General features: G+C 42.2%; 3 protein-coding genes and 1 long non-coding RNA gene across 6 annotated transcripts in view; all 4 read left to right on the top strand.

Moving 5' to 3' along the window:
* inppl1b (inositol polyphosphate phosphatase-like 1b) overlaps nt 1–4,844 on the top strand; it is a 29,054-nt gene extending 24,210 nt beyond the window's left edge. The window contains exons 28-29 of one of the 2 annotated variants that reach the window (XR_008603756.1): nt 74–111; nt 4,706–4,793. The gene's annotated coding sequence lies outside the window, so the exon portion shown is untranslated. Of the gene's footprint in view, nt 1–73; nt 112–4,705 lie in introns of both variants that reach the window. The other variant, XM_035955730.2, reaches the window with a different exon arrangement.
* Nucleotides 4,746–6,771, top strand: p2ry4 (pyrimidinergic receptor P2Y4). Its single transcript, XM_055016760.1, has one exon. It carries the CDS (start codon nt 4,746–4,748, stop codon nt 5,832–5,834), a length of 1,089 nt encoding a protein of 362 aa, XP_054872735.1. The 3' UTR covers nt 5,835–6,771.
* A 12,069-nt stretch (nt 6,772–18,840) lies between these two features.
* On the top strand, nt 18,841–61,215 carry LOC118471403 (uncharacterized). 2 transcript variants are annotated; one of them, XR_004848702.2, is made up of 5 exons: nt 18,841–19,150; nt 22,691–22,772; nt 35,880–35,970; nt 50,065–50,185; nt 60,701–61,215. It is a non-coding gene; the product is annotated as an uncharacterized LOC118471403 (long non-coding RNA). The 2 variants fall into 2 exon arrangements; XR_004848701.2 differs by lacking the exon at nt 60,701–61,215 and having other exon boundaries at nt 18,842–19,150; nt 50,065–51,189.
* On the top strand, nt 26,954–28,818 carry sox3 (SRY-box transcription factor 3). Its single transcript, XM_023286990.3, has one exon. It carries the CDS (start codon nt 27,167–27,169, stop codon nt 28,067–28,069), a length of 903 nt encoding a protein of 300 aa, XP_023142758.1. The 5' UTR covers nt 26,954–27,166; the 3' UTR covers nt 28,070–28,818.
* Nucleotides 61,216–72,089: the final 10,874 nt, after the last annotated feature.

Here is a 72,089-nt window from a genome sequence, read left to right as displayed (position 1 = left end):
TACCGAAGGTGGAATTTTATTATTTTTTTTTTTTTACCTCTTTAACGTCCACATTGTGTTTTGTATATACTAGAAGACGCATCAAGAGTGGAAAAACAGCCAATAGCATGGGTGAGTATCTCAACCTTTTAAGCTGATTCAGACTTCTGGGGTTTCAAACCTAAGGGGGGAAAAAAAGGTCAACTTCTGGCATTGGACTTCCTGTATCATTGTTCTTCAGAATCTGTTTCTGGCTTAAATGTATATGGCTGAATTACCCCGATATCATAGCTTGCCATTGAGTAGCAGAGACCAGGGCAGAGTCGTAAGGTGAGCTGGTGTGCTGAAGCTGCAGAGAGTGATGGAGGTGTAGGAGGAGAGAGACTTCATAGATCTGCACATTTTAGAGAAAGTGAAAGTATAGAGTTACATCTAAACCTGAAGAAATTGTCTCAATGCAAGACAAAAGTGGAAAAAAATGTAAAACTTTCAAATAGGTCACTTTGATAGAAGTGAGTTTTTAAAGGTTTAAACAATCATTGAGGGAAAGATTTAAAAACAAAACAAAAAAAATTGCAGGAATGCTCCATTAAAGGCCTGCAAGATTCAGTCTTCAAAATCAGCAACAAAAAAAAAAGCTCTGAAACATCAAGTTTAAAATTACTCCTAATACGAGTGCAGTTGCAGGTTCAGTGTGTGTGAAGCAGGATGTTGTTGCTCCACGCAGTGCTGAGTACTTTAGATATAGTGTTGTGGGTTATGTACGTGCTATAATTAATGGAATGAACTCACCAGTTATGAAACTCAAGACTCACTGCAGTTCAGTTTTTATTTAGCGCCACCAAATCCTCCTTGTAAGTCATGTGGAAGCACTTCACATAGTGCGTTGAAGACCTCGAACAATTATGTTATAGAGAAAATCCCGACAAATTGAAAGATTCCCTTTGAGCAGCTCTTTGGAGACCGTGGGAGGACAAAAACCTTCCCTTAACCCTTTAATGCTCAACATGGGTCAAAAGTGACCCAAATCCAATGGAAAATGGGTATCTCCTGACTCACACTGTGCATCAAAGGCTTAAACAAGAAGAAATCTCCAGCAGAACCAGGTTCAGGGAGAGCTGACATTTGCCTCGACCAGTCAGGGCGAGGCTAAAGCATGGAATAATCTGACTACTGATGTATATGAGAACAATAGAACAAAGAAATAACAGTAATAGGAATAACATTTGCCACTCAAATGTTCTGAAAATACTAAGTCATGTACCCTGAGTTTGACTATATTTAATTTTCACCACTGTAACTATACATGTAGGGACATTTTTTTTTCTGTATTCAGTCCATAAAGTCCAACAATAATATTTTAGTGAATGGAGCAGTAATCGATTTGGATCCAGGACAGTGACATTTACAAAGACGATATGCACAACGCCTTACCCACACTTTAAAAAACACAGTTTTTATTTATTTTTTTTAATGTAATTGTTTTTACCAAGTAGTAAAATCTCATAACAACACAGGAAAAAGTATTCATTTACATGTTAACCCACTGTACATAATATTTTTACAAAAAAATAGAGAATTAACTGTATTACCATTAAATTACACTGTTTTGCTGTATTTTCAACAGTTATAAGCATAATTTTACTTATCTTTGCTCTTATTTTCACAGCTTTTGCAGTTTTTGAATGTTAACAGCATTCCTTTTTTTTTTTTTTTTTACTTTAGCTGTCACATTTTTTGATGGACACTTTTTGTTTTTGTTTTTATTTTCCTGGTGCATAATTGTGAAAGTGCTGCCGTAAAGACAAATTTATTCAAAGGAAAAGCTGCTGTTTCTGCGTAAATGAGCCCTGGTCGTAGTTTCACGTGGTTCATTGAACTGAAAGCGCCGCAGACTTCTTTTTTTGTGGGCGTTAGTTTCTGTCCACTCGGCGTTACTTCTCCATTTAACATCTGAGCCTTGAAGCGCAAAACTCCTCATGAGTCCTGCTGAGCGGCGACCGAGTCCGCGGCGCTGCCATGGACTCCTGCGGGACTTTTGGCGACACTTCAGTTAAAAGTGCGGCTCTAAACCTCGAACCACGCGAGCATAAACTTGATGTAAAGTGAAACTGGCGAGAATAGACTTCCTCTGTGGCACCGAGATCAGGACTCTCAGCAACTCTCAGGATCCTGGTGGGGTGAGTAGCTGCACTGCTGCCATAACTTTCCTCTTGAAGCAGATGTGTGGCAGATACCTTGTTGAGAACTTTGGAAGCTGAAAATACATCAAGAATTGGATATTTCTCATTAAAAACATTAAGATTTTTATCCAACAGTGCTTAAAAATAACAAAGTTCTTTAGTGAAGTACAGTTTTTGATGCAGATTATGCTACTTTATACTTATTTACCATTACATTTCATATTAAAACATGTTTTTTTCTACTCCAATCCATCTATTAGATAGCTAGTTAGTGTATTACTAACATTGTTATTAATTACTAGCAGGTAAAGCAGTTAAACCCCTTTGCTTATACACATCTATAATAGTAATATTCCAGTAGTAGAATATACAGACTATGTAGTATCAATATGACATATTGGAAGAGGCTCTTCTGCATTTGAAGTATATTTACTTTCTGTACTTCAAGTGATAATACTGTGCTTAAGCAAAAATGTAAATAACTTCATGGTAGGGCTGGAACAATTGATTGATTATTTGTCAACGATATAAATATAGTTTGAGTATTTTTTTATTTTAGAAAAAAATCTCTAATTTCAGTTTCCTAAATGTGAATATTTTCTAGTTTCTTTACCTCTCTGTGACAGTAAGCTGACTATCTTTGAGTTGTTGACAAAACAATGCATTTGAGTACATCATCTTAGGCTTTAGGAAACGCCGATCGACATTTTTCGCAATTTTCTGATGTTTTACTAGCCAACAACTAACTGATTAAGTAAGGAGAAAACCAACAGATTGCTTGGAAATAATCATTAGTTGCAGTCCTATTATGGAAGCAGTGCAACATTACAGCTGTTTGAATCTTAATACCTCTACCATCACTCTATCAGCAGCGATTTACTCTCAAGGCACAACATTTTGATTATCTACACATTATTTTCTTGGACAATCATTTGTTCTTTCAACAACAAATCTTTCTCATTGACTAAAACCCTAAAACACATCTCCTTGTATCAAAATTACACATCTAGTCCCCCCTCTTCCCCCATGCTTGAATATAACTCTACACTGTTGCTTCCTGCAGCATATGCACATCTGTGAAGTCTTCTCTCTTCACCCACCCACCTGCTGCTCGCTGCAGCTCAAGCACACCAGCTCACCCACAGGCCCTTGCAGACATTCACTCCTTTCTGTTAGTCTGACCACAACTGAACGTGCCGACTGCATGTCTGAATGAAAAGTAGCAACTTTTCTGTAAAATTTCACATTTAACATGGCTGAATTCCATGTCGTCATATTAATGAACAAGCTACAACACACCTTTCTCATTTACTTCACTCTGCCATTTCACATTTATTACAAACTAAAATGACAACAAAAATAAAACTTTACTGCAATGAGGACAGATCAGATTAATTTGACTCGCAATCATAAATTTGATCTTGGTTTTGACAAAAACACTTCTAACAGGAGCAGAAGTTTAGCTTGTTGCTTCCAGCTGTTTGTAAAAGTCTTTCCTCTGAGTTTATTAAATACCTTTAGAATCAGACAACAGCAACTTTTGTTCACTGGTGCATTATTACGTGGTGGATGTCCAATCTGTGATTCTCTTAGACACTATGGCGTGTTTGGATGAAGCTGTGTCCATCTGAAAGTGACCAGTGTCTGAAAGATAAAATGCTGTCATTTTAACAGAAAGATGAAGCAGCGATATTACATATCCCATGTCTGAAACGTTTTTATGACTCTGCTCAAACACTGTAAAGCTACCCTTTGCTACACAATGACAAGTTGTAATATTGGAATAATTCAGCTATATGTGTTTGAGCCAGAAACTCATTCTAAAGAAAAATAACGATGCAAAAAGTCTCACAGGACCGGACAGGACTGGTTCACATTTAGGTTTGTTATGTTTGAAACCCCTTAAGTCTAAATCTGTGGTTTGAAGAGGGTTATCAGTGCACTGCAGCTTCAAGGTGGAAGTGCTTCACGTGATGATATGGAATTTGCATGTCATTTTATGCTCTTAAAATATCACAAAGGATGGTTAAACTTAGGATGAGAGGCAGAGGGTTGGAGTCATTTGTTGTAACTACACAGTCTGCAGTGAAACACCAATTGCAAAAAATGTGTTCTGATAGAAGCAGGTCTTTTAATGACACCAGCAAGAAATGTTAAGTAATCGTACTGTCTGCTTATTTTGCTCTTGCAAAGTACATAAGACCATGTGGACATGTTATCAAAAAACAAAACAAAACAAACAATAACATGATTTATGTTGGAAGCCGTCTTTAAATACCTGAGCCAAGAACTGGAAGAAAGATTGAGTTTATATTTTTAAGACTGAGATATGCAGCAAATCTTCACAACTGAGATTGGTTGTTGTTGCTCGCAAGACTTAGCCATTTATTATTTTGCCAACTAATCAATCAGTCAGTCAATCAATCAATTAACTCAAAAGGTTGTCATTAACTCAGAATCTTTATATTTGTCTAGATATGTATTTTCCTGATAAATAATATAAAAATCCACTGATTATAGTGTCTCTTTTGTTTTTTTTGCAGGTTTTCTGGCTTTAAAACTTCTCTCAGAAGTCACGTCATTATGGAAACGGTCATCAGCCACACAGACGCACTCAACCATTCTGCAGTCTTCACCCCGATCTTCAACTACAGCTGTCGCTTCGATGAGGAGTTCAAATACATCCTGCTGCCTGTGTCCTACAGTCTGGTGTTTGTGGTCGGCTTCGTGCTCAACGCTGCAGCGTTATGGATGTTCCTCAAGATGCGTCCGTGGAACCCCAGCACGGTCTTCATGTTCCACCTCGCCCTGTCCGACTTCCTGTACGTCGTCTCGCTGCCCACCCTCATCTACTACTATGCCAACCGCAGCCACTGGCCCTTCGGTGTGGCTGCCTGCAAAATCGTGCGCTTTCTCTTCTACGCCAACCTCTACTGTAGCATCCTCTTCCTCACCTGCATCAGCGTGCATCGGTACCTCGGCATCTGCCATCCCATCAAGGCGCTGACCCTGGTGAAGTCCCGTCACGCCCACACGGTGTGCGGCATGGTGTGGGTTGTAGTGACTGTGTGCCTGGTGCCCAACCTCATCTTCGTCACCACCTCCAGGAGGGACAACGACACCTTGTGCCACGATACAACCAGCCAGGAGGCCTTCGAGGACTATGTGAACTACAGCTCCGTCGTCATGGTGCTGCTGTTTGGCATCCCGTTCATGGTGATTATGGTGTGTTACTGCCTGATGGCGCAGACTCTCTGTCGGCCCAGACAGGGATTATCTGCCCGCCAGCAGGGCGCCGCTTCACGTCAGAAGTCCATCAAACTCATCATTATAGTGCTGGTGGTGTTTGCGGTTAGCTTTGTCCCGTTTCACATCACTCGTACTCTCTACTACACCTCCCGAGTGCTGAATCTTCACTGTGACTTCCTCAACATTGTAAACTTTACCTACAAGATCACCCGGCCGCTGGCGAGCGTCAACAGCTGCATTGATCCCATTCTGTATTTCCTGGCTGGGGATCACTATCGCTCCAAACTGATGTCGGTTCTGACAGGAAAGAGACGGACAACGAACAGCCAAACACCTGAACAGGCACAACCAAACAGTAACTGCATTATCGGTTTGGCTTATAAGAACTCAGCCCTAAAAGTTAATGAAGAGGCTCAGGGATAGTTGGAAATGTTAAGTGATAAACTTGTATGAAATACTTCTAGCTAAACTAACATTTCAAATGAGAGGTTTGCTGTAACATTCATTAACAATTTATGCTTTCAGTCCATCCATAGTTACCGTGTTTTGACTGCCACAAAATCAGTACATAAAACTCTACATGTAAATATGCAGTATTTACACTGAGAAAATGGTGCCTCTGCAGAAGACAGTAAGAAATTTGAGTAAAAGCCTTCGACACAGAGGATTTGAAGTGAGTGACAGTGAATTGTCACATATAGAAAGTTTGATCGACCATCCACTGTTCATATCTGACAGAAAGTCTGACTGCGGTCTCAATAATAGGACACTTGTGAGGCGGTCCTTCCTGTTTTGTCAGCAGTGTTTGTGTGTTACACAGAAACTGCAGCTCCACATCCCAGCTGTTTTTGTCCTTCAGCTTCCACAGCTGTCTTTTGCTCCGCTGTGGAGAAATACAATGAGATGGCTCCGGTCAGTCTCCCTCGTTTCTGAAACCACCCACTCCTCAGCAGAGGGAGAAGGGATTTTCCTTTTTTCCCCTCTTACCTTTGGGACTGATACATGGAAATGTAAAGGTCTTTTTCTATCAGTGATCCAGCCTGAACTTCACAGGAAGATTGCAGGAGCTTAAGTCATTTCTGGGAAGTTTGAGCCGTCCGCCCTTGTTTGCAACGTTGATGTATGCATCTACGCTGGAGCAGATGTTTCCATACAGCACTGTGCCGTAGAGTGTTCTGGTGATGCGAAGCACTATTTTCAAAGTTGTTTTTGTAATTACAGTTTTATGTGTGCCGTAAAGTGTTACTGTGTGAGTTACAGTGGTCATAAACTGTGCTTCTTGACCTGATTATGCAGGGCATCTTTTCTGTTGGTTCGGTGTCAAATGTAATGTTCTGATTAAAAGAGTAACGTAAAGTGATCTATGAAAATAGGAGGTGCACAAAAATTATTTATTTCTTTAAACCCTACAAGTGAAATCAGTGCCTCAAACAAACAAAAAAATTCTTCATTTGAAATCTACCATCAACTACCTGGAGAGATTTGAAAGATAAACATAAATGGTGGTGAGAAAGCAGTTTGGATCTTTCACATTATCAGCTCTACATACCATTCCACTCGAAAGGATGGTTTCTGGATAAATGTTGACGCCGTTTGATGAGAAGATTAAAAGCACTGCTAATCTTAAGATCGCCCTTCCTTGAATCTTGATGATCCTCGTGTAGCAACATTCACTTTAAAATGAAAGAATTCCACATTATTTTCACACTGTGTAGCCCTTTTTAGATCCCAAATTTCATATTTCTAGGATGGATTGTTACATCTGAAGACACTTTTTGCATCATTTTATGTATTTGTTATCTTTTAAAGGTTTGAAAGTTTAACTTTTACCCACATCAGATGAGTTACGACCACACACAAGCAGTCTGTAGTCATAAATTTCACTTCAAATTGCACCAGCACGTAAAACAAATAAAAGCCACTCTTGCAATGATCTGCTAATAACCATTAACCTAATGAATGTTTCACACTGTACGGATCATGAAGACGTATCAGCTTTGTGCAGATTTCGACAGTTTCCCTTGCAGTGAATGGTCCTGTATTGATCCTGTATTGCCAGCTTACTAGCGCCTCCCTGTGGTGTGACTGTGTCAAGAAGCTGTTGTCAGGAGCAGGTCAGGAAAGCTGAACTACACTGTTTTGTGTTTCAGGTAACAAATTCTGCATGAAAACTGCAGAACTTTTTTTTCCTTTTTTTAAAATAAATGACACTTTTATGTTTTGAAATTGTGTCGTTGCAGCATGTTTTTGGTGGAATTTGACCCTCTGCGCTGTCTTAAAGACAAAGAATGGAAGGAGAAGAAGGCAGTCTGTGCGCAGCAGAGAAATAAGGTGAGACAGTCAAGATATTTAAAATGTATGAAGAAAAATAACTGAGTTTCTCTGTGACTGTAAAATATTTCAGGCATAAAATGAAAACCTTAACTTGAGAGGCAGTGTAAGAGCTCAGGACCTTGATGGGCTGTGACCCTTCCACTGCCAGCAAACATTCTTATTAAAGGCATTTACTTCACCCCAGTGTTGTACAGGAGAAATGTTTTAGTGAAGTCAAGTGAGTCTTGATCATATTTCAAGCAGGGTCTGTCTTCTTTTTATTCCAAGAGGGCTATGTCTCTACAAGTTGCCACTTGTAGAGCAGACTAGAGTTTAATGGAAGGCAAACACAACAAAGACAAGGAAAGTAGATGTTTTTTTAACATTACAAAGGACATGCAAGTTTTAAATTGTTTAATGACAGAACTGATTGTGATATGCTTAGGGCCTCCTGCACAGCAAATGATAAAATAGTTATTCAGGGTCAAATGCACCCTCATTGTTGACTTCTCACTTGATTTTCTGAACTTGTGATATTTATTGCCTCCCTGAGTTTCCTTATTTGCAAAGATTTGGATTAAACATATAAAGAAGAGAGTTAATTAGTGATTTTGTGTCACACCGAATAATGATCCACATGCTGCTCTCCAAGCAAAATCAAGGCAGATATTCATCTAAATGACTTAAATTCTGCAGTCATACTGTCAGGCTGATGAGATGAGGCTTGAGGAGATATTATTTTATAAATCTGGGGAACTAAGTGCTCATTTTGTAGCTAAATAATTCCTTTAAAACAATCTGGGAGACGTTTCAAATATTACCAATGCAGCTCACAGCAGATATATTAGACCATGTGCTTTTGCTTTGTCCATCTAAAATTTAAAGATAACTAATGTCAATTACCTGTTGAGGACGTTTCTTGTTTTGTAGGTTTGATATTTTGCTGCAGAGGTCAGCTGGTATAAATAACCTGACGCCTGAAAGGCAGAACTGCGTGTTTGAGCCCATTTTGAAACGATTTTGTTGTAGATTATTGGGGGGGAAAACGCACGAGAAGCAACAAATAAACGACTTAACTGAGTGAGCCTGAAAGTAAACAGAAGAGAATGGAGCTACTTTTATTTTTAATTATAAGATGGTCACATTTGGGCAATATCTAACTTTAAATTTGGAGAATGGGGCAAAGCATTGTCAGATAATTGACAATTAAGGGCCCAGCCAATCGAAAACGACCTTTAAAAATAAACAAATAAGGTATTTAACAGGCTTGCGTTGTTGAAAAATGCTGAATTACCGCGACAGTGTCATGCTCATATTACAAATATAGAAGAAAAGCAATGTGGTGCCATGTGGTATATTAGATTTACTCATTTCTAATAGATTCCGCCGTTTCCATAAGTGGAAAAAGCATGACTTTACAGACATCATTCTTTGTAAATCGAACTCAAATTGGGCTAAATTTGGCAAATATGCGCTCCTCTGCTGTTTAACTGCCCTCTGGGTTTATTTGGATCCGTTCTCCAAGTCTACCTGAATTACTTGGAGGCTCCTGCAGCAGACAGCAGCTGTGAATAAAGCACTTGATGTCCTCGGCCACTGAGCGTGTCTGCGCTCAAGGACGCAGTGGATGGAGAGCACAATCAACGATCGGATTCAACGCGTTTAGAGGAGAGAAACGCAATGGTTTTGTTATTATTCTTATAGAAATATAGAAAAGTAACTTGACAGTCGAACACCCTGAAGACTACTTTGAGAAATCCATTCAGCTGAGTGCCTCCATTATCATGAAGTTTGTCCTCAAGCAGAGACTTTAAAATACTTTTGACGAGCTTTTATTTAGTTCGGTCACAGCAGACAGAAAAAAACCCAACAACTTCAGGCTGATTAACACAAAGACATGTTGTTATTTGTGGTTTCTGGAAGTGCATAATTGAGGCGTTGTTTGAAATTTTTATTGTCACCAAAAAGGCAACGATAATGAATTAAAATCAAGCAAAGCAAGTGAGGATAATGGAGATATAGTGGTTTGTTTAAAGGCTCAATCTTAAAGAAAACTGACTTCACAGCCATATTATATTGTATCTTTCTGCCTCAACAAAATCAGGGACAATATAATCTTAAATCATTTCATCATCATTAAAAATAGAAGAGGGAAAAAAATTACCAGCAAGTATAGAATCTCTCCTCTCTTTTTTTTTTAATTAAAAGGACTCATTCCCGTTGATAAATTTTGTGTATTGATTGTGAGATACACCCACGCCTCGGCCTAAAGTGATGCATTTGTTGAGCCTTGAACATTTTTTTCCCTCTCTCTCTGTGTTTTTCTCTTGTTTGGCAAATTATAAGGCAGAGACGAAGAGATTTCAAGGACGCGTGGACTTCAATTTAATCGAAGAGGCTGAGAGTGGAGTGGAAGAGTGACACACAGAGGAGAGAAGTTCATTATTCTGCTGAAAAGGAAACCAATGGCTTTCATAGTCGCCATGGTAACTGGCCTTTCTTTTGCCGCCAGACCTATGATAAGGTACTTCACAGCATTAAGCACAATTATTGCAAGGTAAAAGGGGGAAAATATTGCTTTCCAAATGCTAATAGATGTTAGATATTGATTGGCATGGCGATTCATATAGAAGTGTGCCCCGAACTGTTTCACCTGCCTGACTCTCTGCAACCTTTGATGAAATTTGATGGAGGTGATGGATAGGCCTTTCTTTTGTGCCACTGTGGGCTTCAGCTGCTCCTGCATCTCTACTGGAGCTGTAGATGAGAAGGAACACACACACACACACACACACACTCATTATATAGACAGATTAAGCAGTAAAACAGTAAGATAAAGCAGCTAGAAACATTCTGAGAAAGTTCTTCTAATATTACCAGTGGTAAGTTTTTAGTTACCAGAATGTTCTTCTTTGAGGTAAGATTCTAAAAACGTTTAGTGATTATACTGTTGGACCACACTGAGAATGTTCTTTCTTTGTTTTCATGGATTATTGTGGGAACATTGAATTGGTTCTGTAATGAGTTTGCTCGACAACATCCCCAAAACATCCTCAGAACATTATAGGCAAAATGTTCCACCTTTGTTAATAAATCACATTACAGAACATCTTATTTTAAAAAAATCCTCTAAGCCTTCGATAAAATCTGGAGAATGTTTTCCACTTGTTGCATTGAGAACGTCCTTCCTTTATATCATTGTGGAAACATTTAATAGAAGAACGTTTCTATAACGCGTTCCCTAAACAGCATCCCCAAACCATCCTCGGAACTTGACAGGCAAAATGTTCCACCTTTATTACTATTTCACATTACAGGAAAATGTTGTAAAAAAAAAAAAGAATTTCAAAAACATCTTGAAAATGTTTTCTGAATGTTGCATTGAGAACATCCTTTCTTAGATATCATACATGGCATTTTATAGATTCTATAGTGTGTTCTCTCAACAACATCCTCAGAACATTGCAGTCAGAATGTTCCACTTTTGTTAATGAATCACATTACAGGAATGTTTTATAAAAATCATCTCTGGCCTTGATAACATCTAGACAACATTTACTGTATATTGCATTCTTCCTTTGTTATCATTGTGGAAACATTTTATAGGATGTTTTGTAACATGTTCCCTCAAGAAAAAGACAAAATGTTCTATACTCGTAATATATCACATTACAAGAACGCTATAAAATATTCTGTTAAAGATGCAATCTGTGAACTGAGGCCTCAATAACATCTGGAAAATGTTTGCCCAATGTTGCACTGACGTCCTCCCCTTGTGTTGCTGGCGGAACATTTTATAGAAGAACATTTCTATAATGTGTTCCCTCAAGAACATCCCCGAAACTTTACAGCCAGAATGTTCCACCTAACAGGAACATTTCACAAAAGTCACGTGAGGCCTTGATAGCATTCTCAAAAGGTCCTCAGAACAATGCAGCCAGTTCTACTTTTGTTAATATATTAGGAATATTTCTCAAAAAATTCTAATAAGTCATCTGAAAAAATATTTTGAGGGTTTGTTTGAGAACATCCTTCCTTTGTATCAGTCCAGAACCATTTAACAGAAGAACATTTCTATAATGTGATCTCTCAACAACATGCTCACATTATGTTGAGCGCGTTACAGGCAAAATGTTCCACATTTGCAAATGCCACGTTACAGGAACATGATATGAAGAACGGTCTGTCATCTGAAGTCTCAATAACATCTTGAAAACTGAATGTTGCCTTTTAGAACATCCTTCCTTTGTTATCATTGTGGCAACATTTCTGTGTTCCCTTAAGAAATTCCCCAAAACGTCCTTTGTTGAGATTAAGTTTGTTAAGATATCACATTTCAGGAGCATTTTATTTAAAAAAAAATCACCTGAGGCCTCAATAACACATGAAAAAACATTTTTCTGAAGGTTGTATTGAAAATATTCCTCCTTTATTAACATTCCTGACAACATCCTAACATTATATTAACTTTATAGAAACGTTACTTTAAAATAAAAATATTTTTAAAGGGCTATTTGATCATTTGATTTAAATGTTTTCTTTAAAAACAAAAGTATTAGAACATATAGGTAATGGTTGGCAAATATGTGGGAAAAAACAGAAGGAATTTGGGGGTTTTATTTCATTTTTGTATGCTTTTCCAGCTCTCTGATTGCCAAATGTGTCATAACATAAATACTAAACAGCCCCCTTCACTTCATTAGCATCCCATTTTGTTGTCAAGTGACCCTGCTGGCGTTCTAACATAAAACCAGGTTGGCCTTGGTAGCAGGGAGGTCAGCACTAAGCATCAGTCCAGGCCATGATGGAGGGGGGTTGCTGGTGATGGAGGTTTGTCAGTATGAGCCTGCTTGGTTGAGGAGAGGATGGAGGATTAGAATAGTGAAGGGATGGGAGGGTGGTGGTGGTGGGGGGGCAAATTGTTTTAACCCCTATTACTGCAACTGCACGGCGCTCCTCTTATCTGGGCCCCTGCAGCCACTCATTAATATTCTGTACATATGGCAGTGCTTTCTGTATCATTGTCTATTAATGGGAGGGATAATCGCTCATTCAATTATCAGGCAGTCAGCAAAAGACCAACCGCGCCTGCACAGACCCTGGTTCACACCGTGGCACAGCCCAAAATAATAATAGTAAAAAAAACCCCAAGGTGTGCCAGGGAGGAGGTGAGCGCGATAGCAGGGATTACAACGTATTAGTTAATAAGTCGTGCAGCGAGGAATTATGTGGGGCAAAAAAAAATCTTGTTGGCGAAACATGCCAGAGGAGGGTTTCTTCTTGTTCAAGTCGCGCACTGACTCATCAGTGTCATGGCCGTGTGATCCATGCGGTGCTTTCAGGAGAGCATTTCTTGCTTTTTAAAACGCAAGCGGCTCCTCCTTTTGTGCCACTGACCTGTGGATTGGAAGAAAAAGAGGCGCCTTTGATAGCTGTGTGATAGACTCTGCTAAATAAAAGCTTGACCCTGGTGTCTGCGGGGCCAAAAGATCTGTGAAGTGATCAAATTTAGTCTTCATCCCTGTTGATCTGCGCCTTTGTGGCCCCGGGACCTTGCGCCGTCTGCGTCCGAGCTGCAGAGGCCACGGCCTGGATATGAAGGGAGGGAGGGTTGCTGATAATAGTGCGACCTTTTGGCTGTTTTGACCTGAGGAGACCTTGTTGAGTCAACACACACACAGAGACACTCACGGAGAGTCGGGATTAGATTGTTTAGTTCGCCAAGAGCGCAGAGTTTCCTTAGGAGTTGGTCCATGAGCTTGGAGAGGCTGAGAGGGAGGGGAGGGCGCACGGAACTGTGGCAAACGGGGGTGTTTGGAGAGAGTGTGAAAAAGATAGGAGGTGAAATGTTAACAAAATCTTCTAAAAATCCGTAGTTTGATAAATTTTCGCATTCTGAATGAACCGCGGGCGGCTGGAGGCTGCTGGAGGGGCCTTTGTTGGAGGTCCCATTTTCTCTGGCGGAGGCAGCGCGCTCACAGGGTCAGCGAAGTTACGAAAGTAATTAAAGCTCCGGTGATTCAGTGGCTGCTGCAGAGAAAAGAAAGCAAGCTGTCATTCTGATTTAGAAAAATAAATTACAATTTTAATAATGGGGGGTGGGGGGGTGCGAGAACGTCTAGAGCCTGGGTGGGTGAGGAAACGAGGGGGAGGTGGGGGGATGTTGGGTGGGAGGAGGGGTCGAGGAGGAGGGGTTGCTGGCTGACTACTTATCAATAGTTGCATTTTTTTTTTTTTTGAAACCGCATCGGTAGTACATTGCGAGAGCACAAGTGCCCTTAAAAAAAGAAAACCCCGGAACATTAACATACTGATTTCATGCGCATGGCAAAGGGCCTGAGCCAATATCAGAGAGGACTCAGCAGTCCTATTGTCTGCAGGGACTCTGGTCCCCTCTGATATGAAAATTCAATTATTTTATAACTAGATCTGGCGCTGCGTTTTGACAGTCGACGGTAGCGCCTTGCCAGCTGCATCAGCGTGGGGGACCAGAGGCTCCTGATAGCGAGAGGGAGGCCTTTCAGACATTGACATGTTTTTGGGGGGGGACAAGATTGCCTAAATGTGTTGCATTTAAGGGCTGAAAGTTAATCTAATGCACCGCCATTATCTCACTCAGGTAATTCCAATACCGTCCTCAATCTATGTTTACGCTCATGCGCGCAGCCACATACTCGCACATCCATTCATTCTTCAGCACTTTGAATCTGATTCCCAGGCTTTCTGCATCCAAACAGGTAATGTATTTATTTATTTCCGGGCGCTGCATATTCTCAGGGAGCTGGAAACTATATAAAAATAGAAGTTGTTTTCTAAGGGGGGCATCAGCAGTTTCTGTAGGAGGACACACACAGGGAGACATACTCAGTGTCAAGCAGCTTCTATTTTTTTTTTTCGAGAAAGAAAAGTTTTTGCGTAAAGTAGTTCCACAATATACAGAGTTGCATGTGCCCGAAAGTGGACTATGAAGGACGTTTTATATGATTTTCTCTTACTTTGCAGATTCATTTTTGTTCTCCTAAATAGAGAATTTTCCTCCAGACAGCCAAACTTTTGAGGTGGCATCCACGCAGACAACACAAGCTGGCCTATTTTCTGCGTTTTACGGGCCCAATCCTTTCATTACCTCCGCGGCTCATTGTGAGTGTTCTGAGGGGGGTCTGTTAAGATGAGGGAACAGGAAGCAGCCCCCCGGTATGGCCCTCTCTACTCAGATCCCACTGTGTTGTGCTTATTAACCCAGCCTGGGAGAAGACGTACCTGCCTCCCCTCATTAGGCCGCCGTGGAGTGCGCGCTCAGGACGCAGAAGAATGGAGCATTAATTAGTATTCTCTGCAGGGGGAACTGCCATTAGCACTTAATTAGCGCTAAGAGTGCCATTCAGTCAGGCAGCCAGTTAGTGTCTAACATAATATGTTCAGTGTCTTTTCCCTGTGTGTCCTGGTAAAATACTCATGAAAGCCCTTGTTGTTTGTCTGTGCACGAGTTCTGCTCCCATGCACTCTAAAAAATATACCTTTTGGGCTCAACACAAAAATGAAAGCGTCTTTATGAGTTATGACAACTTCTAATGACATGTTCAGCCAACAAAGTATGATGAGTTTGGGGAATTAGCTTTTCCTTTGCAATCAACCTGCTTAATGAGTGGTAGCAAAAACACACGTTTTTAGGTTGATTACTCATGAAAATTGCCATTCCAGATGCTATTTCAACAGCATTTTTAAGGAACTTTATTTATTATTTTTACTTTAATAATGAAAGTGTTGTGTTCTTAATTATTATTGAAGTCCTTAAGTCGACAAACTTACTTAGGGTTTAGATTGCTAGATTTTTCAGCAGGTTTATTATATTTTTTTTAAAGAAAACCCTGTTAAAAACAAACTGTGAAAATAAAGAAATATGTGAGAAAAACAGTGGAATACTGTAATGTTCAAAATTTGTAAAAGATTGAAAATAACAGCCAGTTAAAAACATATATTTTTATCTGAATTATATACAATAAAATGTGCAATTTTAAAGTCACCATGCTGTAAAATCTCAAATTACTTTGTAAAAATACAGATTTTTTTTCAAATTTGCTATATGTAAGTAATACTCCTCACTCTTTAATATACATCATTGCAAATATCTGCAGAATAATATTTTTTTCAGATTTAAATACAATTTTAAAAAGGTAGTTTTACAGTCAAATGTTACAAAGAACAAAGTACTATTGATAAATGTATGGATTTTGGACCTTATTTACAGTTTTTCACATTTATTTATTTTTACAATTAACATTTAATTAATGTTTTATGTGATTTTACTAATTTTTATCTGTAATATAACAAAACAGGAAAAATCTGAAACAATAACAGTAAATTGTTCTTTTAAAAAATTGCAAAAGCACATGAAAAATGTTTTTTACAGTGTAGTACAGCTCAGGACAATAATGTTATCAAGCCAATCTCATTAAGCTATCTTGATTTAGTTTTAAATCACATATACAAAGTTTTGCATTGATGAAATTATCAACGTTATTATTGTAACCCAATTCATCATGATAACGTCTGCGGCTTGACAGGTTGATTTAAGCAGTTAATCAGATGGATTCTCTTGCAACCATGCATTTAATAAGAGGTGGAAACAGGTCCTTTGAATGAATTTCACAGTGTCGCATGTTAAATTTGTTTATTTCTGCTTGAATACATCTTGTAGAGATCCAGAGCAGCTGGACTTGTCCCCCTACAGGTCTGTGTTCCCAAGGCCTCCTGTAAGATTTAACTGTGTGCTGCTCTCTCGCTGCTGTTGACCTCCACCAGGGCAAATGCTGTGTGCTGATCTGCCCGCTCGGCTCGGCCGGGGTGGTAAAGTGGGCGATTAAGGGACAGAGGTCAACTTTCCTCATCGGTCTCTGAGAAGCTCCTTTGATCTGCTGAGTAGGCATTCTTCTCTCCTTTCTCTGTGTTCTCTGTCCGGCACCGTCACCGCTGTTAACCCGCCTCGGTCCACTCCTCGGCCTCACCGGCTCTCACTCTGTCTCTCTGCACTCACCCTTCTTCTTCCTCCTTCCCCACTCTCCCCCACCCTCAGCAGCTCAGTGCGGATGGTGGCAGTGGTACCTTTCACTTCCCCCGCAATCTGAGAGGCGGAGAGCTGTCATTTGCCAATTTGGCCTGAATGGGGCAGACAGCGGATTGAATGTCGTTTTCCCACCAGGCTGCACCATCCACACCAGCGGGGGGAGGGAGGGTGTAATGCTAGAGTAAAATTAGAGCTTTGATGGCAGCTAATAGCGTGTGATGGGTTGCACTGACGTGGATTTCCAGTAAAGACGCCACAGGTTCCCCCTCGCTCTGCTTCCCTCCCTGGATCTCTGCCTCTCTCTGTCTGGCACACCTATAAGATTACCAGGGCCTGGCCTTCTTTCTCAGAGCTGTGATTTCTCCCTGATCTGTGTAATTATACAGCTCCAGCTACAAGCCCGGCTGAGTCAAAGGGGCTGGACGGGTCCTGTTTCTCTGTTCACACACACTGCAGAACAAAACTCACAGCGTCTTTAATGCTTTAACACCTCCAGGTGAGACACAAGCAGCAGAATATTCTCACTTGACGTTAGTTTATTGCTATTGCATTACTGGGATGATTCCACAAATCCTGTTTCATGGTCTTCTGCCCATCTTTGACAGCTCATTCCCCACTTTTCCAGATTTTGGGAGAATTGCTTAAAAACCCAAGTTTGACCTGATGGCATGTTTTGGAGGTCTGCCAGAGACAATGTAACATAAGTCCTGTTTTCTCTTCAGTGTGAAAGTTCATACGCTATACATTGATAATACTTAATACAATTAATCTTATTTTGCCCATGTCAATCGGCTGATACATCTAGAGCAATTCTATTAAAGGATTAATACTCTGAATAAAAATAGCATGGCTTTTCAGTGAGTGAAGATTTGCAGGTTTTTTTGTGTATTTTACATCACTATAAACTGAATCCCTTGAGTTTTTTTTTTTTAAACTATTGTTGTGCCATGGCCATTTCTTGCCTGTGCATTAGTGGCAGTGCTTGCAATTTTATTCCAACCGCCGGCCCGCATAATTGAATGGATGTTTCAGTGTTTAGACTCAGAATATGAATTAGCTTTGTGCATTTCTAGTTATGGGAGTTTGCTGTGTTGTGATGGTCCAGTGACGGATTTGGTTCAGGTGGGAAGGGTCCCAGGTATCGCAGCTGTTTCCTTCAGGGGCGCTTTAAAATCCACATTAATCACTCAGGCCTGAGCTGCCCCTCCCTTCCTGCTCCCCACCGCAAGACACGAGGATGCGTGAAACACAACACTGGGACCTGCCTCAAGGCTACCAGGCACACACACACACACACACACACACACACACACACACACACACACCTGCACATACACTCTACATTAGATGTATTGATAGCTTCTGAGGCACGAGCGGCACTGTGATGCTCTGACACACGGAAGGTTAAAGGCTTCTTAAATATCCATATCAATCTGCACGCTTGTCAGCTTGACAATGACGGAAACAGAACACCGTCACCAGCAGCAGCAAGTATCGTCCTCATCTGTGCAACATTAGAGAAATAGATGGTCTCTGCAAGGCATTCCTCTGGACGGTGGCCAAGCATGGAGGGTGAATCATAGCTGGAACTTTTTGGTTTGGTTCTAAAGGCGAACATATTTGACGTGCAATGCTCAAGTGTGGATTTTTGCCACCTTGTTTGGTTTGAAAGTCAGAAATATAATATGCTGTTTTAATGTGGATCTGATTGCACTGATTCCATTGTCCTGCTCTTGGTAACCCATATATGCTTGTGACTGTGCAAGGCGATTGTCCTCTTCCTGCTGCACACAGAGCATTGTACTCTTGCTCTCCTGGGATGGGAGATGTTTTGTTTTTTGAGCTCTTTCACACCAGCCCTGCCTCTTTTTTAACACAATAGCCCTCTCTCCTCTCACCCAGCGTGGCAACCCTTTCAAACGGGGAAGCTCCAGGTCAGTTTCCCTTGCCAAGTTTTGCAGCCTGCCATGTTGTCTATTCTGCTCAGCTATTTAAAAAATGTTGAATATCAACAATGGCTTTCACTGGTGCATTGTCAACTTTTGTATGAAGCAATCTTGGCTGAATGAGATGGGTCCCAGAGCAGGGAGAGCTCAGCTGCAGTGTGCACTACCATACCAGTGGCTGCCCAGCTCTCTCACGCTTTTAGATTTCTCTGCTGCACTGGGAGCCGCCTTGGTGGAGGTATACTCCTGTTTCAATGGCTGTGGCTGGAGGCTGTGGGCTGTGGATGCCATGTTAGAGTCCGTGGTCCTGCTCTCGGGGCCTGCTGACAGTCAGCTGTTGAAGGTGTGTCTAACTGAGGGATTGGGAAACAGCAGCAGCAGCAGCAGCAGCAGCCTTGGGACCAGTGAGAGCTTTGGTGAGTGTCCTCAATTTTCTGGCCAGAGTGGGAGGAGGTTAGTCGCAAAGAGAGGAGAGAAGAGGGAGGGGGCGTTCAGGAAGATGGTGTAGGGAGCTTTGTGTTCTGTGAGTTGTGGTCTCCTCACATTTGCCGTGTTTGTTAGTCTGATTTAACTGAAATGACTCATTTTTTACCTGTCACCTGTTGGTCCAGGCGCCACTCTGATCAGACACAGTGGAATCAAATATTAGAGCAGATAGCAAAGTCTGGCAACTCAAAGGTAACTTCAAAAATTAAAGTAACGCAAGATGTAAAAGTTCTGCTGCCCTATTGTCATAAAATATATATATATACAGAAAAAAACTCACTGCAACAATGCATTTCTTTTATTACAAACCCTATACAACCACAATGACATTTTCACAATGTTCAAACTCCCTCCAGCTCTAAAGCTTCGTCCTGTGTGATATGCACATGGGACGCATCAGTGACTTTATGCTGAGCTCTGTGTACATCTATGTTTGTGTACGGATGAAGGCAAGAATGAGAGCTTGCTGCCAGATAATAGTAGCTCCGACTCTTTGTCCTGCTGTCAGCCGGGAGAGGAGTGAAGCTGGAAATCTCTCCAATGCAGCGGCAAACAGCTTGTATGTTTCAATGACATATCAGTCTATGGGGCAATGAGCCGTCGCCTCTGCACACTTCTGATCTGTGCTTGAGGTTGTGGATGTGTGGGGGGAAATAGCTGGCACGACGAGGAAGCTGCATTAGTGAAAGCAAACGTGGATATAAGCGGGAATGTAAAAGATGATGGCACCACAATGGACTGAGCCACTGACATTTGGTCCAGCATTTATATTCAGACCTACATGCTTTTTTTAAAATACATTTTTAAAATCCTTTTAATTTAGATGGCAAGGCAGTAAGAAACATTAATATTTAACACCACAAGCCACAAGTTAAGGGATTCAGGTAGACTTTGGAGTTCAGAAGAGGCCAAATTAATTTTAAAATGTAAAAAAAAATGCATTTCTCAAAACACCAAAAAATGCCACACACTCTCACAAAGTTAGATTTTGATTCTACATTGAAACTACCTTTTGTTTTTACAGTAGTGATTTAGTGCTGATCTTACCAAACTGTGATTACAATCTCAGCAAAAACTTGAAATAAATGTCTCTTTTTTAATATTCACATGCAAGTTCGAAATATTCCAAAGCCAGTAAACAAAGCTGAAACATCCCAGGACCTGTGCTGTCCTCTGTCTCACCTCTCTGAGCTCAACCCAGAGCAAGGTGACCAAATTCATCTCAGGCCAGCCCATCCATTATCTTGTCAACACAGCCAGCTCCCCACCTGAGTTTGCTCCTCTCCCACAAGACGTACTCTAATGAAATACGCAATAATCACCACACTTATCTCGTCATGCTCAAGGTAATTAATATATTTAGAGGGCGATGCCTAACTCTTAATTAAATTATGCCTCTTTTAATGAGACCTTGACTGGGACTAAATTTATGACCACTATCTGCTTTATCAAGTGCTTGGCATGCCACAGAGATTTGTCATTTCCCCCCAAATCGCAGCCAAGATTCCACATTATGGTGCTCATGATTTATATATCAATTTATGCTTGTTTGTTTCTTTATTTAAGATTTAATAAATTACCTCTTGTAATTACCTAACCTAGTTTTTTTGGGGTGCTAAAAAGCCCCCAATTTCTACAATTAATGCTCTGTGCCGTATCGCTGTTACATATTCATTTTGGAGGAGAATACAGATAACAACTCGGTAGCATTAATCATATTACAAAATTGGGTGTATTTAATTAATTAAAGTTACACCGCAAATTAATTGTGCATTCTCACAATATTATCTTAAACTAATGAAGGCTCGACAAAGGGAGCGTTTCATTTTTTAAAAGAGGCTAGATTAGTGGGATCTCAATTATGGCTAAAACAAAAGAGGGCTGCTTGCTTGGGCATGGCGCAAAGCAAAAAGTGACGATTCAGCACTTTCTTCCAAACAAAAAACGGAGAAAGTTTCCATTGTTTTGGGAAAAAAAAATGAACATGGCAATGATTCAACAGATACATGGGAAATAATGAGCGCTGTAATTAGCCAGTCAGGCAATAACAGTCCTTAAAATGATCATCATATAGAGGTGCTTGATAATGCCATTCACATGCAGCAGTTTTAAGCAGGAGGCATCTGCTTGCTGACAGACTATCATTAACTTTAATGTTGGAGCAAAAAAAAAAAAAAAAAAGCATCTGGAGACTCAATTTAAACTCTCCTCTTTTGTTGCGCGCACACAGCAGAGTGCATCTCACGATTCTAAAAAAAAAGCAGCAAATGAGATGTAATGTGTGTCTTGTGGAGGATAAATGAAAGAGATTAGAGGTTCAAGTGTGAGCTGAGCTTCAGCCGAGGAAGTTCAGGCGGCAGACTTTGTTCCTGAGCAAACACAGAAGTCATGTTGTGCGCTTAGACGGCTTAATACGCGCTCAGCCAGTGGCTTAGAAGCAAAAACCATATTTATTGAAATTTTCTGCTTAATTTAAACTGAATTGAAATTAGCTTTCAATGGATAGGAGCTTATAATTCACTGTAATTTAGTATTTTATTTTTCATTTAACGCGTCATATACCAAATGCCTTAATATGAGTGTTTCCCCTAATCTGCTAAGTAAACGTAAAGAGTCTTTGTCTGAGGAATGACATCAAGGAGCCAGTGATCATTGTATATTCATTTAAAAATGCTCCCCCCGGATGTCCTCTGCTGTGATATAATTCCATTTGCTTTTAGCTTCATTAGCCAATAACCACAGCCAAAAACGCTGGTGTCAATTATGGGAACTCCAAGGGTCAGTGAGTATATGAATTTCTAACTGCACGCTGCTTGCACACGATTTTATTGAGTGGTCTTGTAACAGCGATTATCCCCGAGTGTGTGTGTGCGTGTGTGTGATCAAATGTGTTTGAAATGTGCATCCCTAAATGATAAGCATATACAAGCGCCAAACGGGGCGAGGCGATGAGGTGAAAGACTATTCCCTTTGGCTAAGTGAGATGGAGCAGAGTGTTGGGTGGTCACGCCTTGTCTGCTCATGACAGTGGCGGGTTAAAGAGATTACACCGGGTCCGTGTCAGCAGCCTTGGCCTTGCTCACACAGGAACATAATGAGGAAGGACATGCTTGGCCTGCCGGGGAGAAAAAGAGGCTCGAGTTTGAAGCGCTCTGCACAGGCAGCTACAGGAGGCAAGCAGCTTTTTGCGCGTTGTTTTACAAGCAGAGGTCAATAAGTAAAAAAGGCGGTTACATTCCGCAGAGCTGAGCAAGGTGACTGTTGAGTGCAGGCACAACACTTCTGGGCTTCGCCGCCCCGACCACCACAAACACAATGAAAACACAAATTACTCTCGCTACAGCGGGAGGAAGAATGCTGGCTTCTCCATTAGCCCCGAGTCCTCCTGACAGACTTGCAACACTCCACTAAAGCTCTCCTGCAAATTGATGCACCTTGTCCTCTGAATGTGTGCTCCGCTTCTTTTAAAGGTTTGAGTGACAGTCCCTTCCTGGTAATGACTGAACTTCCGCCGCCTCAGTCAGAAGATGGTCACTGAGGTCCGAATATGTGGTAAGTTTATTCATCTGCTTGACTCTCTCTCTCTCTCTCTCATGGTGACTGAAACTGCAGCAGCTCTGTGATGGAACAATCAAATGAAAGGTGATGATGAAGAGCGGGGTTGAAAATCACATTTCCCTTAAGTTTCCTGGTGCACATACTTCTTATTTCTGACACATTTTTTTAAAAGCATCTTCAGCAACTCTGCTTAGCACTTCAACGCATCTGGCCAACAAACGTGTGCTTATTTTCTCATTAAAATCATTTTATTTATCAACATAATAAAAATAGCTTATTTTTTTCAGTCTTCCTTAGATACATTAATTAGTGTTTTCCTTCTCAACCTTTTTGCAATATAAATTCTCATTATGTGAGAAGAGTCCATTTCAAATATTCTCCCATTCAGATCCTCTAAGATCTAATAACATAAATAATAAATACCTGTTGCTAGACTGGATCATATATTTTTAAAGCAGCATAAAGAAATTGCAGAAGCCTTAAAAATTCCTTAAAATAAATGAATAAACTCTGACTGACGCGTGTTGGCAAAAAAAAATGTGTCAAAGAAGTGATTAAAAAACAAACAAACCATGTCACCAGTTTACAGAGTAAAAATGTCGGATGTCATTTTTCAACGGCAGCTCACGCGGGTCAAATAAGTCAAATTACCATTAGGAAAACTAGCCCAGCTTTGTGTAATAAAGAGGTGATAATAGCAACACTTTTATTCCTTTAAATGACCCGTGAATATTATTTTTACCTGTGTTGAACTGTGAGGACGCAACCATTCAGGCCACACAATGGGAACAGCAGACCGTGCGTAAATTGCATCTTCATTTGCATTCCTGGTCCAAAAATCATGCAAATCTTAATGAGACAGTCTCCATTGTGGCTGTAATTGAAAACCCATTCTTTGTTAATTACTGTTTCTCAAAGGCCTTGTCCGCAGTCACTGAGCTGAAACAACAAAAAAAGTTATAGATTCAGGAGGTCGTGGGGTTTAAAATGGACACGTAAAAATATTTTTTTGTGCATTTCAGATGCGAGTTTTTTTAATATCTTGTTTGAAGGGATTTTCCGAAAAAAACGTAAAAAAACAACAAAAAGGGAGATTGTATATGCGGGTTATAACGACACAAAGGCAATAAAAAGGGGCAATAATTTACAAGCTATTATCAGTGCGTTGTTGGAGGCTGAATGCTGACACGCAGCGCCAATGTCTTGTCGTATAATATTAAAGTTGTGCGCGTTTTGTGCGTCATGAATCCAAATTGTGCGACCATAAAGCTCCTTTGACAGCCGAGGAGAGGCTGCGGACGCGTGGGATTAATGCCTCTGTGCCAGTCACTTAGTCCACCTGAATGGATTTTAATTCCTCTAAAGCTCTGGACAAATATAACTAACATTTCTTTTGTTTGTTTTATTTTCTAAAGGCCCAAAGGCCAACCTTTATTCTCCAACCCTCCTCCCAAAAACTCTATTTCCTCAACAAATATCCTGCCATGTTAACACAAACATAAAATCAAACCAAAACATTTGCTTTTATTGAATCTTTATTATAACAAAAAATATTAAAATGCAACTATTTTCTCTGCAGAAATTTTTAATTTTGGGGGAAATTCAATTTTTACGCAGCGTGCACATGCGCAATTCACTCCTTTTTCTTTTTTTTTTTTAAATAGAAAAAACATTAAATTATCCACGATTGAGGTGATTGCATGCATCCTCCCATCAGGACATCCACATATTTCCCAACATTCAGCGGTGGGATCCTGCAGCCGTGCGCCCTGAGAGCCCCTCAGGGCTGTCAGGCTTGTTGAGTCTGAATCAGAGCAGACTGTGCTGGTGGTCCTCGGTTCCTTAATTAGGAAATTAGCTGCACAGAGGCCCTCATTACCAAACTCCATGTTACTCCTGGTGCTTTTTTTTTTTTTAAACCTCCTTTCTCTCTCTCTCTCTCTCTCTCTCTCTCTCTCGCTCGCTCTCTCTCTCTCTCTCTCTCTCTCTCTCTCTGCTACCGGTCAATTTCCATAAGAAGATTACAAGCGGATCAGTATTGAGATTCGCACAGATAAACAAATAACTGGTCCCTGAGAATTAGATGACTACTAATTGGACGTTAGTTTTATTGCTCCTGCTGCTGTTTGTCACGCCCCATTGAACGTGGAAATTAAATTCATGAAGTGATGTCTCTTTTCAGCTGATTTACTGCAGCTATGTGGCTGAGAGGCTACAGGCTGAGATAACGCATCATAGTTCTTGGAGCTATTTAGGCACTAAAAATGTTATCACCTTTTCTTTATGTCTGATTTTGGGTTAAAGCCTTCCTGTTGTAACTTATCGAAATATATATTTTCTTAATGGCTGCAAAAACGTTTTGTACCTATGTCTTATGTTTAAAAATTGTGCTTTTATTTTGGGTTTCTTTTGAGAACAGAGAATTTCACTCGTTTTTGGAAAGACAGAACTAAAGAGCGACAGCTGTTATCAGTTCACTGATAATTATTGTAATAAAACAGGATGCATTGATTTATAATGTAGTGTTTTCAGTCAACCAGTTTAGATTTTTCTTTTTTTTTTTAAATGTTTATTTCTGCTCCATAGTATAAATGATTAAAAACAATGAGTCCAGGCTCCTCTGCTTTACGCATCGCATGTGTACCAACATGTTGAAGCTCCAGGAGGTGAAACGCTGTAAAAATGCACCTATCAGGACGATCCCGAGCTGCTCATCCAGATACCGAGGTGCTAATAGCTGCTTTCGATGGGCGATTCGCTCTCAGTCATTAGCAGGTGTGAGGTTTTCCCTGTTGAACGATTGGTTTCAATGGCCGAAGTCGTTTGTAAGGAGACACATGCAAATGAAGGCCACTCCATGCTAATCATTTTAATAACCATTAACACCGCGGAGAGAAAACAAGTCAGCAAACAGTAGCAGAGCCTTTTTTTTCTTATAGGACGAACTGTTTGCAGTCTCCAACTTTGAGATACTCCGTCTCCTCCACAAGGGGTCGTTGATGTATTAAAGTTTTGCATTGTGGGAACCTCAACGCTGCACAAACATCCAGTTTAATCTAATTAGGAAAGAAGTTCACTTTATTTTTTTAAGTAAAACAAAATATTGTGATTTGAAGATCGTATTATTTGTCAGTTTTTATCATCTGTTAAACACAATAGCATCTTATTTTTTTTAGATTCAAGCAAGCATCTATTTTATTTTGTTAAATTATTTACAAAAATAATATTTTCTGTTCTACGAGACGACTACAGGAGGAATTTCTTAATTTCACGACTGACGAAAGTTCTGCCTCGGAGTTGCTTAAATAAAATTCATGTTGCGCACCTTTTTACGCAGCGCCGAGAGAAACTGCAAAACTCTGAAAACGCAGAAAAAAAACTTCCGAGCAAGTGATTTAAAGGGTTCCCTAAGAAATGTTGAGGTCATTAAAAAATAAAACTGTCGAGGGTCACTGAATTCTAAAATAACTGAGATTAACTTCTTGTTTTTAACTGACAAAGTGTGGTTTGCGAAACTGTTTAGAGAAACCCAACAAAAGACAGCTTGACAGCAGTTAGAAGGATAAAAGAAATCATCCTCTAATGTCACATTTTATTCCAATATTCTTGTTTTTCTTTCTTTCCTTTTTACTGTAAGTATTTGCGGTTATTTCAAGCCGATTTGGCCCGTTAGTTGGCCTCTGCCTTTCATTCACTGACACTAAGACTTCTGTTAGATATCAGGTCAGTACTCTTAGTTTTTAAATATCAACATATTTCTACAGAGCATTTCAACCTTTTTAATTAATCTGGGTCCTGAATGTAGCAAAAAAATAAAAGTAAAATCACAAAATCACCCATTTGTGGTTTTAATTTGTCTCCAAAATGATTTGGACGCGTTCAACCAAAACTTCCTCAGTAACTAAAAAAATACCTCAGCAGCATTTCCCTCTTTATCGTCTTTCTCGGGTTATAAATGTTGTAAATCTATGATATTTTGCCGTCAGGTTGCTGAGCTGCGCTGCTGTTTCAAAACTTTACCTCTCCCTCCTCCTCTGACCAAAACACGGCGGTGCGCGCTCCGGTTGGATACGCGCTGGATCTGGGAGCTGCGCGCTGATTGGTCCTCATTGTCATGCTGTCAATCCACATCACATGGTCCGGCCTCTAGGCCTATTAACACATGAGCTTGGCGAAGTTTAGCGACTTCTGTTTCAGAGCCGTGAGGGAAGGAGCAGCTTTGAGCGGAGAGAAACCAGAAACACCTGCAGACACATTTGCCTCTCGAGGCACAACTTTTTTTCCCATCTTCTTATGAGCCTGGTCAGTAGTTCTACCTCTTTGACTCTTGGCGTTGTTCTGTGAACTTTTTTTTATGTGCCTGTGAGTGAACACTGAAAGCCGCCTGAATGTATAACATGATGGAAACCGAGATCAAGACCCCGCTCCCGCAGTCCAACTCGGGCTCTGCGCCGGGCGCAAAGAACAACAGTGCCAGCGACCAGGAGCGGGTGAAGCGGCCGATGAACGCCTTCATGGTCTGGTCCAGGGGACAACGGAGGAAGATGGCGCAAGAAAACCCCAAAATGCACAACTCTGAAATCAGCAAGCGGCTCGGTGCTGACTGGAAACTTCTGACCGACGCTGAAAAGAGGCCGTTCATCGACGAGGCCAAGCGTCTACGGGCTATGCACATGAAGGAGCATCCGGATTATAAATACCGTCCCCGCAGGAAGACCAAGACCTTGCTCAAGAAAGACAAGTACTCTTTGCCCGGGGGACTCTTGGCGCCAGGAGCCAGCGCCGTCAACAACTCGGTGTCGGTGGGGCAGCGCATGGATGGGTACGCGCACATGAACGGCTGGTCGAACAGTGCGTATTCCCTGATGCAGGACCAGCTGGCCTACCCTCAGCATCACAGCATGAACAGCCCGCAGATCCAGCAGATGCACCGGTACGAGATGGCGGGCCTCCAGTACCCGATGATGTCTTCGGCGCAGACCTACATGAACGCGGCTTCCACGTACAGCATGTCTCCGGCGTACACGCAGCAGACCAGCAGCGCCATGGGACTGAGCTCCATGGCGTCCGTGTGCAAGACCGAGCCGAGCTCGCCGCCGCCGGCCATCACGTCCCACTCTCAGAGGGCGTGTTTGGGGGACCTGAGGGATATGATAAGCATGTACCTGCCTCCCGGCGGGGACAGCGCGGAGCATTCCTCCCTGCAGAGCAGCCGGTTACACAGCGTCCATCCGCACTATCAGAGCGCAGGGACTGGCGTCAATGGGACGCTACCTCTCACCCACATCTGAGAGCTGCAGACAAAAAAAGAGGAAAAAAAACAGACTTGAAACTTTTTTTAAAAAAGTACTTCGGATACTTGAACTTTTTGGTTGCTAAAGAAACAACGTTCAACAGTTTTTTTGTGTTCGAAAACGATTTTATCTCAATATGTTTTGAGTTGTTCCATTTTCAAATGATTCTAAATGGAAGCTGAACGTTGAGCCCGCCAGAGTAAATTGCATTGCAAAGAGGCTTTTTATCACAAGTATAAGCAATCAAGTTATGTAGAAGAATTGGACTTCTATATTTTAAATAATGCCATATTTTCTCTCTATGAAAAGGCATGTGGCCTCGTGAAGGGGCTGGTGTATTTCAGAAAAGCTGGATGGAAAAGTTGCTTCATAAATGTTTACACTTAATTTGTAGAATGTCAGTTGTCTCGACTGTGTCCAAAATTTTTTGTAGTGTTTTTATTTTCTCTCCCCCCTCATGAACTAGGTTAAATGAAATGTTAAGACTGTGCGGGTCGCAAACGCAAGTTTTATTTATAGTAAGAATTTTTTTCTTTCTTTTTTTTTTTAGCTTGTGAACCCGATGTTTTGTCACGTGAAAATGTTCCAATTTGTTTTTTGTAAAATGTTCTGTTTCTGTGATGGTTTTGACAGTGTCATGTTTACTCCATTATCCTGAACGAAAAGGTTTATTTAAACTGACGTTTCTACATATTTTAAGACCATCCTCTATTCTTAAATGCTGAATAAATTTCTACGAAACGAGATTTGTGACTCCCTGTTTTGTGTGCAAATATGAGGTGTAATATGATGTGATGCTTTTGAATTCTAATTGTTTCCCCAAAAGAAATTCAAAATGAGTGACCGTTTTACAGGATCTTTAGATTCTGAATGACAATCTGGTAACAAGTAAAATACTGAGCCGTTGGAAAATTTAAATTTTAAAGGTCCATTCACATCAATATATATATTTCAAAACACATTAAGTACAGTAATATTTTACATTGATCAACAACATGACAATAATTTGGCTTTCCACTTACTTTATTAGGCTTAAAGTGAAAAGAAAAGAATCAAAATTTGTGTTTCCTTGTAAAGATCCACCTTGAAATTTTAATTTCATTTTGACCAATTCTTAATTTATCTGATATTTCTGTATGTATTCGTCTTTTCTTCTGCAGTGTCATTCATTCTGGAATATATTTTAGAAATACCGAGTGTGCATCTTTTTCTGAATTTCCTAATTGAAATGGTTGCTGAAAAGCTGCATGTCAAGGACTATTGTTGCTTCCTAAATGAACCCGGACTGATTTCCTTCCTCATAACAGACAAACTCACTTTGTTGTCTCAGTCTGAATGCATTTTTGAGATTTTATCACAGGAATTCACTTCAATTATTTCAATAAATGTAAACATAACACCAGCAGAGAAACAGTGAATGTCACATCACATTTCAGTGGTTTAAATTTACCAAATTTTCAGATTAAAAAAAAATTGAATTAAATCACACCCCAATGAAATACAAAAACATCATCTGGAAGTTGTTTTGAAAAGTTTAGTGGATTTATGATCCTGATGCACCCCAGCATAAATGATCTGGGGGTTTCTGTTTGGTAGAAAATAATGAAATACACAGTTTAAAAGAATCAAATGAGTATTTTAATATTAAACACTATACAATGAGAACTTTCTCATTAAATCTTTCATATGATTTCTGAGAGGGTTCTACTGAGCTCGAGGACACCAAGCATTTTGGAATTATTTCACACTGCTGTTGGACTCGGGTCTGTTCAAAGTTGTGGGGACCCAAGAAGCATTCATTTATATGGTGTGTTTTATTTTTTAACAAATTACACTGAAGCTGCATCTTACCCTCCCTCACTGTGGCTGACACTCTAATTATACAGAGGTGTTTGGAAGAATGGGCTGGACTGCTGCTGCAGTGTACCTTAGGATAAATAAGCTGCGGCCACCAAGAGGGCCGAAGCAGTGGCGGTCCTGCTGGCCTTCCCACACTCCCTGTAGGACCTGATCCACAGCTCAGCACAGCGGCCTGGATTAGCCCTATACGCACCTTTGTGGAGGGAAAGATTATCCAGACCTCCCTGCATTCACTGACAGGGTTTAAGTCACTCTAGCGTGCCAGCAGCCACCCGTCACCTAATCACACTCTCCAACTCATTTTTTTGTAATTAAGCAGCTTTTCTTCTTCCTGGTCCTCAGTGTCAGAGGTGTTTGCTGTGCTCCGGACAGAGAACGTAAAAATCGATTGAACCTCAGGATGGCTTTGACCCTGCACGTTCTGGGTGCAAACTGTAGAGGTTTCCGCTTTACAACTGATGCAAAAGTTCAAACCTGCTTTCTTCTGCTCCGTGAGCTCAGCTAAGAAGATCTCACACTGATGATTTGAGACTGAAAGTCTGTGCTTTTGGGAGGGAAAAAGGTGTGTGACTGGTCCATGCATATCTGTTGATTGCGTTTGAATATTCTGGCAGTTAGGCCATCTGAGTTGGCCTCCCCCTCTACCCCCATCCTCCCACCCCTCGCTCTCCCCCTGCCGAGTGCCCGGAGGGCCTCTCTCCCCTGTCATGTGGAGCTCTGTGCCCACTCAGCAAGTGCAGGCATATCCCACTTCCATCTGCCTATGACCTCACAGCCCCTGTTTGTTTAACCCCCTCTCCAAAAACTAACCTAATTATAGCCCTGTAGAACATGGATTCAGCGGATTCCCGGTGGATTCTGCCGCTGTGTGTGTCGGCGCGCACCTTTCTATGTGTTGCAGCAACAGCAGCAAAATGCGAGGCTCCGGCTCAACAGCAGCCACAGGCCGTGTTTCAGTCAGTCCTGTTTACCGCATGTCTCCCCTCATATTATGTCAGAACATGCCCTGCCAGTCGCACATCTTGTGGGAGTATGTATGAACGAGGTGTTAAGAAGCAATAGGAGCGTGCTCAAAGTGTCTCTTTTTACGTCAGTGTGATGAGTGGAAAACTCATTACACAAATGTGGCTGACAGACTGACGTTTGTGACATCACCAGCTCTCCTGCTCGACTGGCTCGGCAACTCAAGGCGGGGATCACACCTTCGGAACATACTCTCCGTTCTTTATATAATCTCAGATCTGGAACCTCCTCTGATGCCAGACATCAAGAACATAGTCTGGGTGGAACGGATGAACGGATGAGTGACGTCAGGGATTGCACCTATCACACGTTCAGACTGTATCGATCTGCTGTGACTCAGACTTTGATCTGAGAGGCCTGTAGGGTGGCCTGTCCAGCTCGGCAAGGCCTGTCCAGAGCGGTGGGGACCTGTGCGAGGCGCTGAGATTGACAGCAGAGTGGGGCGTGTGGAGGTGCGGGGGTTGGGGATGGGGGTTAATCTCTCTGAACTGGGGCAGATGTTGTTAACGAGCTCCTCTCAGGTCGACTCCCTGCGTGGGAAAATGGCATCAAATCCTCCTGGGGTCAGGGCTTTGGGGCTGACCCACTGAGAGGCATCCCTCTCCACTGCACCGTCCTCTCCATTCACTCAGCCAGTCAGCCACTCATCCGCTGACAGCACTCACCAGAGACACTACAACATCACGTTTGACCGTTTCTTTTTTTTTTCCCTCCTCTTTCCAAGTACAAACGCTCAGGTCCTCGCCTGAACATACATGAGCACTGACAGGCTTGTTGCGTGTTGCAAATGTCTCATTAATGATAACTGTGGTTGGATTACCGTGCCTTACACAACCACAAGGAATGCTGAGTGGGAAATGCTTCAAAGACAAGCATGCCGCCACTCAAGAAACTCCATCTGCCCAGCAGCGACTTACTTGTGTTTATGTCAGAGAAAAGTAAATTAGGTAAATTAAGGAGACTTTCAGGCGCCCTAGCTGCTATGGAAGAAGGTATGTGGATACATTCATGCTGCAAAATCACTCTTTAAACAAATCAAATATTGTATTTAATATTGTGTAAATGGTTTTCTCAACCTGCTTCCAGTTAGGCAGAAGAGAAATTGCCAAGCCCTGGGCCGTGGTGTTTTTCGACCTATGTACAGACTGAAAACACTGTACACAAGTTACCTGTGATGTGGCTACTCCTCATCAGTCACATCCAGAATGGGCATGTCTGTGTACCATATCATGTCAACATGCTCGCTTTCGGGTTTATCCTGACTTAGGTTTTAATGCGAGGGTCATCCATTAAGGTGTTTGACTCTGAAGGTGTGTTTATTTTGCCCCAGCAGGTGTGTGTGAATACGAGACTTGTCAAATATAAGAGAGGATTACAGCCTCTTTTGTTCCAAACAAAACAAATACAAATCACATGAAGGAGCTGAGATGGGAGGAATCTGTTTTTTTCGCTGCCCAGGCTGAATGTTTAGAGAGCTGTTTTTCTTTCCTGTGGAGGATCCTTTGACATTTTGTTCGTCAAAGCGCCGCTGAGGTTTCCTTGAACTTGTTTTCGCTTGTAATTGTGGTAGGAGGAAGATGTGTAAAACCACACACACACACATATATATACAGAGCACACAACCAGGAATAAAAGTGGATTAAGAAGCTTCTTCCTGAATAACCTGTAATGACAATTCAACCGGTCGGTTCTAATGCGCGTGCAGGAAACACCAAGTGAGTCACTCTAGTGCAAAAGTGTATCTGCTGCAGATGGTCTCTTTCTGTGGCTGCACATCACTTTGTCGGTGAACACTGGAGCATGTCGTGCTGCTTTTTAATTTGCCAAACTAGAGTTGTGACCCCACTTCTGACCTCTCTAGGAAGCCTGGAAAAAATGGGGCCAAGTGTATATGTGCTGATGTATATACTGTGCCTACGGACAGCGAAGTGAGTGTGGGACTCCTGCAAGACAATGCAAAGTCAGGGGGAGAAGTCTTGAGGGGGTGACAAGGGGGGAGATTAGGCCTCTCATCTAGGCCACAGATATTGATTAGTGTTTGTTGAGGACAGTGAGAGGCAACGCAGATTGACAGATACACAATGGCGATGTTGTGACTCCGCTCCATCAGACACCCTCTGATCATATCACTATTGTCAGGAGGTGTGTTCATGCTGCAACCTGTACCCATGTAGTTAATGCCCCTCCACCTACACACACACGCACACACACACACACACACACACACAAATACAGATACACTTGCACATATTGGAAAAAAGTTGTCAAATGGAGCCAAACTGCAAGAAAACATTTATGTTGGCCAGGTTGGGGTCTTTTAGTGTAGTCTGGTGTACATGTGCGTGTGTTTTATGGGAGTGTAACCCTGGGAACATGGGGGGAGGTGGGACACACTCAGCTACGGGTCAGTCCTGACTGACTCTGTCACTTATTGATTAGTTGCCATGGAGAGTTAGTCAGGCCATCTCTCTTGGAGGTGTGTCCCTGAGGGCCAGCAGCTCTGTCCAGATGAGCCTGTGGAGGCTTTGTCTGCAGGGGGTTTAGTGTGTCTGTGTGTGTGTGTGTGTGTGTTGTGTGTGCATGTGTGAGTGAGAGCTTGTGACCTCGCCAACTCTCACTCATGCTTCCTTCATCTCCAACCCTCCTCTTTTAGGGCCCCCTGTGGCACTTTTACTTGCACTTTACTCTTTCGTCCGTCTCCCGAGTGGACCGACTCCCGGCTAATCTGCGATATCTTCTGAGAAAATGCACCAATGTTTATGCATACACCTACTCCCGGGGGACCCTGATAATGGGGATTGTAAACAAATTGTCCAAACTTATTGAGCTGTGAAATCCCCTTCATAGCCCCTGGATTTGCCTGCTCATACGATCCTCTCTCATCTCTGTTTTTGTGCTGTGATTGTTCCTATCAAAGACGTTAGAAGGAGGGAGTTGCGAGTGCAGGAGGGAGATGGATGGTCAGGACTCGGTGGTGCCGGAGGTCCACCTGCAGGAGCTGATGACTCCAGACAGCCCAGCAGGGGACGGCGATGGTGCCGGATCTCACACCTACCTGGAATAATAAGTAGCTTCAGGACTGCAGGTAGACTACAGGGCAGCAGAAACAATGTGGAGGATGAGGGATAAAGAGGCGCAAAGATAATACAGCACTGTCTGCTTTATGATACTTGGAGCAAAAACCTGATTTCTCTGGACCAGTTCTTATAATACGAAGGCAGATTTTTAGCAAGATCACATGGAGATTGTTTGGAGACATATTTTAATCATTTAAAAAAATCTATTAGTAATAGAAAACTGCAGTTACAAAGTTCATTTGATGAGATCAGGAAACATGAAGACATGTCAGACTATAATAAAGTTTTCTTTAACTCTCAGATTGCTTATTTGAAAGAAAGTAATGGTAAATTCTTTCACCCAAACTGTCCTTGCTAAACATCCTATTTTTTCTGGCTCAGTTTTGAAATACCGTGTTTTACTGCACTCAGAATTTCTGTGTAGCAGGAGTCCCTCCAAATAAGAAAATTACATTATCTGGCTAAACTGTTGATTCATTCACAGCTTGTCCAACACCCTCCTCCTGCTCCCTTTCTTTCTTGTTATGTTGGACCAAATCTCAGCAATCTTAGAAAAGACAGAAAAGGTCACGCGAAACCGTGAAAATAAAATCCAGCAGTGTTAAACTTCTGTAAAATCCTTTATTTCTTCTCCTGTCAAAGTACAGTTGGCCGTACATTTTCTAAAGGTTTCAATGATTGTTTTTAAAGACTCAAAGTAATTCCTTGAACTTCATTTTCACATAAAGTTATAAACTTATGGTCAGAATGATGCAAACTTGGTCTCCCTTTTCAGAATATGCGCACAAACTTCTCAGCCCGAAACTTGACGACGGGCCCTGACTATCCCTCCCTATATCACACCTTGGATGCATAAACATGCCTGTGCTCCACACATCACCCCACCCCGGGGGGCCTGCATGGCTTTAGTGCCGCACTGTGACACCAATCAGGGGAGATGGCGGGCTCCTTTGTCATGCAAACACCACTCGCTTCTTGTCTTATTCAAATGTCTGCCCTCGCTCTTTCTCCTCTCCCTCACTCTCTCTCAACCCCTACCCTGCCTCAGCCGCCTCCCCCACCTCCAGCCTCACCCCTCTTCCCCTGCACCCCCGACTTCAGCCCTCTCTCTGTCTCTCGCTCCATCTCAAGTCCAAGTAAATCCTCGCTGAGAGAAGAGGGGAGCCTCCGGGCCCGGGGCTGCTGAGGCAGGCCTCTCTCCTGGGGGTCAGCCTGTGTCTCAGCGCATGGGGCTGTTTCCAGGCCCAACCAAGGCCATTTCATATTCAAATGTTACAATCAGGCCTCTGACCCACAGGGGGCTCTTTATGGTTGCGGCCCCAGGTCGCAGGGTCAAGATGGTGATTTAATAGCTCGGGCAGAGGAAAGGAGTGGGGGAGCAAAGTGATTTAGGGGATGAATGAGTAATAAAAAAGCATTTTTCCTAAGTTGTCATGTAAATTTCAATCCGTATTCAATATGAGGCTCCCTCTACACTAGAGACCTTCCTCGATGACTTTCTAGTGGACTTAAGTCATTCAAAATTAAGAAAGTCCATTTTCTGCTTCCACTCTTGACTTGTGCTTGGTGTAAACAGTAGCTGATGGTGGAGCGGTTGAGGTTTAGGGATGGAGATAAAGACGCGCTAAGGAGTCGTCGTGCTTGTGTGGTGCCACTGTGTCTCAGATGTCCTCATGCTCTGGAGTGGCCTGTTATTCCTGTCCCTGAGGGTGTGTTCCCTGCACAGCAGCTCCAGTAACATACGCACTTTTCACCGTTTATATATGTACGTGTGATTGAGAAGAGTGGATTTAGGTTAAGGTATTATATGTGCAGAGATGGTAACTCATATGGCTTTTTGTCTACAGGTGAAGCTAAGCTGGAAGTGCAGGAAACACTTGGACCTGTCGCGCTACGTTGCAAATCATTTTCAGCGTCACTTGGTGTTTCAACATACCGGTAGGCACCACACCAAAATGTTCTCGATCTGTTACTCACTTGGTGTGTCCTGTTCAGGGCTTCCATTGATCTGACTCATTTAAACCGTAAACAAACACTCACAGCTTGTTTGATGATGAAGTTGGTTTTATCTCTCTCTTTTTCGGGCTCTGCTGTTGATCACATTCTCATGTCGAAACTAAAGGAAAACTGAAGAGTTGGTTATTCATTTAGAAATGGACAGAAGTAAATAGGTTGTTGCTGGAGAATAAGATATAAATTTAACACTCAGAACCCCAAAGCCTGCCAGTGGGGGAAAAAATCACCACATTATCAGAGCCAGGAACTGGAATAACAGAACTTTTTGGATTTTCTACTTTCCAATAGTCCTTGAATCACCTGTGTTGTCTTATCTAGAAAATTAACCAAATCTAATCTTAAAATCAGGACATTTAATTAAAATGACTTTATTCTGTCTGTCTTGTTTTTAAAAAATGCCAAGAAACAAACATTTGCTCTACCAGATTCTGTAAAATTTGTGCAGTGCAGCCACAAAGCCATCAATGACTCAGCTGTAAGCAATAGTCAAATATTCAGGGACTTTGCAGCTGAACATCAGGCTGTGTTTCCACAAAGCAGATCGGAGACGAGCATGGAAGCAATATACAATTGTCATTTAAATATCTATAGTTTGTGGTAGCAGTGATAGAGTAATATTTTTCTCAGTATTGGTAAGACCTGTCAGCACTTGGAAAAATATTGTAGATGTTGAAGTCTAGGCTTTTGAAATTTTTGTAAAATAAATCATCAAAGACATTTAACTTTCATTGATTTTTAATATGATCTATGGCATTATAACTGTGCCATACAGCACAAAATACACTTTTGAGCTCTCTCTATTTCTAGCCATTTTGTTCCTAAAGAGTTGCGGAACTTTATATTGTAGTGATAAATAGGCCCACAGTGAGTACAAATGTAACAGAAGCATAAAACAAAAAACATTCAGGAACTGCTTGGTGTTCAGAGGGTTAATTAAAGGGAATAAAAAAACAATGAGATACACAGTGAGTGGCAGCAGCAACAACAGAAGTGAGCAAATGATTAATGAATGAATGTTGTGTCGGGATGATACAGCCTATAAGGATCAGTAAACGGTTACAAGGAATAATGAGGAAATTATTACATATATACATAGAGTTACAAATTCTTCCAAATACAGACAAATAATTTTTGTCATGCCATTAGCTGAAATATTAGGCCTTAACTAATTTCCAAAACTTAACATAAGTCACCTTAATCACTTCCAATTGCTCAACTGTCCACACTACATGTCTTGGAAAGGACAATATACCGGTTGAGAGACTCTAGAAAACTGGAAAACCCAATGATTAATTGATTAATCAAGCACATATCCTGTACACTGTGATCCCAACTGTGCTCGTCTTTCTGCTGAGTACATTTTGAAAAATTATCTTGAATTTGGAGTAACACTATTTTAGAGGGTGAAAAGTTTTGGTTTAAACCATTTTCCATCTTTTATCGTACCAACACTATCATCTCATCTATTGCTTAACCATGAGGCGCGGACGGAGTTTTATCTCACGTGAAAGTTTCAGCGGAGGTGAATACACTGACATATGTAGCATCCACTAACAGTAGCAGGGCCCAGAGGCAGAGGGCAACGCGTTCAGATGAGGCTGAGGGGCCACTGCAGGGCAAGGTAGGGCAAGCCTCAGTAGGCACAGCTGTAGCTCCTAGTCATTACTGCTCCTCTGCTGGTTCAGAAGAAAAGGGCCGCTCCCGCCCCATGGCCAGTCTGCCACGCCTGCCCCCTGTCCCCTGCCACCACACACCCACCGAGGCCTGGTAGCGCCAGGCGGCACCACTCGCACTTTGCACTCCTCTCACGTGTGGCAAAGGCAGCAGAGCAAAACAGAGAGGTGGGTGAAGGGGAAGGATGGGTGGGTGTAGAGGTTAAACCAGGGTAGGGGGGCTCTGTTCCTTCCCCTCTTATCTCCCGACTGACCATTCTCTTTCCCATCCCGTCCCCTCCTCCGCCCCTGCATCACCCCCTCCTCCTCCTCCTCCTCCTCCTCCTCCTCCTCCTCCTCCTCCTCCTCCCTTTTGTGGCCTGTGCACCTGCAGCCCTTGAGTCTGGGCAATAAAGCTGAAGGATTTGTCGACTGGAGGTTGGAGGAAAAGTGGGGGGATCATTAGACAGCATGGGAAACACAAAAGCAACAGGTTCAAACTGTGATTGTTTGATATGGTGCTATGCTATATTCCAGAGTGATGGGCTTGATGTAATGCAGTTTGACACAGAGAGAGCGAGTTTAAGCAGATTTGAGCCCAGATTTACAGCCTGTTTGGGTTAGTGTCATTATGAATCAGTTTGATCATAATGACCCATGATCAGCTTTCAACCCTTAGCACTTCCATTTAGGGGCCTCGTGTCTGTAAAATGAACAAATCTCTGCTGCTCTGTGGAGAGTGCATAGCTCTGAGCTAACTTTTCCTGAGCTAAGCTTGGTGTTCAGCCTTGATTTGGGGACATTTCCTCTTTTTTTTTTTTTTTTTTAATTTACTTAAGAACTAGAAGTTGTTTCTCAGCTCATCAAATAACACATTTTTCTTAATTTATAAAAGTACAAAAGTAATGTTGGAGATGATTTTCACTTGAAAGTGACAAAATGTACAAAGAACTCCTGTCACAAAAATACAGCAACATGTCTATTATAGCAAATCTACAACATGTTTTTTGGTCTTGTTTTACAATGAAATATCAGTAAGGCTTTTATTTCCCTGAATCTGCCCATCCCTAACATAATAATAGTAACAGCTAGATGTCTTACTATTAATAGTCTGTTCTGCATCAACCTTCCATTAAATCACTGTTTTCTGTTTCCAGTTATGTTTTAGCTACATTGTGACGTACATTTCTGGGTCATCACCACCTAAAATCCACAGTATTTTTTGAAAAAAACTAAAGATTTTCAGCGAGAAAAACAAAACATATTTCTAAAACCATTTCCCTCCAGAGTGAGATGACAGTGAAATGGTGACATGTATGAATTTCACAAACCCCCACTGGGAGACAGGGTAGATTGAAAACAGAACGGTGCAACTATTGTTTCACATGCACAGTAAAGAAAAAGGCAAATGATATTCTGTCTCCTGTTTCTTATTGCCAACAAACCGAAAGAAAAATCCAAATGAAGTTCCACAAACAAGGCAAGAAAGACAAAGAAACTCGCCACACTAATTTGGAAATAAAACATAACCGGCTACTTGAACCTTTAAATTCACTTTGTACGTTTGAAACATACAGATTCTATAGTTCTGTAGGGAGGCAGGTTCTATAATCACAAACCCACATGAAGGTAAGTGTTCAACAAAAGCAAAAAAATTCTACCAAACTGTAGCAGTAGTTCAGTTTAAAATACAGGTGAAAGTAAAATTGTTCTGCGGAGCCATGTTCTGCAGGATCTCTGTTCAATTCCCCACCTGTTGTAATGTTATGTTCAGTCATGTAGAACTTTTCTCTCACCAGTTGCATGCCAGACCCCCCACATTGTAAATCGCCGCAAAGGGAAAAAGATTCAGCTCTTTCAGAAAGCGACCATGAAGGCAGAGGAAATCACTCTAAACGGTCTTAATTCTACCATTAGATGAGAGGGAGCGCTGTGGGGATTGGCTGGCCCTACGCTCCATATTCACAGAAGCAGGATGAGGCTGGGAGGCCCGCTGAGAAAATGGTGTCGTAATCAGGAGCCAGCAGTTCTGCCTGATCAGGTACACTAGCCCCTCTTCTCGTTTCCTCAGACGTCTCCTCCTCCTCCGCCTCCTCCTCACCTCCCCTCATTTTCCTTCCCTTCCCTTGCCTCGTAAGGAGATCCTAATAAGAGTTTGGACGTACTGAGCTGCTCTTATGTGAAGACCTGGCAGGAGGGAACAGAGATGAGGCCTGAGGTGGGGGTTGAAGCTGGAGGTATGGAGCTGTGGTGGTGGTATGGTAGCGGTGGTGTAGTTGGGGGGGGCTTGTTTTTTTTTTGTTCCCACATTTGATTATTCAGGTTGGCTGAACTAAATTCTAAACCCATAAAATTCGTATCCCCTCTGGGGGACCATTTGCATATATTCCAGTGCCCCCTCCCTCACATCCCAATTCCCCCTTTTCTCAGAAAGTGAAAGAGAAGGCGAAGCAACCAGGCCTGTCTAGGCTTTAAGATGTCACCGTGGTGTGAAATATGGGCGAACAAGCAAGGTCTTTGAAACTCAAACTAACCCCCCACCAGCCTCTGAGCTTCTGCCACACACACATGCAGACCCAGTCATCCTCTTGCACTCCACTGGTTGCTTCCCTTAAATAGGAATTAAATTTCAAGTCAAAGGGTTGTTACATGCTCTGCAGATTTACTCTCAACTTTTTGCACCTGAGACACTTTTAGGCGACACGTGATTATTTGACAGAAGAGTTGCTCTCGTTACAGTAGAGGGTGTTTCTATTTAAATGTTTGTATATGCAAGTTTGTTACTTTCAGATTTACTTCCAGATAAGTGGAATCATCTGTCTGTGAGGTGTGCATGTGCAGCTATTTCACATGTCAAAGTGTGCCGCTATATCAAGGGGGCAAACTGCTGGAGACCAGGAAGAGTTCCAAATCTTTGATAAACATGTCAAAGCAGTAAAGCCTGGACTTGTAATTATGCCAGTTTCACTCTTTACCCCGTTGTCGATGTAGGGGATTAATTTTCAGACAAAAATGTTCTGCAGCCAGGTCTTAAAATTCCGTTTAGGATGTGTGCCCAGTGGTATAAAGATGAAGGGAACACACATGTAGCTGGGCACACAGAGGAGCGAGCGGCTGAAGGCAGGACTCCATATCGCCAGTCAGCCATAAGAAACACCTGTTCGTTTGTTTGGCGAGCAAAGTCGAGGTTTTGTTTCTCGCTGTGCCAACCAGGGCCGCTGGCACTGGTTCTACTGCCCATCTGTATGGATGGGTGAAGTTAGACCATGGTCTTTGGAAAAAAATAAAGGGGGGAAAGAAGGAGGGAGGAGGGGGTGGGGGTGGGGGGAGTTGATACTTGATGGCATTTTGGTCACATGGGGTGAGTTGCTGTCATCCCTTAACACCCCCCCCCCCCCCCCCCCCACTGGACCCCTTTCCCTCCCCCTCCCGTGCCCACTCCCTGGTGCACAGGCAGAATGCAGTGTCAGGAGGGTGAGCACTGAGCGCCCATTGTGTGTGCTAACCAAAGCGGAATGCCCGGGTGACAAAAGGGGGAGGAGTGGGCTCAGGGCACACAAAGCCAGGGGGAGGAGAGGGGAGGAGGAGGGGAGAGAAGGAGAGGAGGTGGGGGGAGGAGGGGGAGGCGAGGGCAATCTGCTGGGGGCTAAATAGACCCACTCAGCCCCAAAACTCTGGGCACCCTAAAAATCTTCTCTCGCCTCCCCTCTTTGCCTTCTCACCCTCGCCAGACATCCCTCCTTCCCTCAGCTCTGGGGCTGTACAGTAACACCGGGAGCTGCTCGTATGTTCCCAGAAAGAGGAGAACCTAAGACAACAGAACCTTCAAATTATTAAGTGTTGGCTTTGGCGTTATGAGTCACGGCCTGGAGGTCCAAAACAGGGTGTATTTGCCAACCGTCGCCATGGTTTCCAGTCTGTCATCACTCAGGTTGCCCTAAAAGCCTCATGTATCACTGTCAGACATTTCCAGAACCCGACAGGGGAATCTTCACTACTCACCAGAAACTACAGCTGAACATTTCAGGAAGAACTATCCTCCAGATTACATGAAGTAAACTAATCTTCTCCCAGCTGATATCCAGTTTCCAGCTAACACACTTGTATGAATGAACCGGATCCCCACGTGACCTGTGACTTTGTGCCTGTGTTTGTGCCTAAGTGTGTGGATTCGGGTGGAGGGGGAGGCCACATGTGCATGTACTCACCTGCCTATTCCAGAAGCTCAGAGCAATCTCGTCTGTGTAGTATCGCACGTCAAATCCAACCTCTCGACTCCCACACAGGACCCGGGGCAACAGTGCGGCCACTTTGAAACACACAAGACAAACCCTGAATTAACTCTCTCTTAATACCACCATCTTCTCCAGATGCAAGTAGGAGCAGGTTCATTTTAAACAGACAGCTGCAGGACCGTGGTATTTTTTATTGGCAGTTTTAACTGTCAAAACTGTTCTCTGGCTGTTAAATCTGTCATTAAATTTCTGTGCGACACGTTTGATTTCTAGGAGGATCTACAGTGTTCCAGTGAATGACCAAACACTGAGCTAGATATTATTAGGATCACTAGAATCCAACTGGCTCTGATGTTTATGGACTTACAGTAATGAGAAACATAGGAAATTATACTACAATTTGAATTCTAGGATTCAGAATTTAACCTTAAAAGTCCAACCCACAGTATTTGAAGGAATGTTTTTGTATATGTTTTAAAATTCTTTATTTTATATCTGCTTGCATGGTCATTTTCTCAATTTCCCTCAATAACCCTTTTTTAAGTGTCTTAACTGGCAGCAGGAAAGAGAATAAAATGGCTGATTTTGGTCCAATTTGTTAACTGTTTTGTTTGGTATAACTTGGATTTTGTTCTCAAGTCAAATGTCTGCTATCACTCGCAGATCTTGGTTGATGTCACAAAGCCTCTGAGCTGATGCACCACCTGGGTGTGGATGCTACCAGTGCCAGAGAAGCCACAGGGTCACTTTGGAGAGACCTTTCATCCCTTGTGGTCTTTCGTCTTTCCCGAAATGATGACCAGGCAGATCAAAGGGGGGTGCTCTAAAGAAAACTCTTGATGCTGACACCCCCAACTCCCTGCCTCTCTGTCTCACCCACTCCCCCCCATGCACACTTAACATCTGAACTCCCTCCTTCTTTAATTCATGCAAACCTCAGCCTTTCCCGTCGTATTTACATACGCTGCTGCAGGGCAAAGGTAGCTTCCCGTTTTATCTGTGACGAGTTCATAGGAAGTAGCTTGCTGAGTTGTTTTGGTTTGTGTGTTGTTAGCAAAATGCAGAGGGTCAAAAACGAGCCTTTGGGCCAGGTTTAGGTCACGGAGTAAACCTGGCAAAGTTGATCTCAGTACCTTAGTGACTAACACAATGTATGAGTGTTTTGCTGGCTGGGCTGGTGTGGGTGTGTGTGTGCTCGCCTGCACGTGTGCTCATGCATGTATGCACATCAGCGCATGAGTGTCAGGTGAGTTTGAACTGTCTGCCGATGCAGTCAGAGCCTCTCCATCAGTGCTGACCCAGGCAGCCATCATTGTTCTCAAGCTGTAAATCACCCTGCTGCAATCAGGGCCCTGATCTAGGCTGATCTGAGCCCTCTCCACTCCAGATGATTCCCCTCCTGATTGGCCTAACTGGACTCCTGTCTGTGGTGGCAGATTAGCATGAATTGTTTTTCCTCTGTGGCATACAGATTGAGCCACGTTAGCATTCACACCTCCACACAGTGTCCCAGGGCTCCCTAGAGGCTCCAAAACGCAGAGGAAAACCAGACTTTCCTCGTAGCTTTGATAACTTTAAAAAGAGCAGAAGAAATACAGGCGGCGGGAAAAATAACAAATGCTTCTGAATGTAAAGTTAGACAGAATTTTTAAAAATACTTCTTTATACAAGTTGATTTAACTACGGTTGAGGGTTTGCACTGTTGTCCTTGTAAAGATGTGCAAACATGAATTGAAATGGATGGATTAATTGGAGGATATGATAAAGCTCTTTGAGACCCTGTCTTTAAAACTTCGACGTTATTCAACATTATTTCATGCAGCCGCAGACAATGAAAATATAATCAAAATTTTTACTTCAATCTATGAGCCATGAATTTCTAACAAAACACTTGGAACATTTTGTCCTCAGCCTGTCTGTGCTTTTGGTGTAATTTTTCCAAAGATCTATTTTCACTTGACAGAAATATTCCCCCCAGAAATGCTTATTGCCTGTATTTTTACTGCACCCCTCATTTTCCACATATTGACACATATGATATTGGTACACTCATGGTCAGACATTACATACCTGCAAGGGTTTATGTAGCTTTAACTCATGGGGTCTTTTGTTTCCCAGTGGGAGACCATTAGCCTGAGTAACTTGTCAGCAGCTATCTGGGGCTCACCAACGGCTAGAAAGGCCTGAACTGTTACCTCCCATGAAGAGAGACTTGTTATCTATCTATACCTATGTAGTTGTTTTGGAAATGACAGTGATATTATATGGTGCCACATGTGCGGCTGGAAGAAGGTTGTGATCATGCTGGAGACCTCATGTGTTCATGTGATCACAAAAGATAAATAGTGCTTTATAAAATACAAGTTCTCTTTGGAGCTGTTCAGAGGGCATTACTTTGACTCATTTTCATTTCCTGGATCCTGACCTGAGTCACCATCACAACCTAAACCTAAGCTTACCCTAAACTAAACAAAATCTTCACCCAAGAATTTAATGATTTGCATTTTATCCCCCAAAACAGAGGCAGGTCACGACAATGTGAGTGTGTAAACAGACTGATGTCCCCACAACATGAGCAAACCAAGCGTACACGCTTTCCAAGCATAGCCGGCGGAGTTATGTTGTCGTGGAGACGGTCATTGTGTTGGCCTCGTGGAATCCTGATGACATCACGGCTCTGTGAGTTCAGCGATCATGGGGATCACAAGCCTCCAGTGCGACTCCTTGCAGCGCAGTGAGAGAGATGGAATACAGAGCGACAGTCTGAGGGACACGGGAAAAGTTTTGAATTCTGCCACAGCCTCACCTAAAAATGTGCAGTCAAACTTCAGCACTATAAGCAATAATAACAACTCTGCTGTCAGACTGGTGGACCAGGCAGATTTGTGGACCTTGATAAGGGCCACATGCATGTATAATGGTTTAGACAGATGTAAGAGATGGTGTGATGGTGTCATATATGGTGTAGTGTTACTACTAGCACTTTATAGGGCATCAATATAAAACAGGACAATCAGGTTTCCTCTTACTTTACATTAGTCTGTTACTGTTTGGTGTCTCTTAATCATTTTTTTATATTCTCATTCTTTTTTTTTTGGCAACATATGCATTTAACATTGAGATTACCATAGAGAAATGACCAAAAAGTGGGGAAATAATTAAAGACCTGCAACATAATCACCAGCTGCATAAGAACTGGGGATGTTGCAGTTCATTGTCAGACCCTTAATCCCTCTGCCACTAGGTCACCTCCTGAAGATCTTCTAGACAATAACACTCGGCTTAAACAACAACAAAGAGACTTTACAACAAAGTAAGGACAAATTAAAAGAAAAACCTGAACCCTTGCCCCCTACGGTGATGGGATCCGGTCTGCTATGCTGTGGAGAGCATTTTACTGGCATTGTTTGGATTCATTTCTCTATTTAGAGAAAAGAATCACTGCAAATCCAAAGTTGGCCTGTGTGATCATCTTTATCCTATCATGAAGCATTTCTGTCCTTAACCAGATTGGTGTCTTCTAGGGCGATGATGCCCCCATCCTTAGGGCACGAGAGGTCACTGAATGATTTGATGAAAATTACGTCAATCATATGTTATGGGCTTCATAATTACTAAATCTCAACCCAGTTTAACACTTTTGGAAGATTTAGATCAATGTGTTTGACAGTGCAACTAGTTAATGTCTTTTGGAAGAATGGTGTTCATTCGTTCAGCAGAGCTCCAGAGACTATAGAATCAATGCCAAACTGTTCTGGTAGACAGACACCTTGCTGGTTGGTTTTGCTTTTAATTGGGACATGCCTATCATTTTAAAATTGACTGAAGTTAACTCCATCCTTACAAGTAAAACTATACCATGAACTATTGTGTTACTTTCTGTCAATCCACACTGTAAACAAGACTACTGAAAGTCTATGCCGATGCTAGCAACTCTGTCAGGCTAAACTTAAGTCACCTACTATATTCTCTGATCCTGTCTAGCATGTTAGCATGCTAACATTTGCTAGGAAGCACAAAAAATTAAGTGCAGCTGAGGCTAAGGAGATTTTCACGAGTTGCAAATAAAATGTATTGCACAGAACATATCTGATGGCAGTGCTAAATGAAAGGGACAAATTCAGTTTTAACCATGCTTTAGGGTAAACAATGTGTGTACAAAAGTAAGTGAAAAGCAGTGATGTAGTCATGCCTGGAGAAACTGTGATACTCTTAATTTATAGGGCTAGACCCAAATATCCCAATATTCAGTCTTGGTGGCGGTATCCAAATATTTATTTTGAGATCCGAATATTAATATTCCACCCCCCGCTCCCCCCCGTCGGATGATACAATATGAACCGAATATTCGGATATTCATCATTAATTGGGGCTGAATATCCGGAGCCAAGAAACTGCTATTCAGGCCAGCCCTATTCATTTATGCTCGAAACTGTTCTTTTAAAGCCACCTGCTCAGCAAAGGACACACGCTCTGGGTAATTCATTGATTTATTAAAGTCATTTTTAAGGTCCTGCCATTAAAAAGTGCTAACTGTGGTTGAAAGTCATAGTTGAACCTGTAGCTTTCGGCATCCTCTCCTGCTGAGGTAAGGGACAGAGTGTGCACAGGTGCTGGCCTATCAATAGCTGAGCTACTAGCTAATGGCACCAATGCAGCTTTGCAAAGTCACTTGTTATTCTGGAAAAAATGGTTTAAGTAGCTTTCTTCATCTTTTATCTAAATTTTAATTCATGAAATATTACATAGGCTTTTATTATGGTTTGGGGTCAAACAATAGTGCTGGTAATCCACAGGGATTTTTTTTTCACTAGTGCAGCATAGCCATGACTTGCCCAAACTTCACGTAGCCAACAATGGTACGCTGCCAATCAGCGGTATAGTCATGCTTTCCTAGGAAATATTTCTGACTCTCACTCTCAGTACTGAATGACACATCAGAGGGGATTTAGAAGTGAGTATCAGCAATGCTGACCAAAAAAGTAAGAGTGTGATCCAAACGCTGTACATCTGCGTATGCCCTGCTCTTCACCACTAATCACAATCCATCCAATATCTGTCAAGATATTCCATTTAAAGGAAAAAATGTAAGCCTGCTAGTAGTGAGATAGGAAAAGAAAGGATCGGTAAAGTCAGTAAGTCTTATGAGCATGGCTATTACGAACACGAAACAGGACTGAATATCTCTCTCATGGTAAGTCTTTTTAAACTCGCAGTGTCTGACCTTTGTTTTCCCAATCTGGCAATGAGACTAACAGTGTTTGATTTGTGCTGATGATGTCAGTCTCATGGTCGAGTGCTTTTATTTTTTTTAGACTGCCGCTGAGTTTCTTATCCATCAGGAGCATCGCGAACGTTTTTTTGGTCATTTGCTTGTTTTTTCTCCCATAGGCTCCCTACTCCTGCAGCCTACTCCATCTCTGCTGCTACAGCTGCCCCTCTCTTTAGCTCTGGCATCCCAGTCACTGCTGGCTGATGTAGAACATACTGGTTCTGGTGCACCAGTGTAGGAATGTCGCCACAGACACAGAAATACAGAGAGACTTGCCTGATTCTGATAGGCTTAATCAGCACTATGTGAGCTTGCTTGCCAAGGGATTGAATGTAACAGACGTTCATTTATATGTAAAATCTCACACTCGAGCTTTAACTGAGCTCTCAAGACGTTCACTATATAATCATTCAAGACATGGCACATCTTGTGCTGACTAAAAGTCTACGTGGCTTTCTTGTAAGTCACGGAACTCAGCTATAAAATACTACACACATAGTGAATATGAAATTGCAATATTCTGCACACTGGCAGTACTAAAAGCCGCTTGAACTCAGGTGTTCCTTAACTTAGCAATGATAGAGGGTGCTGAAGAAGAACATTTCACTGACTAAGTTATGAATCAGACAAACATCCTGTGGTGGAATTCTACAGGACGGAGGAGGGGAGGAAAGGAAATTGCCTCTGGTGTACATATCCTGATGTCTGATAATCACGCCTCATGTGTCTGAGCGAGACTCTCTTGACATGGGCGTAATGCTAATTACGGTGATTTACAACTCGTTCTTCTGGTTGCTAACCTGATATTGCATGCACTGTGTACTTTTTTCCGAGGGAAAGGCACGACATCAAAGTTCTTCCTGATGAGAAAGGCCTCACTTTGATTTGGCCCTTCTGTAAATTATTTGTCCACTTGGCTGGAGTAGTGTTGTGGTTTTTCTTGTGCGTTCACGTTAAAGTCGAATCTCAGGTTCGAGCGGGTACTCAAGTGTTTGCCCAATTCTCATGTGTGTTCACATATTCTGTATGTGTTTGCTTATTGTGTGTGTGTTTACCTTTGCAGGGTGGGGCTAAGGGTCCAAGGGGTAGACGGGTGAAGGGGAGGGTGGGTCATGGGGCTTGGGCTTCATCCTCTAGGAAGCTTGTGGTGTTCCAGAAACCCGAGCTCTGGCCTGTTAAGACAATGAGGGGAACATGTGAGTCTCTGGCACACGGTGGCTAAAGTTACCTACTGGCTTTGCCTCACTGTGAACTTTTGGCCCTGGGAGCAAAGCCTCCCCACCCTTATGACTCCTGCCCTGCTCCACCTGCCTCCCTGTTCTTGGCCCTCCCTGTGCTCGGCACCTCCCTCTTCCTGGCGTTCTCCCGTGCATCTTTCTAGAGTTGTTTTTGTCTGACAGGTTCGTATCCTTCACAGTGCAACACCTTTTTTTTTTCTTTTCGATTTGCTCGTACGGCTGCGTTCCTCGCCTGGATCTTTCACTGTGCTACGGGTCATCATGACTAATGATGTTTTGAGTAAATCGCTCATTGACAGAATCCCTCCACTTTTGCACGTTAGCATGTTTGCTGTCTGTCTCTCCAGACAAAAGGCTGGCTGGGCCCCCGTGATCAGATCTCCATCCATCTGCAGTCCACAGGTGAACTCCTTCCACCAGCCAGGCAAACCTGACTTTCAAGTCTCCCACCCACACCTATTGGACTGCTGTCCTCTCACCTGTGCAAATATGAAAGAGGGAGAGATGTAGAGAGCGAGGGTGGAGAAGAGTGCAATGGAAAGATATCCCGGCCTTTGGTTACTGGGTGGGGCACAGAAAAGAATACCGCACAGCTGAGCAAACCTCCATAGCCATAGGACTTCACCTGTACACTCTCCACTTTTCTTCTCTCTGTTTTCCCTCTTAATCCATTCTCTCTTTCTGTAACCGGCCCCACAGCGATAGTGGGCTGAGGCGCTCTTTTATAGCCACTGAATAGAGATTTCCTTTGAGGTTATCGAGTTGATACACTCTCCAACGTCACTTTTGTGCCGTGGTCACAATGTACAGTGATTTACTTACTGCCTAAGGGGACACATACTCTCTTTCGATGTGGTCCTGTGTAGGTGTAGGTATTATCTCGCTATTATTTGGGAAATCCTTTTATCTAACCATATCCGCAGTAGAGTTTTGACTTGATTGGAAATGTAACCTGTAATCTTGATTACACTAAACTAAACCAACTTGATGACTGAGGCGCCCAGCTGGTGACACGGATAGCAGCATGTTTAATACAGCAATATGAATGTCAGGAAGCTTTCATCAAAAATAACAGCTACACTGTGTGGACAATTGGAGGGGAGACTAACAGAAGGAGCACCACAAATAGGTTTTGAACACATTCCTGAAATGCTTGACTACTGAAATACAATGTATTCATCAACAGCGATGCGCCTGGCTGAAATGTCGAAGCAAAACAAAGATGCCCCACATGCCTGCTCGTTGCTCTTTAGTAAAAGACGTGCAGATACGAATCAAGACCAAAACACAGTAGAGAAAATCATAAAACTGCATCAAGTGGAAACAGTAGCCACCCAGGCAGATGAAAGCAACAAGTAGATGTGAACATAGATACATGGGAGCTCATATTTTGCGAGTGTGAGCGTAAATTAACTTGGAGTAATGTACTTTCTGCTGCCCCGCTGTCCATTAATGACTGTATTCCACTTACAGTATTAAGTTGACTCGACCTGTATTTGGTTTGACAGTGCCAGGAGCTTTTAGTGATGGTGAGGAATAAGTGAAGCATATCGCATGAAGGCAGGCAGACTCTCACACTTATTTGCTTTCTGCCTCTCTTCTCTCTCTCTACTCTGCAGGTTTGGGCCTGAAAGACGTGCCAGACCTGCTGCCAAAGCATCGGCCTCCACCTCACCCTGCAGACATGGCTGAACACACATGCATGCATACAGACAGTACAAGCAGGCACTCACACACCATGTAAGAAAACATAATGCTTATCTCTTACTCGTGTTTTCAGCCATTCTTTACTTCCTCATATTTCCATACAGCACCTTGCATATGTGCCCCAGACTGTATTCTGTGTGGACACACACACACATTCTCTTGCCGCCTCTACATTCTGTCTATCTCCGTCTCTGATGATGGACGTCACATACTCTCATGCCACGTGTCCGACTTAGACGCGATCGAGCCACATTCACACGGTTTCCCTTGACACAAACATAAACACGCATTGATTTGTCAGTTGACTCTCAGGCATGCCCTATTTTTAAAACTGTGAGCACACCTACACACATTCTCCCATGCTTGGGCACACCCACCGCAGCCCATGTCATGCAGTCGCTCCTCGCATCGGAGGACACCCCGCACGGTTGTGAAGGAGAGAAATTAGTCAGGTGAAGTAAATCTCGTCACCTGACACTAGTGGTCTCTCTTTAAAGTTGTTTTCACCGCCGCCCCCACACTTAATGGTACAGCACCTACTGATTATTGCACGCTCTGTGCTAGGCCGGTAATTGCACGGTACATACCTGTCCAGGGTGTAAGCCCATCAGCTGAACATGGGGCCCCTCTGTTGGCTGGCTCACCTCATTGTAGTAGCTGAGAGAGGGAGCCTCTTGTCTGTCATTCAGGATCACTCATTGTTAGCATGCATCCCCACTCTGCGAAGCATGTGAGGGTTAATTCATAGAAACGTGCTCGACTGTGTGCTTCCAATCAGCTGGTGTTTTTTAAGAGTTCGGTGACAGAAAACAACAATGTTTTCAAAAGCTTAAGATAACACATAGCATGAGAATCAGCCCTTCAAAAGTTAAGTCGTGATGGTTTTCAACAGTCATTTGGCATGTGAATCACAGTGCACCTCTTAATCCTGTGGTTATTTTCATGACAACTGAATGAGTCACACTCCGATGGTGACATGTGGTAATACATTATGTAGCTGGTAAATTGTAAAACCACTGGAACATGATATATATGTATTTTCTGTTTGGTTGGTTTTTTTTTTGGCGATAAGTTTCACTCACATCAATCTTTTCATTAGATTGTATCAGCGGCCTGTTTTGGCTCCTTTTGCTCAAGAAACTGATAGAAAAACCACCCACTATTACATTATATGTGCTTGCATAGTTGCTCAATATGCTGTCTGTGTATGGCAGCATTGATTTTCATGTAAACCTTTGACTGAAAAACTGTTAAATATCCTGGTAAGGTACTGAAGTTGCCTTAATGAGGATTTGTCAGGAAAGTACAGTCATTTGTCAATATTGTTTGTGAAACAGAGAAGACTGGATAAGAAAGTGACAGCAAATGAAGGCTCACAGAGAGATTAAGTTGTCTAAATTCAGAGTATTTACCAACTTGTTCTTGGGAGAAGCAAACTGGAATGAGGAGTGGCTGCAGAAGTTTGTCACATGAGCTCTTTCTGAAAACACTGAACTCAGCTTGTAACCGAATAAACACAGTACAGAATATTAATGCATCATATCAGTGATAGAAATGCAAGTTTAAATAGCTTGTTTTCAACTTACCTTATGTTGCACCCTGTTATTAGTTGCTTTATAATTTACTATTAATTGCATATTTTTGATATTTTAAATTCATGTTGAAGGACCATCACACAAATATAATATAATATAATATAATATAATGTAATGTAATGTAATGTAATGTAATGTAATGTAATATAATATAATATAATATAATATAATATAATATAATATAATATAATATAATATAATATAATATAATATAATATAATATAATATAATATAATATAATATAATATAATATAATATAATATAATCCTCATACAAAGTCCACTTTTATTTCTTTTATTTCTATCTAGTCAAATAATATAAGATTTGTTATCATCATACTCAATTTGTTTTTGAAAATAAGACGATTTTTAAAAAGTTGATTAAACTAAATTTGTCATTATTATTTATTGTCAAAAACAATAATATAAACAAATGAGGGTTTTATGGATAAGAGAACAGGGAGAAACGTGCTTGCAATTGGAGCCCTCAATTTCTATGCAGTTTACAGGATTAAAGACAAAGCTACACTGGAATTTCGAAACACACATAAATGCAGATGTAACACAATGACAGGTGGACTGCAGATTTGTCAGCTAATTCAGAAAGGTTAAAAAAAAGACATCCTCTCTGGGCTCATTTTTGGAGTGTGCTGGTGTTACCTGTGGATACTGGAGGTCACAGGATGAGGGCAAATAGCAAAAATAGCGCTGACTCACACATGAACTCAGGTCACTGTGTATGACAGGCATGATTCAAAGCAGCCTTTTTACATGCGAGACAAGTCCTCCGTCGACTGTGAGGTGTTGCCATGCTGGTTAGGAGTTGGTGGTTGTTGTTGTTATTGATAGCCACAGGCCTGTGGCTCTTTCTGGGTGACAGTAACGGGAGTTAAGACCGGTAAATCTTCATGAGACCTCCTTCCTCCCCTCTAATTCCTCATTACCTCACGGCAGGTTGTCTCGGGAGAGATTTAGGAAGCCTGCAGGGCTGCTTCAGAAGAGAAGCGTGTACTACTGAGTGTGTGTTAACCTACGTGGTGAGTGTGAGACCACAGGGGAGGACTGTGGCTTTGGGTTAGGTGTATGACCACCGACCACAAGCACGTAACTCTGTATGGGGCCTCCATCCTTGGTTGTGTGTGGTTTCATGCTCCAGGTGGACAGATGCAGTGCTCTGACTAACCTTTTTCAACAGCTGTAATCTAAAATTGGAAGATAAAATCCTGACTAATTGGTCTTCTCTGCTCCTCTCGGTCGGTCATGTCACAGCACAGTGTTTCAGGGCAAGTGTCACATCTTATTTACTCTGTTAATTCTGCCTAAATGTTTACGGACTAATGAAAGGACTCCGGGTTTTCTCATCCTTTCAGTCTACATTAGTGTAACCGAACACCCAGCCCCCACCCAACCATCTATTTAACTACCTGGCTGTCTGTGTCTTAACCTGTGTCTTTAAACAAACCTATAAAATCACTGTTGGTTCCCAACACTGTTTAAACAAGAACTTTTTCTGAGTTGGAGCCTGCAGGGGAGCCTGTGTCATCTGTTTACTAGCTCCCACTAGTGGTAAAACAGCAGTACTGTCGAACCAAACCAAAGAGGTGAACAGATTGTGTTTAGATTGTAAAGCATTTAATGTTGAATAAGAGAGATGTCCTGTTTTACAGGTATTAATTCAAGTTAGATACATGCAATTTACTTTGTATCAACAACATAAACCGGAGGTACCGGTTTTATTTCTACAAAGGAATTAATAAGACAAGCCTAATACACATTTACTATTTTATTTCAGCTTACACACCATTCCTTATCATGTATCATGCAATAAGAATACGCTGACAAGTGGGTGTAATGACTTTTTCCTTTCTTCGCATGGCTATCCTCTTTGTGAATGCATGTTGTTGTGGGGTTGAAGTGAATCATTCAGCAGTTTGTGTGATCCCCTCTACGGCATTGTGTCTCCTGCCACAGTGTTTACTGATAATTGAGTAATTACCTGTAAAAGATAGCACTCCTGTGGTTCTGTTCAGCAGTAATCTTCCCATCTTCAGATCAGGTTTTAGCTTGGGAAGAAGCTAAAATACAACCGTTTTGTACTTCTCTCTATGTAAACATGTGTGTGTGTGTGTGAGTTACATACTGTGTATATGCATAACCGCTCTTACACTCCCACTAAACTGGCCTCAGTATGTGAAATCTCAGGAAACAAGGAAGTGTTTAAAGAATCATTTGCCAACTCTGACAAGATGATGGTGGGCCATTTGAAAATGCACAAAATCACAGGACAATAATTTGACATTCCTTTGTGAGTTTCACAATCCCACAGTGAATGGAAAGTTGTAACAGGCACTTTGTGCGTACACTAGTGGCCTCACCCACAATGGCATTTGAAAGACAAACAGCAGTGCGTGCTGCTGGCCAGAGCTTCACAGCAGCGAAAGTGTTCATTCTTTTTGACTTACGGCAGCCAAAGTTCAGCGTAATGCCCATGTCATTACAGTGTAAAGAAACCTTTGTAAGTCAGCCCTGTCACCGTCCTGCTTTTCTTAGGCTACTGGCTTTGTTTTAAAGTTTTTGAAGTGGCTCATCTTCTTTCTTTCTTTCTTCCTTTTGGTCTTTCTCTTCATATTAAAGAATAGGTTCTTATATTGTCACGGCTACCTGAAAAAAAATAGTCTGGCACCAATATGAACGGTGGAACAGATTTTCAATCATCATCCTGTTAAAAGTGGCCTTTTTAAAAAAATCCCCTACTAATGTGCCTTCAATAGGGACAAAATGTGGGTCACAGTTCAATGCAAAAATATATTCTGTCTGGCGTCAGTCAAATTAAGTGAGTATGTTTCTGAGTTCCAGTCTCTTTAAAATTAAATTCCTTCTTTGAATCCAGTTTTTATCTACTTAAATATTAAATATTTCACAAAACAAACTGGAACTTTGAAAGAAAACTATTTAACTCAGACAGCCCAGGCCTCATAACAGCTTTAGATAAACTTTTCAATACACGTCTCTCTGGAATGCAGACTGTAGTTTTTGTCCTAAATCACAGTGGAAGCACATTAGGAAAGGATTTTTTCATCCTCAGTACAATCGGGAGGAATGATTACAGCAACCTATAACTGTTTCAGTGTCTATATAGACACCTAGCTGTTGTTTTGCTTAAAAAATTACGAACCCGTCTTTAAACAAAACAGCTGCTCATCATCCTCCCTCCTCACCTCTGGCATGGGAGTGCAGCACAATGGGAATCCTCACATATCCTGGTGTTGCCATACACTGACGCGGCCTAATTTCTTTTCCTCTTTCTTCATTTTTTTGTACAAAAAACGACCAGCTCCAAACTGGGCCTCTAACCAGAAACGGAGCGGCACAGGCTGGAATATTCAGTTACGGATACATTTCCATTTGATTGTCCTAAAAGGGGACGAGAAGAAGTAAGCGATATGACTTCAGGGGATCATATTAATGTGACACACACACACACAATAATCCCACAGGACTTCCTTCCCATTCCCACTAGAAACCACACCCAGGAGGACAGGTAACACGAGAACACCTTTCACAGGGTCAGATTGGAAGAGGTGGGAAATAAGGCAAGGTTACTCTCTGATTATTTTTTCACCACTTCATAGTTTGTTCCTTCTTCACTTCTTTCTCTTTCACTTTAAAACCATCCCTACTCTCTCACTAGCACAGTATCTGATCCATTTTAATGCCGGTACTGACTGATAATTTAAAGTGGCTCATGCATGCCATCTACCCAGACTGATCGGCCAGTCACTTTTTTTCTTCTTCTTCCTCTCCACCGTTTGCTGGAGGGTTGGTGCTCTCAAAGAGACAGTAATATGCCCTGATGTAATGTGTGTGATAGGGATCTTTTGTGGGTGCGTTATAAATTGTACCATAATGTGAGTGTGCAGGGAGCTGGGTTGTGGAGGTGGGTGGAGGTGGAGGGGTGAGCCAAGAGGAGGGGTGGGTGGATCAAGCAGTGTCACTGGAATCCACAGTGTTGTGAGAGCCCCATACCTTTCAGCTTCATTAAACCAATTTCACGCCGAGGTGAGCTAAGAGAGGAAGCTCCGAATCTCAGCAGCAGCAACAATGGTGCATTGAAGGGATGAGGCGAAAGTAAATTAGGTACCACTTCACAGACGGCAAATTAAAATCTGAAAGTTGGATAGGAAAAGTTGAGGGTAGATGATTATGTCTTTATTGTGCCCTCTCTCCTCAATCTAGAAAAACCCTCCCTTCCTTTTAGCAACCACCTTTGCCCCCCCTACACACACATCCCACAGCCCAATCCTCTAAGAAAAAATAATGATCTATTTCTTGTCTGGTAATTGGTTTCTAAGATGCTCCCACTCAAAGACCCGATCTCAAATACCAAGCTGCTTATGACCCTCCTTTCAGCCACTTAATTTGCTTGAGCTTATCAGTAAGATTTCATATCCAGGAAAATCATATAAATTAAACATTAATGTAGGGCTTATTTCTGCGCTATCATTGACCTCCAACAGCCATTGAGCTACTTTATCAGGCTTAGGACTCTGTGTTTGTCAGTCAAACCAATGTGAAAACTTCAACTCAGACTTGTGCCTAACACTTTAGAGGTATTCGCTAAAATATCATTGGATAAGTGTTATTACACAAGGTAAGGTATTCTTTGTCTTTACACTTATTCTATCAATCAACTAGTAATATAGTAATAGTAATTTTATTGATAATATTTAGATAATGCAACAGAAGAAAAGAGTATTATTACTGCAAACCTCAGACCTACGGGGTCTTGATGATTGTACTGTGAACATAAAGTGGTTATATTACAATTACACACAAAGGAAATTGAAAAAAAAAAAAAAAAGATGATGAAAAAAGTCTTTTTGTACTCTGATGTTCCAGATCACCTCATGTTTTTCTTATTTAAGTAGACGCTGATAAACCTCATGGTGAAAATTTCCATTTCCATTTCCATGCTAGAATTTGAGATTTCAGTAAAGTAAAACACTAATCTCCAAAACCTTCTTAAGTATCACAGGTAAAAAAAAATACTGTAAATGTACAGTGTTTTATGCTACATATATGTATATATAGTACTCCCTGAACAGATAAGAAAATTTTGAATGTTTTATCTGATAAAGTTGAAGCTTATTCTAACTGCTTTATATACAGTTTGATGTATAACAATGCATCTTTTTTAGGATGACAAAATCTTAATCTGCAAAGTAACTGGCAATTCCATATAAAAATGTGTACTGGAGTAAGAAATGCAACATTGAACATGAAATTTTCTGGTGTGAAGCAGCACTGAATTTGTGTAAATAAGTTCAGTATCGGCGTTAATGTGCTTTAAACCAGATAATCTTCACAGCGATTGCTTTTTATTGACTTTTAGTGTAAAACCTAATCTTTGTCTTACAGTAGCAACCACTGGATACTTTCAGTACAGAGGTTAGAAATAAAAAATTGAAAGAGAATTCATCGAACAGTGTTTGTTTTCAAATGGGACACTGGGAGGTGTGCATGTGCAATTTTAATGTATTTGTGTTAATGTAGACGCCCGATTGGAGGGAGCTTATAAGCGTGTACGCCAGCCTTGGTGGGCGCTAAAACGAGCTCTCTTAGTGGCTGGTGGGGTCACTCTGGGAGCCATGGGGGCCCCACACAATGCCCTGGCAGCAGTGTGGCTTTTACTAGGCCTCGCGCTGCTGGCTTTACGAGAGCCAGACAGACGGATCTCCTTCACGCCATAAAGCCATCAACAAGGGAACAAAGAGGGCAGGTGCTGAGGGCTGTATTGAGAGCTCACCTGCACCCAGCGGGAGAACATACTGTGTCCAGCCAAGCCAAGAGCCTCTCCACATTCACATCCCCACTCACCAGGCACTAACGGGCTCGCATCGGGTCCGCCGAAGAGAGATTATTTCTCTTTACGGAAAAAAGCGAATCGTCAGTTGATGGTGTAGATGATCAAAGTGCATGTACTGTATATGCTGTGGTAAATGATTTTGTTCAATGAATGTCAGCTTCTGTAAGAACCGAACAGGCCAGAACAGGTTGCTGCTAAACTCTGTAATTATCAACGTTTGACAGGTAGTGAGAGTGAAGGCTTTGGGTGCCGGCCAGTTAGGATTGCTTTCCAGAATTTTTTCATGGGATAATTTTAGAGCAGGATGTGACACATCAGGTGTTTGTGTGTGCAAAGCATTAGTGGGGATTTACATAATGAGACGGTGAAAATACATGGGAAAAGATCCGGGTAAGATTTAAGAGGGCCATGCAGGGAATCAGGCAGACAGAGACCCCAAAAAAGAGGCATATGGTAAACCTTAGCAACAGCCCAAACCCCAGCCACAGGTAGGCATGGCATCAGGCAGGCAGGCCGACAGTCAGCGGGGGAAGACTATGAGCTGCCGCCCCGGTTGAGGTGACAGATGTGTGGTGAATCTTTAACTCTGCTAGTTCCCCACTGTCACAGCATCTGTCCCTGCTCTCCGCAAGGTTGGCTCAGCCCCCTCCTGTGTGAAAAAGCCGACTAAAAAGAGAGCTATCACTGGACTTATTGATTAGCCCTGGCTGGCTACATTTAATGACCTCTGGGAGTCATTATTGAAAAGTCTTTGTCTTTGTGATTAGTTCACACTTTCTCCTACCATATGGGAATCCTCCTGTTGCAACCTCAAGGGTGAAATTCATAATGTGTCTCAGCAGAACAAAAGTGCACTTGTTGACTAATTGGAAATAAATCTGAAGATATTTGATTTTTGTTTACATATCTAATCCTCTTTCTAAAAAATGAGGTCACACTGGGGGACATGCTCAACAACAACAGCATAAGTATGAAGCTGGCGTATGGTCTCAACTGAAACAGCAACCCCTTTCATTGTCTCCATTTAAATCCTACTATAGAAAAACATATCACTGACAGTATAAATGATACATCCCACTTTATTCTCATTTACGCATTCTGTCTAATCTCCTCAGACGGCCCAAATGGCAGGGACAGTGTCCCTCTCTCTTTCCCCACTCAGCCATGGCACTGGCAAGAGATGGTTTATTTTAATTGAAAATTAGCAAAACAAAACAAGGGCAAGAGGATCCCTGAATGGGGCCCCTTTCTCCGGGAGCTCCTGTGCCGTTGAATAATGCATATGGGAGAAAGTAAACAGCAGCCGCGGGCCTTGCTGGGGGAACAATGGGCCGCACACAGCCCAACCAGGGCGCCTGATTTTATTACTGGCCTGTCAATCCCCCCAGCCTGGGAACTGTGGGACCTAGGCCAGGCAGCAGCTGCTGACCGCTCCACACTGACCCAACACTCCCAACAACCTGCAGGATAAAACTCTCACACCGCTGCATACCTCCACTGACTGCACTGCCCACTCCTAATCTGTCCATTCACACACTCAACATGGGGGAACTGAATCAATTTCCTGTTTGCTCGGATGATCCATTCAGTCCCGTTTTTCTGAACTGATCGAAAGTTTACTTCGAGGATACAACGTTGGGAGAGGTGATAATGCCAATTTGCTTGAAGATAAGATGAAAATTTAACCGAGCTGTGAAATTTCATTTGCAGCTCAGTGAGCATTAAGACAGAATTTTTCCTGCACAAAATATATACGGTTTAATTTGTTGGGTTTCAGATCAACTCTATCCCATCTCCGAACCACTGCTCTGGGGTCACTGTGGCCACTTGTAAACTTTTTCCTTCCACTAGAACATTCTTTGTGTGTGTGTTCCCTCTCTGGGCATTGAGATTCTGGTCTTGCTTCTGGCTTCAGCCAAGTCCCGGTTGCCATGCCGACTGGCAACTGGTCTCCCAGGATGAGTAATGATGTGATGTGGCTGTGCTCTAAAGTCCCAACAAAGACCTTATTACCGCTGCAGCACCTCATAACACACTATTGTTGTCAAGTGCTCCTGATATTAACCTGCCTGCACCGGGGCTTCCTCCCTTCACACAGGAGATATGTGTGTGTGTGTGTGTGTGTGAGAGAGTATGTGTGTGTGAGTCTAATCGTGTAAGCATTTTGAGGGCGAGTGCTGATGAAAGTTGGCCAAAAAGAGCCATACTCAGAATTTTACTCTGACTGAAGTTGATAAATTTTATCCCACTACAATGAGAGTCATCATTTTAGTTTTGCCAGTTTATTCGTCACTGCATTTAATTTAGGCTTAAAGTAACACCTTTTCCCCGTCGGAAGCTTTAATAATCATCACTGCAAAAGTGTTTTGTGTTTATATGTCCTCAGGAAAAATAAGAGTATTAATGTTTCCAAAAAATAAATTCAGGATCCCCTGTACCTCAGAAAACAGCATCCGTGGGCCTGTGAACAGTCCACAGGGACCCCATCCAAGTGTGAACTGCCATAAAAGAGGAGTGTGTGTGTGTGTGTGTGTGTGCGTGTGTTGCAGTTGTGGGGCTGTGGGCTATATAGGCAGGGTGATGCCACAGGATGTTTGAGTGTTTGACTTGGTTTAACAACATCCTCTGACAGAGACACCACAGGCTGCAGATGAGGTGGGAGATAAAAAGCAACTGTGATCCAGGCCTTCACCCCGACCATTGTCACTGCTTATCTCTAATGCAGGGCTATCTGCTAATAATGAGGAGGAGAGAGGAGGAGATAGAGGGAGGTGTTGCCACTGATAAAAGAACAAAGGCTTAATTTTTTGTTAATTAAAGTGTGATTTGTGGCTGTAACATCCCAGTAATGTGTACAGGAATTATTTGCATGCTGTGAAGTTCATATATTTTGAAATAAAATGACAAACTTTCATGAAATGGTGGCATGGTCGTGTACATGCAAACACACACTGTCATCACATTCACGATCGCCCAAAGTTTGTTATTTGATGTCTTCATGGCTGGATTTCAGAATGGAGCCGTCTTTGTTTCAGCCTGATGAAGCGTACACTCAGGTGTGTCACACAGGATGTCTTGTCCTCTCCAGTTTCCTTGACTTCGCCCAACAAGGGGTCCACTGAGGAGGTTATCGGCACAAAATCACCACTCCAGCTCTAGAGTCCACCAGAAGTAAGGTGCGCGGGGGAGGGGCTTCTGGGCTGCATACATCACTGTCGCCGTGGGAAACCGCATCCATCAAATAAAGTCAAGCATTTACCTGCATGGCTCAGGTGACACTGGAGGAGGGGCCGGAGGACTGGGAGACCGAGGGATGGTAGGTGGCCCAGGGGTGAGAGAGTAACCCCGACCCTGTGAGGTGGGTTGGGTTGGACGGAGAGGGGCAACTGTGATGAGCTGGGGGCAGCAGCGCTTTCTGTCCTGGAGGGACACAGGGAGACTGGGGGAATTCTGCCTCCTGACAGGGCCAGCTGTCCCTGGGGAGACAGAACCTCTACCTTCCTCCTCATCTTCCTACAACTAGACTGGGAGATACATTCTGCACAAGAAAAGTAAAGTTGTTTTCAAATACCTTGTTCACAGTTCTTTTTTTGTTTACATTATCTGCAGTTATGTTTACTTACTATATATATATATATATATATATATATATATATATATATATATATATATATATATATATATATATATATATATATATATATATATATAAAAAAAATAAATGAATGTCATCTACAAAGTGAGCAGGGTGTGACACTGGCTCCACTATTATAACTGGATATGATGTCATATTTCATAGAAAAACTTATTTCGAAATTCCTAAGGACGTAATTAAAAATAAATCACCACCCACACATTTATTAGGAAATCTGTTATAGATACTGTAGAAGAATTAATTACACTCCAAAGCCATTAAAAGTAGACTTCATTTTAATTACAATCATTCTTTAATGCGATCACTTTGAAAATTTATCATATTTCTCATACTCTAATGAAGCTAACTTCCGATCGCAAATACTGCGATTCGTTTGACGTATGACATATGACTAATTCAGTCTCCCCCTGGATAAATCACTCCTCTGACAGTGCAAAACAGAACCGAAGACACCTCGGTTGATAAGAGGGATATTTAGTTACACCTGGTGATATGTAGATAAGATTAAATTTGAGACAGAGGGATGAGGGGACAGAGGAAGGGCGGGGGTTGAAGGGATAAAGGATTCCTCACTGGTGCATGAAGAACAACATCTGAGGTGGTTTGGGGCAGGGGGCCGAGGGGCTGCAGGAAGACCTGGTCTGAACACAGACTGCAGGTAGATATGAGGCTTGGAGATGGGTGTTAGGAGGTGAGGAAGAGCTAATCCTTGGATCTGGTCTGAGACAGACTCCAGGTCGGGGATGGCGGCTGCTCAGAGCAGGACAGAGTGGATGGCCGAGGGGTCGAAGGGTCGTGTTTACCTGCAGCAGGTATTTCCTTTGGGAACTGATAAGACTTAGGGAGGGGAAGTGCTCTGTTCCAGGTGAGTGCAGAGGGGCCCGCAAAATGACACCATACACAATCCTTACCTAACCCCCCTTCTATAACTCCACTTCAGGCTCCGCCCCTACAGACACACAAACAGGCCACCTTTATGCTTCATGCACTGACCTGCTTTTTTACACGGTTGCTACAGAACACATACTGTTCATATAAAATCTCAAGCCATATGTATTTGGACTTCCTCTTACAACTGATTGCAACTGATGGCTCCATTTGATCTCATCACAAACTGATTATATTTTAAACTTTTGTTGAAACTGCCTTCATCTTTACCGATCATACTGTTTCCAGATTTGTTAAGAGACTGAGTATAACTTTGGCAAAACTCCTTGAAGGTGTGTCACTGGAGCTGGCAGCTGTGATGCTGCTAAGGTGTCACCTTGTTTGTTTTCCTTTCTTCCTCTTCCTCACCGGGTTCAGCTCTGAGTCCCTGCCCCCGGGTGCTGAGAGGAGTCAGTGAGCTAGAACATGTTAACAAGCACAACCTCAACCACTGTATTGAAAGACACACATGCTCGCTGTACGAGTGGGCCAACGGAGTGGGGCGGAAACAGCTCAGGGCTGGTTTGTAATCATATATTTTTGAAGAAAATTCAAAGTTTAAATGTCTCTTTTTGAGACTTGAACATGCCAGTCAAGTTGTTGTAGACTGTGATCTCCTCGTGAAGGATTTTAAAATATGTGTATGTTTCCGAAGGTGTCTGTAAAAGCATACATATACACTTATCTTCAGTATGTCTTCATTATTATGTGCTGAAAACATTCATAGTCGTGTCTTCTACAAGAGCTTAAACAGCTATAGAGCAAAGCAGGTGCTTTGGTGGTGATGTGAATCTTGACACCTGTCTTCATGTATGTGTGTGTTCCTCTGTGTTATAGAATATCCTCGTTGTGTGTCTTCAAGAGTTGGCATAGTTGTTATCAGCAGAGGAGGTGAGAGTGGTGTGTGAGGTAGGTGTGTAGTGCTACACTCCTTCTCCGTCCTCCTCCTCTCCACCTCCTCACGCCCTCTCCTCTCCTCTTCCATATCTGCAGAAAGCCTCATTAGTACCAAGGAGCTGCTGAGGTAGCACACGGCTGCCATTGTGGCCAATCCAAACATCAGGTCCTCTCCATCCGAGCCCCCCACTTCAGAACCCCCAACCAAATCCCATTTTCAGGCTCTGCAGCTGCCCTGCTCTGCCAGAGCACTTAGCTGTGTCATTCTATCCGGCTCTTCAGGCCTCTGAGGAAACAGGCCTGTTTTGTGCTTGGCAGTCTCTGATATGACTCCAGAAATGGAAATGAAGCCATGGATCTTCATTAGGAGAGGCAGGTGTCCGCAGAGATTCAGCCCAGGTGAAGGAGCAGGGAGGGGGTTTGCTCGCGAGGGTGAAGATGGGTGAGGAGGGGGAATCGGATTGGTAGGGGTTTCAATCCTTAAAACCCAGTCACTTGCTCACACACACGCACACGCACAGACACACGCACACACACATACACACTTCTTCGCCATCACCCCCACACAAACCCCCCCAACCCCACGCCTCCACCCCAGCACTTAATTGCCCATGTAATGAGCTGCAGTGAATGGGATTACTTGTGTGGAGGCACTTGAGGACCCTGTGCATCGGGGGCACCTCCTGCAGGCTCTCATCTCCAGGGAATACATTTAGGATGATGTTTTCTATGAAGCGCAGGGCCAAAAACCTCAGCACTCCTCTCTGCATCTGGTCTAGTTGCATTAGGCCCTCCACAGCTTCTCTCACCCTCCTCCACCCCCCCTTCCTCCTCTACCCTCTCACCCCCCCTCGGGGCCTTTTGTTTCCTTAATTATTCATTACAGAGAGGTGGCCGTTGCTTTGAAACCTGTGGAGGTGGATGAGGCTTGGAGCTGACCCACGAAGCACCGGAGCATCCTGGAGCCTGAGACGTGTTTTTGTGACAGGACACCTGTTATTTCTCCATCCTCTATCAACTTTATCCCCTCTCCTCCGACCACACACTAACAAATCAGAGAGGAAAATAACCCACAAACCTTTATCAGCGTTGAAAGTCCTTTTTATTCTATATTTGCAAAGGTGTTTTGCTCTCACTAAGTAGAGATTCATTTTAAAATTTAATTCATTAATGCAATCTATGGAGCCATGGAGATAAGCGTAGCTATTTGATGGACGTCATGCTCAGACGGCCTCAGCTTTGGAGGTTGTGCAAATGTTATTTTGTCAGTTGCATAAAGCAAAACAGACTGTACCTCCCTGTTAATGTGTGTGTAAAGGGTGAAGACGTGCTCTCCATGGTGCCCAGGGCCGCTTCTCTTCTCACGCTGTTTTTGGTAAAATATTAGCCCCCGCAGCCCTGTGCAGGGCGGCTGACAAATAGAGGGCTGTTGTCCCCCTTCTCTCACAGGGCTGAGGGTTAATGATCCCAGTTTTGGGGGTTAAAGCTTGCCAGTAGGCCTTTCTCCTGCACCCCAACAGATGTTGCTAGGACTTTAATGTGGTTATCAAATCGGAGTGCCCTCTAAGCCCCAGGAGCTCATTGTGTGCCGGTGCATTCCAGGGCCTCGCCTTGGTGACAAGGCATCCTGGGGGCCAAGCTGGGCTCCCGCTGAGCCTTCCAGCAGCCCCTCAGAGCTGACAGCTTGGGCAGCCCCTCTCCCCATACCACCTCCACCTCCACCAGGCCCTCTCTGTTTCTACCCCTGATCCTGTCCCCTCAGTGTCATAAAGTCATCCTTCGTCTCCCCTCTATCCCACAGTGGCCCTCTCAGCCACGCTGCTCTCACAAATAGGCCCCACTCACTCTCCCACTCTCACTAGCCCACTCACATTCTTGGTTGCACACATTCATCTAGCTTAGACACACATATGCCCACCCTGGTGGCAAACAAAGAATCTTAGTAATGATTAAATGTATTTTAATGGATATGCAGAGCTGGAGAAAAACAAAATTATCCCAAAGCATGTGGATGCGCTGATTACTTTATAAATACATTAGTAGTCTTTCCAAACTTATTCTGTGCAGCCAGACATTGCTAAAATTCAAATAATTTAAATTTAAATTCAAAGTCTCATTTTGAGATGCTCCAAAGATAACAAAAAATGTCATGCTGACTTTTGGGAAATGTGTAAGCAATGATGCACAAAGCATCTAGACTATTTCTATTCGATAGAAAGCTGCAGCCCTAAAAAACATGGCGTCTATTGAATATTTTCAAAAGATTGGAAAAAACTCATTGAAACTAAAAATGATTATCATAAGTTGTGGAATAAGCTTATGTTTCCAACTCAAATCAAAAAATGGGGAAACTGTATTTAATGAAAAAGAGACAAGAAGACTTGTATGTACTGTAGGTTACATGTCCTTTTCTGGTAACGTATTTATCAAAGAGGTTCCAGATTGCAGCTGTGTTAGGACAATATGTAGGAACAGTGCAGGTCTAAATTTACACCTCATGCCTGTGATCCAGTTGGCACCTAAAGATTTCTTTTGCTATCATTCTGCATAATGCAAACATTTATACAATGTTCTATATCTACAAAGCGCACATACTGCGGTAAACAGTAAGCGACAGCTCATTTGAAATTGTAAACAGGTTGAGTGTTTGTAGGTGTCACAAATACATCCCAAATGAATAGGTCGTGGTCTTGGAGGCGATACTGGAGCCCTGGGGTCAACCTGGGCTTTCTCTGCTCATTTCTGCTTGTACAGTATCAATGGCAGCAGCTGTGAGATTGTTTGTACACAGATGCAGGGGTGCTTGATGATAATTGCCTCGCAGCTGCACTCCGGGGCTGGAACTGGGTGGTTTTTTTTCCCCCTTGGTGGCTCATATTGTGTGTGAAGCGTTAAGAGCTGGAATGTGGGAAACAGTGGTAATTAAAGTATTCTGTAATTCAATTAAGGACTCTTCCCCCCACGGTTCCCCTGAGCTTGAACTGCTATCCTACACCTATCCCTCCTGCTAGAAGAGATCAGAATATTTGAAAACCTCTGGCCTCTACATCTGCACTCACCTGGCCCAGGGCCCTTTAATGTTTAACTAATGTCAGGATTGGTTGCATTTAGAAAGAGGGATTTTTTTAGGTGAGAAATTGAAGGTAGGATGGTATATGAGGTGGAGTAAAGACAGTGAAGTGGAATAAATGGGAATTGGTGTTCCATGGAGGGATGTGAACCAGGTTACCACTAAGAGGTGAGACACTCATTACAGCCATGACTCATTTTTCATAGGCTGTTATCAACTCACTGTGCGCAGAAGATGGATGGATGACAATTACGCTGATGAAAACCTCACATACCCTTTCTGGCAAGAATAGAGCACTCAACAAAATCATTGTACTATTATTTCTGAGTTGCTTTGACAAAACAGCAGCGATTTATAAGACCTGTAAAAAAGTTTTCTAAATATTTGTAAATGTACTATTACATATTACATATAATGTACAATACCATTTTTTTTTACTGCAATTAAATTCATTCCTTTTGTTCTAATGTTCCCAACAACTGGTGCAGGCTGGTTGCTGGGCGATGTATCTGAGTACTTGGAACAATGACAGGCAACAATCAAGGTGCTCAATTAACTGTATAACGATTAAGACATCAATTACCAATTTGATTGATGAGGCCAAATGATCCGATTCATTTTCTTCATCCAGCGTAAAAACTGGGAGCAGCAATATAAGAAAATTTGTTGATTAATGGTTTTGGGTGTGCAGGAAGCCCTTTGCCATAATGATATGTGCAATTTAATACGATAGAAAAATCTGAGTAAACACTTTAAAAATATTAAATATCCTTGATAGATTTAAATACATAAGAACCACATATTTAAGTATAATTGGTAGTTATTTTGCAAAAATATACAGTTAACAAGTAGCTTTAAGTGTCTGTCTTTTATTTTCTTTATGCTTTCTCTCAATTAATGCTTTTTTATTACATAAGAGAGGTTAATGTATCAGATGAATGCATTTCTTTTCTCTTTTTCTCTGTTGCTATTGATGCTGATGATGTTCCTCTGCCCTTTTAACAATGGCCAAAACAATGTTTGAAGAGCGCCTTGAGACCAGCTTGGACTAAGGCTTTAGTTTTTATTCTGTTCATGTTGTCAATGTGTAGAGGGATAATTGAGGCGATCTTTGACTATGGGATCTATTTATACAGGGCATAATTCCCTCTGTATTCAGGCATTATCATGGTGTCAGAACAAGCACAATGGCACAATAAGGTCAATATAATGAAACTCCAAAACAATATGGTGTCATTTGTACAATAAAATGTGAGCCACTCTCGGGTTGTTTAGTCTAGTAACAGTGGTTAGGTTGTATTGAACTCGCTGAAAAATTATCATAATTGTAACATATTGCCAAATAAAAATGCATTCTGTGGTAATATCTGGCTGAGGATTACAACTAAAGTTATAGAGGTATTATGTCTTAAAAAATTTAAAAAATAAGTCTTTGACTTTTAGTTTAAATATAGGAAAATAGTGTGTTGTGAATTTTTGCATTTCTTTTTAGGTTTCTTAAAGGTTTTTACATTTTTTGGTAAGATTTTTTTCAGTTTCTTTTGAAATTTTAATATTACATATGATAATTTTCATCATTAGTCATGTCAGTTGTAATAATAGAAGCAGTATTGTTGCATTGTTGTCATGCAAATAGAATAACAATTATATTACTACTATTAAACACTACAAACTAATATTATTTATGACACTATGACTTTGTTTCTGTTTTTTTTTCCTTCTTCTCGGTTTTCCGTTACACTAAACGGCATCTGGAGCCAAAATTACATCAGTTATCCACTTTTTCACATTAGCAATTTGACAAATACTCCTTTTATAACAACCCCATATCATTCTGCTTGACTTTCCCTTGGGTCTGAATTCAGTTATTGATTGCCTGTTCAGTTTCACTTGGGAAAGGTTGATAAAAGGAGGTTTTCACTTTCTCAATTCGATGTGACAGCTCCCTAACAAGAATAATGGAAAGCGCCCATTCACAGGCAAATCAAGCTAATCCAGCGTGCCCCTCCACTCTCAATGGAGAAGTCACAGTCTTTCCCGGCCCATTCCATCACAAGCCTCTCTCTTCAGAAACCTTCAAAGTTCACCCAACTCCTCCAAAAGACAACATTGCTCTTTGTATGCCCCTCTCACTCACCATCAAATGGATAAATAGGTCGATAAATGTATACAAAGTCAGGCAGGAAACAAAACCCAAGCATATAATTGGTTTGTTTTATGTGTAATCTGATTTCACTGATTCCCACTCCTTCTTTCAGTTTGTTGTCAGTTGCTGATAAATAGATATCATCACCATGATGGCCCACATTAACAAAGCAGATTTTACAGTCACATAATAAATAAGGCATTGGTGATACATATTTGTAGCAGTAATATTTTACTACTACACAAACACAAAAGTTGTACAGTCCCCCCTTCCTCTCTTTTTTCTTTTCTGGAATGACCTGCTGCTTTCCTTCTGAACCCGAGGTGACAAAGCAAAGTTTCAGTTGCGTCTGTTTGGAGTCTTGATGATATTTATGGATGCTTTGTGTAGATACCTGCTTGCATGCATATTTTTTACACCTATATGTTAGGTGAAAAAGGTACAGGCACAAAACAGATGCAACTGAAACCATGTATGAGGTACTTTGGAGTCTCTCTGTTGCAGCAGGAACAGTGACAGTTGCAGAATAGCATCTGAGGTGTTCACAGCAGCTCATTAATCAGATCTATTGATGACAAGAAGCGCATCTGAGAAAAGGTGGAAATAAACGCAGCGTAATTGTTTCAGCGCTTATATTTACATTTTTAAAGAATGCTTCTGTTTTGGGTCAAGAGATTCCAGAGGTCTCATTCGTGTTCGACTGAAGAATGACTTTGTAAGACTTTGGTTAGGCCATTAAAGTGCCACAGGTTCACTGCCATTCTGCTTTTAGATGAGAGAAAAGGGAGATTAACATGATTTTGCTTTATCCACCACATGCAAGCCTCAAAACCATAAAACACAACCCAAAGGCATCCCCGTCCTGCACTGAATGTGCACTTGTTACTGCTCTCAATTCGGCTTTCAGCCCCCTCTAAAGAGACAAGGCCCAATCACAATATTGTCAAGGCTCTGTTGGTTTTCTGGTTCAAATCCTTGTTCACGCTGTTTGCTGAGTACTCATCTGCTGTGACAGCCTTCAGACAAACAGTGAGTCCTGAAAGAGGTCTCCCACAACCAGATCTTTCCTGCTGGGCAGCGGCTGAAACGCTCCTTTCTCTCTCCATCAAGTGGAACCCAGGCTATTGAGTTGGCCCCTGGGATCCCTCCATTGAGGTGGGCTATGGGCCAGTGCTTCGCCCCTCCTTGCCCCGGGCCACCCTCATTCTCCCAGGACACCTGTACCCCTAAACCCCATCGTGGGAACCTCGGCGCTGCCTCTGCCACCTGAGCTGCTCGCTGTGCCAGCTGGGCACATCTGACAACACCATTGGGAGTCAAAGCATACAGAGACCAAAGATAGTCACAGCGTGCCAACTTGATTGAGCTCTTAGAACTTTTTTACTGGCTGAACCGTTGTTCTTATTGAAGCCGGTAAGATTAAGGAATCTCTGCACAAGTTATGAATCAAACTCGTGTCAGTTTGTGATCTATTGCGACCATTTAAGATTTGCATATCTGAAAAATACACTCACAAAAACACATTTCCAGCCTCGGATCACAGTCGCCCCTGCTTACACACAACCTCCCTCATGCACCCTACCCTCTAAATCTCCATGGCACACTGCAAAAAATGGCATCAATTAATCAACATTCATGAACCGTTTACTTGAGCTCTCCTTTGTGTGCTGCAGGGCCTAATCCAGACAGAGACCAGGCTGTTCTGCAGCAGTGCAGACTGCGTCACTCCACCCTTTGTGGGAGAACCCATCAACTGGTGTTTCAGGGAAATGTCTCCCCCCACTGAGACCCTAACCTTCCCCCTCTCTCACCCTCTTCCTCTTGTGCCCCCTCAGTACTCAGGGCAGGAAGCTCTATCTCTTAGAGGAGGCCATCCATCTATCTTGCCTCTTCCAATCCAATTCACAGCCGCTCGACATGTATGAAGACATCTGTCCATATTTGATCAGATATTCCATTTTGCTGCAAATGATCTCACCCTCCATCCCCACCCATGAAGGAGGCAGCTATTTAAATGTGCTGATACTTTCCTGCATAATAACCTGCCAATTCTTTGCCTTGCAGAAGAAGCAAGTTTAATTGGGCTGTGCATTTAGAGCTCTTCTACAATTACACAATTACAGCGGAGATGCATTTCTGCACGTTGCGATGTTTGCCCCAATTTACTGCACTTTTCATACAGTTTAACTCTGGTTCTCTTTTCAGGGGATGCAAATTTGGCTCATTTGGCTTCAAATGAAGCATAATTGCTCATATTGAAATCCACACCTTTCTACAAGAGGTTCCTGCCAGTTAGTTCTCATTAAACCTAAGGAGAACAAAAATTCTCAATTCCATTTCAGCACACATGCCATCTGTATCATCTTGTGTTAAAAGCAAGGAAATTGGAGACAAAATGGATGCTGAGTGCATGGAAGGAAAACTTAAAAATCAGTTTGTTCAAGTTAGTCGGTGCAGAATAAACCTTTTCCCTACTGTGATGCCTGTTTTCTAAATTTCTCACAAGTAGCACGAATTAGAAATTTAGCAGGAATGTTTTAGTGAAAAAAACAACAACAAAAAAAACAACAACTATGGGACATGGCTGATTGAAATTAAAGCTATTTTCATTGTTTTCAAATACAGAATGTGTTTGCTGTGTGCAAGCTGAAAAAGCATTCAATTAAGTGCAGTCTAATTAGTTCGAATGGCATGTACGGCTGGCCTCTCCACATTCAAAAAACAGAATGGTGTGTCAGCCTTGACATGTGATCACCATCAAACTGTTTTCCACTTCTTCCTCTTCCTTTATATCACTGTCTTGAAAGTTATAGAAAAAAAACTCTTTCTCTAAAAGGCCCTCTGGTTCTGAAGTGGTGGCCTGAGCCCACTCCAAACAATGCCTTACAAGATACTGTTTAAATTCATATCCGCTCTTCCTTTCTTGCAGAGGGACAACACAACAAACCACTGACCCAGTGATACACAATTAGAAGTGATGCGGCAGTTAAGGCTACAAGCAACTTTGTTTAACAGTCTGTCTTTGACCCTCCACCACTGAATAAATATAATGCCTCCAATGAGAGTAAGACACTGAGGTGGAGTGAAAAGGGAGCTGGGGAAGATTTTAAGCCACAGATAAGTAGTTAAAGACCTTTATAGAGTATAACACCATTATCCCTGCTGAATAAAAATAGGATTTAGTGTTTTTTCCACTTAATTTAAATCAAAAGAGTCCCCACCTTACATATTGCACTGGTAATGTAATGGAGAGAGACCCACAAAAAAGGCTTTGTGGCTCTGACACCTCCTATAGTGGGACTGTGTTGTCCTGTGAGCAAAAGGGAGAGAAAGGTTTTTCTTCCCTGCATTGCTATCTGCTAACACATTCTAATTGATGCTACTGCATTCCTCCACTGGATGCATTCAGTGAATAACGAGCCTTGGACTGAATACCCATGAATTGGTCCCCACCAAGCAAAGCAGTAAAGCCTTTGGCCCCCCATCTCTCAGCCTCCCCACACCGCCACCATCGCAACCACCACCAAGCCCCAACCTCCCCTCCAAACCTTCCCCAAAGCTCTACTCTAGCTTTACCGCCCATTAAAGCACAACCATTGTGCAGAGATGCAGTCCACAAAAGCTGTCAATCTCTCTGGGTCCTCCAAAGCTTGGACTCACACAGACTGGAGTGACAGACCTCCCTCCCGCCTCCCCCATCCCACCCCTGTTCCCCCTAAAATCCTCTCCCTGAAAACTTCTCAGCTAACTATCCCCCCACTACCCTCTCTCTCTCTCTCTCT

The sequence above is a fragment of the Amphiprion ocellaris genome, chromosome 13 (genome assembly GCF_022539595.1).
Source record: "Amphiprion ocellaris isolate individual 3 ecotype Okinawa chromosome 13, ASM2253959v1, whole genome shotgun sequence".
In the NCBI taxonomy this organism is placed as follows: domain Eukaryota; kingdom Metazoa; phylum Chordata; class Actinopteri; family Pomacentridae; genus Amphiprion; species Amphiprion ocellaris.
The sequence above is the reverse complement of the archived record's forward strand: the minus strand, read 5'-3'. Positions and strand labels throughout refer to the sequence as shown.

Excerpts from the sequence above, each read along its gene's own strand:
- sox3 (XM_023286990.3), top strand. The coding sequence starts at position 27,167 with ATGTATAACATGATGGAAACCGAGATCAAGACCCCGCTCCCGCAGTCC.
- p2ry4 (XM_055016760.1), top strand. The coding sequence starts at position 4,746 with ATGGAAACGGTCATCAGCCACACAGACGCACTCAACCATTCTGCAGTC.